Consider the following 69,803-nt stretch of genomic DNA (forward strand, 5'->3'; position numbering starts at 1 on the left):
CACCTGTGTCATACCTGGGGGTCAGCTGCCACAGTCCTGGTCTCTGCCCTGGGAGTTGCCTTGGCGTATGCCTCGTGGGAGGCGCTTAGTCAAGCCCCTCCCACTAAAGGGTAAGCCCAGGGTTCCCCTGTGGTTCAATGGGTCCACTCCTGCTTCCGCTTTACCATCTCCAGCTCCGAGAATTACAACCATGTCCTATCCTTTTATTTTCCCTGTAGATAAGCCAATGCCAGATCTGTCTGGCAGCATCTTAAGAGTGCTTTACACGCTGCGACATCACTAACGATATATCGTCGGGGTCACGTCTTTAGTGACACACATCCGGAGCCGTTAGCGTCATCGCAGCGCGTGACACCAAGGAGCGACGATCAACGATCGCAAAAGCGTCAAAAATCGTTGATTGTTGACACGTCGCTCCTTTTCATAATATCGGTGGTGCATGCCGCTGGTTGTTCGTCGTTCCTGCGGCATCACACATCGCTATGTGTGACACCGCAGGAACGACGAACATCTCCTTTCCTACGTCCACCGGCAATGAGGAAGGAAGGAGGTGGGCGGCATGTTCCGGCCGGTCCTCTGCTATTGGGCGGCCGCTTAGTGATGCCTCAGTGACGTCGCTATGACGCCGAACGTACCTCCCCCTTGAAGGAGGGATTGTTTGGTGGTCACAGCGACATCGCTGAAAAGGTATGTTCGTTTGACGCTGCCGTAGCGATAATGTTCGCTACGGTAGTGATCACCAAATGTCGCACGAACGACGGGGGCAGGTGCTATCGCGCACGACATCGCTAGCACTCTTTACTCTGCTTTTGTGAACACACAGCAAGCGAGACCCACACATATTTCAAGCCAAGTACTGGGATGTTGTTCCTGTCTCTCCCATTGATTTTATCACATGTGCATCCACTTTTTTTCTGCCAGCAAACAAGTCCTTTAAGCTAAGGTATGGGGTTCAGGGATGGCACAATTAATTAATGCCCGGCAGAGGAGATTCCAGAGAGTAGAAATGGTTGGATTGACCGTTCATCGAAGGAATGGTAGGGTTGGCACACACGACGTTATATATTTTTGGCATTTAGAATAAAGGGTTAGCATGGGAGGTTTGTGAATTATGTGGGTAGAGGGGGGTACAATGCTCTCATCTCCTCCTTCTTCTTCACTTTATTGCATTAGAATTCACCAAGCGAAGAGCTAAAAGAATGTGCCCAGAAGAAGGCACAGGAAGAGGAGACAATGCCAGGACTGTGCTGGCTCCGAAAGGCTCAGGTCAGAGGTCGCCGGGAATTGGAAGTTCCTGCCAGGCTCTATAGTCACAACAAAGTCACTGTCAACACAGAAACAATCAGATATCAGTAATATGGTGGATCTGGGCACCAGATCATCTTAACCCTTCTGTAATACTGGCTCTTGGTAGAGATCCCACTTTAGAACAGACCTATGTATAGGTATGGAGCCATGGAGAATCTGAATGATCTAGCAAAGCTGAATTAGTGAGTGCATTCACTAACATCCTACAATGCTGCAATTATTAGAATATTAATAATTTTATTTTTATAGCACCAACATATTCCACAGGACTTTATAATTCATAGGGGACATGTACAGAGAATAAAGATTTTACAGATTAACACATTCTGCAGATACCAAGGGGATTGAGGGTCCTGCTTACAGTCTATGGAAATAGGGGAGGCACAAAGGCTGAATGGAAAAAAGTGCTTGTATTGTATAGTCTAGCCATTAATATACTAGGGTATTTAAATAATGTTGCATGATCTGGTCACCAGCCAATATAGGTACAAGTACAGATAGATAGTGCTATTAAGTGCATGGAAGGTGTGTAAAGAGATGACAGAAGGGACCACAACTGGAGGAAAATTTTGGAAGGACAAAACGGGAATATTTAGATAAGTGAGGTAAGGCGATAGGTCAGTCTAAAGAAATGCATTTTAGGGCCTGCTTAAAACTGTGGGTAAGGGGAATTAATCAAATTGTCTGGTTAGTGCATTCCAGAGATATAACGTAGCATGCGAGAAGTCTTGGAGACGGTAATGGGAGGTTCGGATTATTGTGGATGTTAGTCTTAGGTTATTTGCGGAACAGAGGGAACGGTAGACAGAGATGAGGGAGATGTAGGGAGGTGCAGGACTGTGGAAAACTTTGTGAGTGAGAGTGATAGGTTTATATTGTATTCTATAGTGGATGGGCAACCAGTGCAAGGACTGGCACATGGCAGAGACATCGGTGTAGCAGTTGGACAGGAATAAGGATCCTGGCCGCTGCAAGCAGGATGGATTGGAGAGGGGGGAGTTTAGTAAGAAGAAGACCAAATAACAGCAACAATAAGGCCGGCGTCACACGGTACGATCTATCGTGCGATCGCACGAGCGATCGTACCCGCCCCGGTCGTTTGTGTGCCGCACAAAGTCGTTAACCCCCTGTCACACGCACTTACCTCCCGGACGACCTCGCTGTGGGCGGCGAACATCCTCTTCCTGAAGGGGGAGAGACGTTCGGCGTCACAGCGACGTCATACAGCGGCCGGCCAATAGAAGCGGAGGGGCGGAGATGAGCGGGACGTAACATCCCGCCCACCTCCTTCCTTCCGCATTGCCGGCGTTATGCAGGTAAGCTGTGTTCGTCGTTCCCGGGGTGTCACACGGAGCGATGTGTGCATCCTCGGGAACAATGAACAACCGGAGCACAGAAGGAGGACCGACATTTTGAAAATGATCAACGTGTCAACGAGCAACTATAAGGTATTTTTGCTCATTTACAGTCGTTCGTAGCTGTCACACTCTACGATATATCTAACGATGCCGGATGTGCGTCACAAAGTCCGTGACCCCGACAACATATCGCCCGATATATCGTAGCGTGTGACGCCGCCCTAAGAGTTATTGCAGAGTCAAATTTGAGATTATTATTATGCTTACTTATAAAACTTCATCATATTCTCCAGCGCTTTACAGACATCAACATCACTGTCCCCATTAGGACTCACAATTTAGATTCCTATCACTGTCTTTGAAGTGTGGGAAGAAATGAGAGCACACAGAGGAAACCTACACAAACACGGAGAGAACATAAAAATGACATATAAGCAAGCACAATAATTATCATAGGGGTATTAGTGAGTGCCCCATCAATTCAGCTTTGCTAGAGCATTCAGATTCTCCATTGCTTCAATACTTCTATGTGTGTCTGTTATAAAGCTGAGCCTTTACGAATGGATGGTTTTATAATAGTTTGCAAATATTGTAACCCGTACCTTCATATTCCGTTATCTTAAGACACCAAGTTAGGGATACAGTAATTTTATTACTGTAACGATAAGATAATTTAAAGGAGCATGTCCCTTTAAATATTAATGTTTAATGTTGATGTGTGTGTTTGTGTGTATATATGTACGTGGATTATTTAATACATATATGTGTATGTCAGTATGTATATACTAATACATAATTCGATAACCGCATATGTTTTAAGTGCTGTTTACAGACAAAATAAGAGGGTCTGTGTCTTTTCATTATCCCAGTGGGATCCACCAGCTTGTCCCTGACACACATCCCCACTCAGCCTGCAGGGCACTGAGCTCTGCACTCAGAATTAATCCCCCCCCAGCTCCGGACTGATCCCCCTCCTCTACTGAAGGCGAACCAAGCACGATATAGTGACGGGAGAACAGCAGAGCTTTTAAAGTGTGCCTAGTGGGTAATACAAACGGTATATTTTCCAGGTTACTACATATTTTAATATTGCATACTTTAAATTCTTCATTGTTATGTATTACATATGTTTCTTGCGTCTCACATTGGATTTCAGTTTTAAAAAAGTGGAGTTAACCCCATTTCAAAGCTGCTGAGATCGCCCAAATTCTCCCCCTCATCAGCAGAGCCCTACAGTAAGTGCCAGTTAAAATCAATGAACATCCATTGTTGCAATGAATGGCCTGAAACCTAGAACTAAATCAGATGTGCTAGAATGAAGACTAAAATGCCTTAAAGGGAATCTGTCGGTAGCATCTATCCTCCTAGCCGTCTATATGGGCATGTAGGTCATAGGAAGCTGAATAAAATGATACCTTGATATCTGTGATCTGATGTCTAATTCCTGCGAAAGTCACGTTATCCTTCATATACAGTGGAACCTTGGTTTACGAGAACAATTCGTTCTGGTAGTGTGCTTGTAAACCAAGTTACTCGTCTAGCAAAGCAAGATTTCCCATAGGAAATAAATGAATCTCAGACAATTCGTTCAACAACTTATGCAATGTCCCTCCTGGTTCCCTATTGTGCCATTCCACACACACATATTATGGTCACCTTACCCTCCGTTCCCTCGGCGGCCTCCTGGTTCTTGTAGTCCACAGGTATGTGTATCCAGTAACCATCGCAACCGATGCCGGAGCTTCCGCTGCCAGCGCTTCAGCAGCAGACATCATACCCAGGAGCCGCTTGCCTCTGATAGGCCAGCGCGCTGACGTCAAAAGCATGAGCCGCTATCCTCTGATTGGTCTGCGCGCTGCCTTTGAGAAGCGCTGACAGCGAAAGCTCCTGCATCTTCGCGATGGTTACAGGATACACTTACCCGCGGACTACAAGAACCAGGAGGCCGCCGAGGGAACGGAGGGTAAGGTGATCATAATATATGTGTGTATGTGTTTGTGTGTGTTTGTGCGTGTTTATGCAGACTGCAAAAGTGGGTCAGAGCACGGTGAAAGTACGGAACCAGAAGTGTGTGCGGTGAGTATTTACTCGTACAGCAAAGATTGCTCGTAAATAGAGTTATAAATTTACAGCAAGCTTTGCTCGTATAGCGAAATAGTCGCACACCAAGTTACTCGTAAACCGAGGTTCCACTGTATTAAGTTGGGTTGTTTAAGATCTATGGGCTGGGCACTGATCTTCCTGAGAATCCCAGGGGGTGTTACCATTGTGAGAGATGTAGTAATTGATAGTCTGCTCTCCTGATATACAAGAGGCTGCTGATAAGTCTTTGGCTTTACCCAGAAAGAAGCGAGATAGGATGATGAGACTTTACATTTATTCCACATAGGGGCACTTTGCACACTACGACATCGCAGGTGCGATGTCGGTGGGGTCATGTTGAAAGTGACGCACTTCCTGCGTCGCTCTCGACATCGTAGTGTGTAAATCCTAGATGATACGATTAACGAGCGCAAAAGCGTCGTAATCGTATCATCGGTGTAGCGTCGGCGAATTCCATAATTACGCTGACGCGACGGTCCAATGTTGTTCCTCGTTCCTGCGGCAGCACACATCGCTGTGTGTGAAGTCGCAGGAGCGAGGAACATCTCCTACCTACGTCACCGCGGCTCCCTTCGGTCCAATGTTGTTCCTCGTTCCTGCGGCAGCACACATCGCTGTGTGTGAAGTCGCAGGAGCGAGGAACATCTCCTACCTACGTCACCGCGGCTCCCGTCGGTCCAATGTTGTTCCTCGTTCCTGCGGCAGCACACATCGCTGTGTGTGAAGTCGCAGGAGCGAGGAACATCTCCTACCTACGTCACCGCGGCTCCCGTCGGCTATGCGGAAGGAAGGAGGTGGGCGGGATGTTTACATCCCACTCATCTCCGCCCCTCCGCTCCTATTGGCTGCCTGCCGTGTGACGTCGCAGTGACGCTGCATGACCTGCCCCCTTAATAAGGAGGCGGTTTACCGGCCACAGTGACGTCGCACGGCAGGTGAGTGCATGTGAAGCTGCCGTAGCGATAATATTCGCTACGGCAGCTAACACAATGATATCGCAATGATATCGCAGCTGCGATGGGGGCGGGGACTATCACGCTCGGCATCGCAGCATCGGCTTGCGATGTCGTAGTGTGAAAAGTTCCCCATACTCTCCACTGATGTCAACACACTTCTTACATTGGTATTCCAAGTTCTGTAAGCCTATCAAAAAGAAGGATTTTGGTTGTGCCTCAAACCAGTCATCCGTAGCAGCCATGGCATTAGAAATGGTGTGAAATTTGGTACCCTTGAGGTGTTTCTTCAGGTTTGGAAACAGATGACAGTCGGAGGGAGTTAGATCTGGTGAATAAGGTTGGTGGTCAACTAGCTGGAAGCCCAGCTCTGCTAGTTTTGCCGTGGTCGCTTGTGCAGTGTGAGCAGAGGCATTGTCTTGCAGGAACAAGATTCCTTTGGACAGCTTGCCGGACCTTTTGGCCTCCAGAGCTGCCTTCAATTGGTCTAAAAGTTCAATGTAATACATTGCATTGATGGTGGAACCCTTTTGAAGGTAGTCCATTAGCAGCACACCCTCCTTATCCCAGAACATAGATACCATCACCTTAGTGGCTGAGTTTTGTACCCTGAACTTCTTTGGATGAGGAGAACCACTGTGCCTTCACTCTTTTCACTGCTCCTTGTTTTCAGGATCATAAAAATAAATCCAGGTCTCATCCATAGTGACCAGTCGATCCAGGAATTTATCAGTATGGAAACGCTGACAAATTGACAGGGAAGTTTTCACTTCCATGCTTCTCTGATCTTTTGTCAAACATTTGGGGACCCACTTTGCAGATAGCTTCCTCATGTCCAAATGTTCATGGATAATGACACAAACACGTTCACAAGAAATCCCCATGATGTTTGCTATTGCTCTAGCTGAAATTTGTTGATTCTCCAGTATGAGGTTGAGCACAGCATCGACGACCTCCGGAACAACAACCACTCTCGGTCGTCCAGGACGTTCCTCAACATTGGTGTTGAAGTGGCCCATTTTTAATTTGGCAACCCAGTTCTTAACTGTGGAATATGAAGGCCATTGATCCCCCAATGTCTGCGACATATCACCATGAATATCCTTTGCGCACTTTGTTTGCAGAAACAAGAATTTTATCACTCCTCTGCTCTCAGTTACTGTGAATATCGCATTAGATTCCGTCATTTTGTTTTCCCACGTGCGTATAACACTGTTGCCATAAGCAACAAACACAAAATTTTGAAAACATATATTAGACACAAGGCTTTCATGTGATTTAACATTCGTTATCAAAGAAACAAAAAAAATCACAAAGCCAAAGACTTATCAGCAGCCCCTCGTATATGTCTCACACTGGTAATTCCCCCTTTAATATAAAATAAGCTCTAGTGGCAGATCCTCAGGGAGATCTGTGTCCGCCCATAGATCCTAAGAGCTCATTTATATATTGAGAAAAGTGTGCATTACTGTGGAATAAGACATAAGATTGCAGATATCAAGGTATAATTTTATTCAGCCTCCTATGACCTGCATGCCCATATTGACAGCTTAGGAGGGTTTATCTTACTGACAGATTTCCTTTAAAGGGGTTTTACAAGCTAGAATATACCATGACTTTCTCATAGGTTGGGGTTTGATCTCTGAGACCCACCACAGAATAAAAACCCACAGCCTCAGTACAGTTTTACCAAAAACAGAAGCTCTCATGGCCACTCGCTGTGCAGAGAACTACAGCACAGTAACACACGGATGGTCAAGGGTAAGTCACCCAATGATGATGGCTGCTGTTTCATATCATTATAAAAAGTTAGGCCCTATAATATGTTAGGTTGAGTTCACATTTGTGTTGTCATTTCCAATTTTCTGTTCCATCATAGTCTGACACACAGTGGAAATTAATCAACCCAGATGGATCTTATTGACTTATAATAGAGCGCACTAGGTTTTGTCGCTATTGCCAGTAAGAATAGCGCTGTACCTCTCGCTGCACATGAAAAGAGATGGCTAAAGGCCCCGTTACACGCAGCGACATCGCTAACGAGATATCGCTGGGGTCACGGAATTCGTGATGCACATCCAGCCTCGTTAGCGACGTTGTTGCGTGTGACACCTACGAGCGACCGCTAACGATCAAAAGTACTCACCTAATCATTGGTCGTTGACATGTCATTCATTTTCAAAATGTCGTTGCTGGTGCTGGACGCAGGTTGTTCGTCGTTACTGAGGCAGCACACATCGCTACGTGTGACACCCCGGAAACGACGAACAACACCGTTCCTGCGTTCTCCGGCAACGAGGTAGGCGTGTCGTTAATGCGGCTGGTCTCCGCCCCTCCGCTTCTATTGGCGGGCTGCTGTGTGACGTTGCTAGGAAGTTAAGTCCGTTTTACGCATCCTAGCGATATTGTGCGCCACGGGCAGAGATTTGCATGTGATGCACAAACGACGGGGGCAGGTGCTTTCACGAGCGACATCGCTAGCGATGTCGCTGCGTGTAAAGCAGCCTTTAGACTCACCTCCTTCCAGATTTGGAATTTCCTACATGGACGGCATCTGGGTAAGGGTGCAAAAACAAGTAACAAGATTTTTTCTCATTACTACTATAGCATCTTTAGCTGCCTGTCCTTTCCTGCAGCAAAGTGCATGGAAGGAAGACTGTCATAGCTAAAAATTACTGTGACGCCCTGGACTAGCCAGGTAGTCACAAACACAACACCACACACACCCCTTCCCCGGACAGGTGACATCAGTCACACAAAAATCCTTGTTGCCACCCTCCGGGCTTGATGTCCACACCAGGTGGGGCGGAACCAGGTGGTTGACTCCGCCCACCGAGGAGTTCACAGGCCTGGAGGCGGGAAAACACGTCAGTCGGAAAAGAAAGTGCAGTGAGAGTAGAAGGAGAGGAAAAAGGACATGCACAGGCGGACCTGGAACCAGGCCCGCCAGTGGGACTGCTAGGTGTCTGGGTCGGAGCCCAGGCACCTCCAGCAAGGTCGGCAGATGGTGGTGGCCGTCTGCAGGAGTTGGGAGTACGGTCGGTGGAACCGTAGAACCGGGGTTGGGTGGTTGCCCGCCGGTACCGAACCGGGGAGGCGATTGGAAGCCAAGCACCAGGCAGGGTACTCAGACCCCGACTAGGCTAGTAGCCGCCCTGATAGTCAAATTCACTGATTGCGGTCTGGACCTCAGGGGTTCATTCCCACCCAAGTCCCGATTGAAGGCAACAGCCCAACCATCCAGGTTAAGTGCCACCGCCAAGGGCAAGAGATCCAAAGGGTCAGCGTCTGCGAGCAAACGGGCTCCTACAACACTTACACGCCGGGGAGCTGACTACCAGTGTCCAGGCACAGGAGTCGACATCTACATAACACAGGTGCAGGGAAACGACAGCCATCACCAACCCGTCCAGGGAGAACACTGCAGCCGGCTGCGGGCCCCGTTCATTCTGCCATTTGGTTTACCAGAGACTCTAGTATCTTGTGTCAGAGTGAGTACACCAGCGCCTTCGGGCCGCGCACCGCACTGCACCGCACCCGCGTCCAGTACGCCCATGCTCCCTCGCCCCAGCACTTTCCCACGGGCCCCCGGGACCATCGCCCCTGCCCACGGATGGGTTAACACCGAGCTGCATAACACCGTCCCTGGGAGGCCTAGTCAACAGCAGCGGTGGTGTCCATCATACAATCACCACAACCCGTGGGTGGCGTCACGAACTTTACCAATTCCACCAACCAACCACCCGAACCCCTGCGTGCATCGCCACTGCCCCTTCCAGACGGCGTGACCCCCGGGTCCGTGAGAGGCTCGAGCCACCACCTGCAGTACACGAGCACGGACCCGAGCGGCTCGGCGGGTGCAGCCGAGGCCGCGGGGCGGTACTTTACTAGCTAGGTCTGGAAAAGTCCTACAGATATTGATGGATCTTGTATGATCTGACAGACATTTTTAGACTGGCTGTGGTCAGATTTCCCTATAATCGTGCACATCGTACTAGGTCTGGAAAACTCCTACAGATATTGATGGATCTTGTACGATCTGACAGACATTTTTAGACTGGATGTGGTCTGATTTCCCTATAATCGTGCACATCGTACTAGGTCTGGAAAACTCCTACAGATATTGATGGATCTTGTAGTGTGGCGCCCCTGACCTGGTCAGGCACCACTGAGTACTGCACCCATGCTGGGGACAGTACAATACAGGTAATCCAGAAGGCTGACAGGGGTGTGGAACACAGGCGCATAGTGACCAGGTCTCACACATGTACCTTTGAGAGGACCCCTGGGGATCCCAGGAGGGGGCAAAGCCTATACCTCCACTGGAATAGTGGCAGGGGGTTAAAAGCCTCCATCTCCTCTCAAGGGGTGTGGTGGAGAGTCTGGTTGCTAGGTGGCGTAGGCAAGAACAGGAGAGGAGGAGCAGTGAGTCAGTTAGAGAGAGAACTCCAGAGGGCTCAGTGAGGAGCAGACCTGTGGGGCTGATGCTGTCTAACAGCGCCCGCGCAGTGACTACAGACGGGGGAGAACGGTCAACTAGGAGTGCTGCCTGAAAGCCAGCTTCAGCTAGAGAGTGCAACGGAGTGGGAAGTAAGGAGACTGCTAGAGAGCACCAGGCCCAACCGGGCGGCAGATCCCGAAGCGAAGATAGATTCAACTTTCTTCTGCTAAACCTGCCGGTGTGGGGCTCTTAAAGCCCACACCCCAACACTACAAAAGCCGCAGCCACGTAACCGCAAGTTAGGGCCCATAGGTCACAGGAGGCAAGGGGCTGGAGTGGCCTGGTCCGGGGAACAAGCACACGGCAAAACAAGAAGGGGAGAGAGGCTTGGAGCATCTTCCCTGGGTGACCCCCATAGGGACTCAAAGTCGGGGTTACCCCAAACCACCAAGGGCTAAGGAAGGCGAGTCGGTAGTCACCCTCATAACGTCAGCCTGAAGGACACCTGGTTCCCACCTGGTTCATCCCAGCTACGCCCGGGCTACTCACCCTGCCATCAATTGTGAGTAAAGCCCTTGAAAGACACTCTGCCTGTGTGGTCATTCTGCGACTTGTAGTACTACGCATTTACACCGGGTCCTGGGGCTTGCCTCACTCTCAGGAGGCTACTACATCTGACTGCACATATCATCAGCCCCAGGCACCCCTAACCTGCAGTGGCGGTCCCCACTGACCGCAATACTGAGAGTGGCGTCACGATCAAAAACCGAAGATTCCCTACCTGTGACCAGCACCAGCTACGTGGAGTCCCTGAAGGTATGCACCGACACAACACCTGCGGGGCTTCACAGTAGCACCTGACAGACATTTTTAGACTGGATGTGGTCTGATTTTCCCATCATCGTGCACATCTCACAAGTAAGGTGGAAACCTGGTGTCCTGAGGGGCTGATCATAAAAGAAGTGTAAAGTATAGGGTGGTAGAGGTGTGAGGGGTTATTGGAATATGGGGTTTGTGGGTGCGTTGATACTTAAGAAAAAGAGGATTTGCCAAGCCCATGCAAGATTCACCTGTCAGGGAGATGAATATGGTGGAACAATGAGGATACGTAGAACAAAAGATGCTGAGGAAGTGAGCCAATGGGAAAGACAAGGGAGGATATGAAAGGGGGGAAATCTACCGAGGTGAGGAGGGAGGGTCTGATAGATGAAGTTGCAGTTTTTATTCTTACTAGTGACCTCTTTGACAGAAAGATCATCGCTCTATTTATGATTCTTTGCATTTCTCAATTTTCAGATAATTTCTCAGGGACTGAAACTATCACACCACACTGTAGGCCATCTTTTCGGTTAAGTCTTCACATCAAATCACAGACCATCTAACATAGTCCTACACCTTAATTTTATACCAAGCTATCTAATCTAAAGTTTATCACATCAAGCCACATATCATCTCCGTCAATCGGAGATCATTTCCCTAAGTCATAAATCATCTAAGAAAATCACAGACCATCTAATTTATTCATAGACCTTCATACATAATCATAGGGCATCTCGCTAAATCAGACCAGCTCACCAAACTATACATTACATATAATTAAAACAAAATCTAACCAAACCACACATCATTTTACTAATTCATAGATCTTCACATCAGCCATAAATAATAATCCAACTAAACCATACATGTTTGAACTGTAGACCATTTAATTAAAATATATTCCACCACACTGAACAATAGCGTTTCTAAGCTATAAATCCTCTCACCAAACCATAGCCCAGTTTACCAAACTGTAGACCAGAGGTCTCAAACACGCGGCCCGCGGGCTGCATGCGGCCCCTCAGGCTGCTTCGTGCGGCCCGCAGGCCTGTGCCATTGTTCACTATCGCGGCCGGTGCAGGGGCGGTAGCCACTGTCTGCGCTTTATGTCAGATGAATGTTTTGCCGGCGCTGCGCTCAGAGTCCATAACATAAATCACAGACAGTGGCTGCAACCCCTGCACCTGCCTCGATAGTCATCGGGGGCACGGGCCTGCAGACAGCAAGAAGCAGAGATGAGGCAGCCGAGGGAACGCGGGACAGGTGAGAATGGTGGGTTTTTTTCTTGTTTTTTTGTGTGTATGTGAAGGACGACACATTAACCCCTTAGCGACCTATGACGTACTGGATACGTCATGGCTCCATGGTACTTAAGGACCCATGACGTACCCAGTATGTTATGGCGAAATTGCAGCCCCGGTGGCTGCGATTGCTGCAAATACCTTAGATTCGGGAAGGAGGGGACCTCTGCCTGACCTTAGGAGGGGTGGTGTCTCCTCCCTGGACCTACGGAGTCTGTGATTGGCTGACAAACGCCGCTCAGCCAATTACAGCCACTGTAATGTTTTAGCCATTGAAAATGGCTAAAACATTGAAATCCAGCCATGATCAGTGCAGCTGTAGCACTGATCATCTGATCATTGGCTGGAGCTGGGTGACCTCTGTTTTACCCGCCTCCAGCTCTGATTGGAGAGACCGGCCTTGTGACTAATCTCTCCAATCACTGTGGATCTGGGGCCGGAGACCGCTCCCCTCAGCTTCACTCCAGTGCCTGTGGAAGCTGAGGAGAGTGATCGGTAAGTTATAGCACCACTGCCCCACCCCACACATTACTACAGGATGGGCACATTACTATGGAATAGGGACAAGGCTGGGGACATTACGAAAAGATGGGGACATTACAAGGATGGGCACAATACTAATGGATGGGGACATTACTATAGAATGGGGACAAGGCTGGGGACATTACTATAGGATGGGAACTAGGATGGGCACAGTACTACAGGATAGGGACATAACTACAAGGGGACAAGGATGGGAAACATTACTATAGGATAGGGATAAGGCTGGGCACATTACTATAGAATAGGGACATTACTATAGGATGGGGACATTACTATAGAATGGGGACAAGGCTGGGGACATTACTATAGGATGCAGACATTACTATAGGATGGGGCGATTACAATAGGATGGGGACAAGGTTGGCCGATTACTATAGGATGGACACATTACTATAGGATAGGCACATTACTACAGAATGGGACAACTATATGATGGGGACAGTACTACAGGATAGGGAGATTGCTACAAGGGAAAAAAGGTTGGGAAAACATTACTATAAGATGGGAACAAGGATGAGATACATTACTACAAGATGGGGACAAGGATGGGGAATATTACTATAGGATGGGGACAAGGATCAGTACATTACTGTAGGATGGGGACTAGGATGGGGCACAATACTACAAGGGGACAAGGATGGGCACATTACAACAACATGGGGAACATTACTAAAAGATGTTGGTCAAAATGTCTATATAGTAATAATTGTAACACTATTAGTTACAAGAAAGGAATAAAATGTAAAAAAAACTCAAAATAAGGCATGACATTTTTTTTTTACCATCAAAATTATTTTTTTTTATATTTAAACAAAGAATGTGCACATTTGTAATAATAAACAAGTGAGAAATGTTCAAAATCAGTGATCCAAAGGTGCTGTATATATATATATATATATATATATATATATATACTGTATATATATATATATATATATATATATATTTATATGGTACCAATAAAAATGTCACTTTGTCCTGCAAAGAATGCGGCCACCCAAATTATTGTTTTTTCCTCTGTGCGGCCCATACACCAGGCCGAGTTTGAGACCCCTGCTGTAGACCATCCTACCAAACCTCATAATATTTCACTAAGCCGTAGACGGTCACCACAACCATGGATTATCAATCCAAACCCTTTAACTTCTGACAAAACTGGAGACAGCTAACAGTTCTCAGCCCATCTTATTAAGTCATAGATCTTAACATCAAAACATACATCATACAAACAAATCATAGACCATCTAAACAAGTCAGGGTTCTTTAAACCAAACCATATGCCATCCAACCAAATAACAAACCATCCAACCACGTTGTAGACATTCATACTATGCTATATATCAGCTAACCAAACCACAGAACGTCTGACCACAGTACACACAACTCATACAACCATGAACCATCTCACCAAATCATTCACCATCTCATCATCTGGTGAGACACCAGACTACAGGTCAAATTTTTAATGCAAAAACCATCTCGCAAACCATTTCACCAAGTTATAGACTTTTACACCGAGATAGATCATCCAACCAGACCATAGACATCTATGACTATAGAACCATAGTCCATGTCACAAAATCATAGCTCTTTCTTGTAAACCAGAAATGATTTCACCAAAATATAGATAATCTTACCAAGTCATGGATCTTAACACCAATCCACCACCTTCTGACCAAATCTTGGCCATCTAATGAAATTACGAGCTTTCTTACTAATTTACACCTTTTTATCGCTTTATAGCGGACCAAACCACCACTATCTGATCAAACTATACACCTTAGAGTCCTAATGTATCCTAAAAATGTAGAAAAACATTTTTCAATACATTGTCCACCTTAGGGCTCTAATGGTTTAGAACATTTGTTTGGTCATCAGCTCTTGTGACTCTGCAGGAAACATGAATATTCTATATCAGATCAGTTCAGAAATGTTTTGTCTAATGTGGATGGCACTTTTACAGAAGCATGTCAGTAACAGACTGAGCTTTCATGGAGATGAATGTCTCCTATGAAAGAACAACTCAACAAGAGGTCCTATTACTTACAGAAGATCTCAAGTTATGGAGTAGCCACAGATTACAATATAGCCCAGTCTGTTGATGCAAACAGCGTTATGACATCTCTGAAAAAGTTGATCTGTACCTGATCTTTGGATAAAGCATTTGGCATAATTAAGGAGCCGGTGAATGGTCATCACTAATTGACTAGTTGTTTTGTTTTTGATCAACTGGCCTTGTTTCAGAGCCGGTCACAGAACAAGGTAGAGACTGATCAATGAAGATTGACAAAGGTATGGCCAGGAGCAAAAGATAGCAAATTGCACCAGGAGCACCACCGTACAAGAGACCGCTCACTAATACTTGTAAATCAGAGACTGAACATCTCTAGGGGAGAAAGCACTAGTGATCAAGATATTACATATCTCCTAGAGAGACAGCTCACCAATAGCACTGATGATCAAGACATTACATATCTCCGAGAGAGACAGCTCACCATTAGCACTGATGATCAAGACATTACATATCTCCTAGAGAGACAGCTCACCAATAGCACTGATGATCAAGACATTACATATCTCCGAGAGAGACAGCTCACCATTAGCACTGGTGATCAAGACATTACATATCTCCGAGAGAGACAGCTCACCAATAGCACTGGTGATCAAGACATTACATATCTCCGAGAGAGACAGCTCACCAATAGCACTAGTGATCAAGACATTACATATCTCCGAGAGAGACAGCTCACCAATAGCACTGGTGATCAAGATATTACATATCTCCGAGAGAGACAGCTCACCAATAGCACTAGTGATCAAGACATTACATATCTCTGAGAGAAATGAAGAAAAGATCGACCCTCGTATTCTTTATGAAGACAAATCTTTTAATCGTACAATTCCATGTACAGGCGTCACAATAACGCGTTTCGGCTTGAAAGCCTTTCTCAAACAGAAACAGCCTTTCTTTTTGAGATAGGCTTTCAAGCTGAAACGCGTTATTGTGACGCCTGTACATGGAATTATACGATTAAAAGATTTGTCTTCATAAAGAATACGAGTGTCAGTCTTTTTCCTCATTTGGATTGTGGATGCCTTCTATAGACCTGAGCACCATTTACCTTACAGTGCCGCCCCGGAATTTTATTCCTTTCCATATGTCTGAGAGAGACAGCTCACCATTAGCACTGGTGATCAAGACATTACATATCTCTGAGAGAGACAGCTCACCATTAGCACTAGTGATCAAGACATTACATATCTCTTAAAGAATAGCACTAGTGATCAAGAAATTGCACATTTCTAAAAGAGAGTTCAGCATTGATCAAGTTACTACCTTTGTGTAAAAGACAGCTCACTAATATCAATAGTAAGAGACAGCTCACCAATAGCACTAGTAATCAACAGACAGCACACCAATAGCATTAGTGAATAAGACAGCTCACCAACAGCACTAGTGAATAGGAGACACCTCATCAATATTACTAGCGAAAAAGAGACAGCTCACCAATATTACTAGTGAATAAGAGACAGCTCACCAATATTACTAGTGAATAAGAGACAGCTCACCAATATTACTAGTGAATAAGAGACAGCTCACCAATAGCAATAGTGAATAAGAGACAGATCTCCAATAACACTAGTGAATAAGATATAGATCTCCAATAACACTAGTGAATAAGAGACAGCTCATCAATATTACTAGCGAAAAAGAGACAGCTCACCAATATTACTAGTGAATAAGAGACAGCTCACCAATATTACTAGTGAATAAGAGACAGCTCACCAATAGCAATAGTGAATAAGAGACAGATCTCCAATAACACTAGTGAATAAGAGATAGATCTCCAATAACACTAGTGAATAAGAGACAGCTCATCAATATTACTAGTGAATAAGAGACAGCTCACCAATATTACTAGTGAATAAGAGACAGCTCACCAATATTACTAGTGAATAAGAGACAGCTCACCAATATTATTAGTGAATAAGAGACAGCTCACCAATAGCAATAGTGAATAAGAGACAGATCTCCAATAACACTAGTGAATAAGAGATAGATCTCCAATGACACTAGTGAATAAGAGACAGCTCACCAATATTACTAGTGAATAAGAGACAGCTCACCAATATTACTAGTGAATAAGAGACAGCTCACCAATAGCAATAGTGAATAAGAGACAGATCTCCAATAACACTAGTGAATAAGAGATAGATCTCCAATAACACTAGTGAATAAGAGACAGCTCATCAATATTACTAGCGAAAAAGAGACAGCTCACCAATATTACTAGTGAATAAGAGACAGCTCACCAATATTACTAGTGAATAAGAGACAGCTCACCAATAGCAATAGTGAATAAGAGACAGATCTCCAATAACACTAGTGAATAAGAGATAGATCTCCAATAACACTAGTGAATAAGAGACAGCTCATCAATATTACTAGTGAATAAGAGACAGCTCACCAATATTACTAGTGAATAAGAGACAGCTCACCAATATTACTAGTGAATAAGAGACAGCTCACCAATATTATTAGTGAATAAGAGACAGCTCACCAATAGCAATAGTGAATAAGAGACAGATCTCCAATAACACTAGTGAATAAGAGATAGATCTCCAATGACACTAGTGAATAAGAGACAGCTCACCAATATTACTAGTGAATAAGAGACAGCTCACCAATATTACTAGTGAATAAGAGACAGCTCACCAATAGCAATAGTGAATAAGAGACAGATCTTCAATAACACTAGTGAATAAGAGACAGACGGAGCTAAGAGCAGCAGAGCATTGCACCCTGCTGCGCAACATCACGGCTCTGTAACAGCAGAGCATCTGAGGAACATGGGTGATCTGTGAGAGAAGTAGATCTCATGATCGCAGCACATCACTGTGGCTGCAGAGCATCTCATGAGCACAGGAGAATCAGTAAAAGCTGCAGAGTATCTCCTGTGGATAGGACACCAGTGTAAGCTGCAGAGCACCTAATGTGGCGAGGTACTAGTGCACACTGCAGAGCATCTCATGTGGACAAGACACCAGTGTACAATCAAAGCATCTCATAAGCACCGGACACCTCTATAGGCAGGAGAGCATCTTATGTGGACAGGACACTAGTGCACACTGCAGAGCATCTCATGTGGAAAGGGTACTAGTGCACACTGCAGAGCATCTCATGTGGACAGGACACTAGTGCACACTGCAGAGCATCTCATGTGGAAAGGGTACTAGTGTACACTGCAGAGCATCTCATGTGGACAGGACACTAGTGCACACTGCAGAGCATCTCATGTGGAAAGGGTATTAGTGTACACTGCAGAGCATCTCATGTGGACAGGACACTAGTGCACACTGCAGAGCATCTCATGTGGACAAGACACCAGTGTACAATCAAAGCATCTCATAAGCACCGGACACCTCTATAGGCAGGAGAGCATCTTATGTGGACAGGACACTAGTGTACACTGCAGAGCATCTCATGTGGAAAGGGTACTCGTGCACACTGCAGAGCATTTCATGTGGAAAGGGCACTAGTGTACACTGCAGAGCATCTCATGTGGAAAGGGCACTAGTGTACACTGCAGAGCATTTCATGTGGAAAGGGCACTAGTGTACACTGCAGAGCATCTCATGTGGAAAGGGCACTAGTGTACACTGCAGAACATCATATGTGGACAGGACACCAGTATACACTGCAGAGCATCTCATGTGGACAGGACACCAGTATACACTGCAGAGCATCTCATAAGCACCTGACACCTCTGTAGGCTGCAGAGCATCTCGTGAGCTCAGGACATCTGTGTAGCAGAAGCAGCAGCTGGCTGGGTGCTAGTGACCCGGCGGTGTCCACCCTCCATCCATCCTTCCTCCTTCCTCCTCCTCCCTGGGTCCTGTGTCTGCTGGCGGAGGAGGGAGGCAGCCCCAGCACCGGCTGTCTGTGACCCGGACGCCCGATGTTCACTGACCTTCGAGCTCGGATCGGTGAGAGGGAGCCGGCGGGGAGAGGGGACTACAGCCCGGAGAGGGGCGGCATGGACGGTGAGTGCAGCTGTGGCTGTGATAGAGGACGGTACACGGACGGCATGGAGGACAAGACAGGGAATCTGCTCCGGTGTACGAGCTGTGTGTGATGGAGACTATGGAATAATGGGGAACACATGCGTATAGGACAGTAATATGTATGGATGCATATAGGGTAGAAGTGGATAATACATGTGTATAGGGCAGTATATAGTGTATATCGGGAAGGAGTGGATCGTACATGTGTATAGGACAGTATATGATGCATATGGGGTAGGTGTGGATAGTACATGTTTGTAGGGCAGTACATGGTGTATATGGGGTAGGTTTGGATAGTACATGTGTATAGGGCAGTATATGGGGTTAGTGTGGATAGTATATTTGTATAAGGGAGCATGTAATATGTATGGGTATATATAGGGTAGGTGTAGATAGCACATGTGTATAGGACAGTATAGAATATGTATGGGTGTATATGGGGTAGCTATGGATAGTACATGTGGCTAGGGCAGAATATAATATGTATGGGTGTATATGGGGTAGGTGTGGGTTGTACATGTGTATTGGGCAGTATATAATATGTATGGGTGTATATGGGGTAGCTATGGATAGTACATGTGGCTAGGGCAGAATATGGTTTACATGGGTTAGGTGTGGATAGTAGATGTGTATAGGGCAGTATATGGTGTATATGAAGTAGGTGTGGATACATGTGTATAGGGGTAGTATATAATATTTATGGATGTATATTGGGAAGAAGTGGATAATACATGTGTATAGGGCAGTATTTGGTGTATATGGGGTAGTTATGGATGGTGCATGTGTATAGTGCAGTATGTAAAACGGTATGTATGGGTATATATGGGGTAGGTATGGACGGCACATGTGTATAGGGCAGTAATATGTATGGGTGTATATCTGGTAGGTGTGAATAATACATGTGTATAGGGCGGTATATAATATGTATGGGTGTATATGGGGTAGGTGTGGATAGTACATGTGTATAGGGCAGTATATGGGATTGGTGAGGATAGTACATTTGTATAAGGGGTCATGTAACAAGTATGGGTGTATAAGGGGTAGGTATAGATAACACATGTGTATAGGGGAGTATATAATATGTATGGGTGTATATGGGATAGGTGAAGATAGTACATGTGTATAGGGGCAGTATATAATATGTATGGGTGTATATGGGGTAGGTGTGGATAGTACATGTGTATAGGGCAGTATATAATATGTATGGGTGTATATGGGGTAGGTGTGAATAATACTTGTGTATAGGGCAGTATATAATATGTATGGGTGTATATGGGGTAGGTGTGGATAATACTTGTGTATAGAGCAGTATATAATATGTATGGGTGTATATGGGCTAGGTGTGAGTAATACATGTGTATAGGACAGTATATAGTATGTATGGGTGTATATGGGGTAGGTGTGGGTAATACATGTGTATAGGGCAGTATATAATATGTATGGATGTATATGGGGTAGGTGTGGGTAATACATGTATATAGAGCAGTATATAATATGTATGGGTATATATGGGGTAGGTGTGGGTAATACATGTGTATAGGGCAGTATATAATATGTATAGGTGTATATGGGGTAGGTGTGGGTAATACATGTGTATAGGGCAGTATATAATATGTATGGATCTATATTGGGTAGGTGTGGGTAATACATGTGTATAGGGCAGTATATAATATGTATGGGTGTATATGGGGTAGGTGTGGATAGTACATGTGTATAGGGCAGTATATAATATGTATGGGTGTATATGGGGTAGGTGTGAATAATACTTGTGTATAGGGCAGTATATAATATGTATGGGTGTATATGGGGTAGGTGTGGATAATACTTGTGTATAGAGCAGTATATAATATGTATGGGTGTATATGGGCTAGGTGTGAGTAATACATGTGTATAGGACAGTATATAGTATGTATGGGTGTATATGGGGTAGGTGTGGGTAATACATGTGTATAGGGCAGTATATAATATGTATAGGTGTATATGGGGTAGGTGTGGGTAATACATGTGTATAGGGCAGTATATAATATGTATGGATCTATATTGGGTAGGTGTGGGTAATACATGTGTATAGGGCAGTATATAATATGTATGGATCTATATTGGGTAGGTGTGGGTAATACATGTGTATAGGGCAGTATATAATATGTATGGGTGTATATAGGGTAGGTGTGGGTAATACATGTGTATAGGGCAGTATATAATATCTATGGCTGTATATGGGGTAGGTGTGGATAGTACATGTGTATAGGGCAGTATATAATATGTATGGGTGTATATGGGGTAGGAGTGGGTAATACATGTGTATAGGGCAGTATATAATATGTATGGGTGTATATGGGGTAGGTGTGGGTAATACATGTGTATAGGGCAGTATATAATATGTATGGATGTATATGGGGTAGGTGTGGGTAATACATGTCTATAGGGCAGTATATAATATGTATGGGTGTATATGGGGTAGGTGTAAGTAATATATGTGTATAGGGCAGTATATAATATGTATGGGTGTATATAGGGTAGATGTGAGTAATACATGTGTATAGGGCAGTATATAATATGTATGGGTGTATATAGGGTAGGTGTAAGTAATACATGTATATAGGGCAGTATATAATATGTATGGGTGTATATGGGGTAGGTGTGGGTAACTCATGTTTATAGGGCAGTATATAATATGTATGGCTGTATATAGGGTAGGTGTGGATAGTACATGTGTATAAGGCAGTATATAATATGTATGGGTGTATATAGGGTAGGTGTAAGTAATACATGTGTATAGGGCAGTATATAATATGTATGGGTGTATATAGGGTAGGTGTGGATAGTACATGTGTATAGGGCAGTATATAATATGTATGGGTGTATATTGGGTAGGTGTGGGTAATACATGTGTATAGGACAGTATATAATATGTATGGATCTATATTGGGTAGGTGTGGGTAATACATTTATATAGGGCAGTATATAATATGTATGGGTGTATATGGGGTAGGTGTGGGTAATACATGTGTATAGGGAAGTATATAATATGTATGGGTGTATAAAGGGTAGGTGTGAGTAATACATGTGTATAGGGCAGTATATAATATGTATGGGTGTATATAGGGTAGGTGTGGGTAATACATGTGTATAGGGCAGTATATAATATGTATGGCTGTATATGGGGTAGGTGTGGATAGTACATGTGTATAGGGCAGTATATAATATGTATGGGTGTATATGGGGTAGGTGTGGGTAATACATGTGTATAGGGCAGTATATAATATGTATGGGTGTATATGGGGTAGGTGTGGGTAATACATGTGTATAGGGCAGTATATAATATGTATGGGTGTATATAGGGTAGATGTGAGTAATACATGTGTATAGGGCAGTATATAATATGTATGGGTGTATATAGGGTAGGTGTAAGTAATACATGTATATAGGGCAGTATATAATATGTATGGGTGTATATGGGGTAGGTGTGGGTAACTCATGTTTATAGGGCAGTATATAATATGTATGGCTGTATATAGGGTAGGTGTGGATAGTACATGTGTATAAGGCAGTATATAATATGTATGGGTGTATATAGGGTAGGTGTAAGTAATACATGTGTATAGGGCAGTATATAATATGTATGGGTGTATATAGGGTAGGTGTAAGTAATGCATGTGTATAGGGCAGTATATAATATGTATGGGTGTATATAGGGTAGGTGTGGATAGTACATGTGTATAGGGCAGTATATAATATGTATGGGTGTATATTGGGTAGGTGTGGGTAATACATGTGTATAGGACAGTATATAATATGTATGGATCTATATTGGGTAGGTGTGGGTAATACATTTATATAGGGCAGTATATAATATGTATGGGTGTATATGGGGTAGGTGTGGGTAATACATGTGTATAGGGAAGTATATAATATGTATGGGTGTATAAAGGGTAGGTGTGAGTAATACATGTGTATAGGGCAGTATATAATATGTATGGGTGTATATAGGGTAGGTGTGGGTAATACATGTGTATAGGGCAGTATATAATATGTATGGCTGTATATGGGGTAGGTGTGGATAGTACATGTGTATAGGGCAGTATATAATATGTATGGGTGTATATGGGGTAGGTGTGGGTAATACATGTGTATAGGGCAGTATATAATATGTATGGGTGTATATGGGGTAGGTGTGGGTAATACATGTGTATAGGGCAGTATATAATATGTATGGGTGTATATAGGGTAGGTGTAAATAATACATGTGTATAGGGCAGTATATAATATGTATGGGTGTATATGGGGTAGGTGTGGGTAACTCATGTTTATAGGGCAGTATATAATATGTATGGCTGTATATAGGGTAGGTGTGGTTAGTACATGTGTACAGGGCAGTATATATTATGTATGGGTGTATATAGGGTAGGTGTAAGTAATACATGTGTATAGGGCAGTATATAATATGTATGGGTGTATATAGGGTAGGTGTGGATAGTACATGTGTATAGGGCAGTATATAATATGTATGGGTGTATATAGGGTAGGTGTAAGTAATACATGTGTATAGGGCAGTATATAATATGTATAGGTGTATATAGGGTAGGTGTAAGTAATATATGTGTATAGGGCAGTATATAATATGTATGGGTGTATATAGGGTAGATGTGAGTAATACATGTGTATAGGGCAGTATATAATATGTATGGGTGTATATAGGGTAGGTGTGAGTAATACACGTGTATAGGGCAGTATAAAATATGTATGGGTGTATATAGGGTAGGTGTAAGTAATACATGTGTATAGGGCAGTATATAATATGTATGGGTGTATATAGGGTAGGTGTAAGTAATACATGTGTATAGGGCAGTATATAATATGTATGGGTGTACATAGGGTAGGTGTGAGTAATACATGTGTCTACATGTCTACATAACGGTGAATGAAATAAAGTAAAAGTGAGTATAGGAAAGGTGTGAATAGAGTAAGTACATATGGCAGTGCACGGTGTCATATACCGGTGTACCAGGAGTATGTGTATATAATACAATATACAGGTCAGGTGTGTAGAATACATGTGTATATAGTGTAAGTGGATATCTGCATTGGGAATAAAGCAGAGTATGATATAGGATTGTACATGTGTGCAGGGAACAATAATCAGTATATTATACAGGTGTATTTATAGGGACGGATAATACATTCATTACATTCATATGGGCAGTGTATAATATGATGTAAAGGTGTATATGAGTGTGGACACTACATGTGTATATCACTTTGTATATTCTTCCTACTGTCATGGCTCTCATATGATGTAGTTTGGCAATTTTCTTGGGCAAAAGACTGCTATTGATGACCTGGATGATGCTATTTCCCTTTTCTTGGGAAATCTTCATGGCTGCTCCTCAATTTGAACCAGAGACTTTTCACTTGGGAATCAACCTGATAACACACTGAGCTATTAGGGAATGTGAGAACAGGCTGTAATTTGTAGTATACAGGAAGAAAAAGATTTTTCCACCACCAGGAGCAAAACAGTAACAATGCAGTGACATGATAGGAGTCTGCATAACTAATCATATGCTAAATAGTTATAAGGCAAATGTATGTATGAGATAGCCAAGATGATTGTCTATAAGATTAAGGTAGTCTCATGCTCAAAGCTGTAGTGGAGGGTGATATATGGAGCCTGAAAGTCAAAAGTTCAAAACATTGTTACCCTTTCGCTCGTCATTGTATATCCAGCAGGTCCTCATTGAAAAATATGTTTAAAAAAATTAGAGCCTTTTTTTCAGTCCATTAAAATAATTTACAGTGGACAAACATTAACTATAAAAGGTTTCCTATGCGCTTTGGACTATTTGTAGCCCAGACATACACACACCTCAGATCCAACCTATATTACTGGGAGAAACACTTCCACGGCAGAACAATCTGAAACTAGGATAGAGATGCAAACTACATATCATGAGTCTGACATGTACGAGGGAATGAAGATTGCAAACTGAAGGTTACCATTAACATTTGTAAAAAAAAAACAACATAAAAAACATTTTTCCCATGTCGAAGATGTCCATAGACTGATTATGATGGAAACCCTAATTCATGAAGATGCTGCTAATAAGTGTTTTTGTTGATGATGCCTCAAAATTGAATTTAGACCAGGGTGGTCAGTGCCATAACCAAGAACAGATAACTCGTGCACCTTTTACCTATAGGAGAGGTAGCATCTAGCGATGAATGAGCACTACCATGCTCGGGTGCTCGATACTCGTAACTAGTGACGGGCGAGCACTACCATGCTCAGGTGCTCGATACTTGTAACTAGTGATGAGCAAGCACTACCATGCTCAGGTGCTTGATACTTGTAACTAGTGATGAGCGGGCACTACTTTGCTCAGGTGCTCAGTACTGGCATCTAGTGATGAATGAGCACTACCATGCTCGGGTGCTCGATACTCGTAACTAGTGACGGGCGAGCACTACCATGCTCGGGTGCTCGATACTCGTAACTAGTGATGAGCGAGCACTACCATGCTCAGGTGCTTGATACTTGTAACTAGTGATGAGCAAGCACTACCATGCTCAGGTGCTTGATACTTGTAACTAGTGATGAGCGGGCACTACTATGCTCAGGTGCTCAGTACTGGCATCTAGTGATGAGCAAGCACTACCATGCTTGGGTGCTCAGTACTCATAACTAGGGATGAGCGAGCACTACCGTACTTGCGTGCTCAATACTCATAACTAGTGATGAGCGAGCACTACCATGCTCAGGTGCTCAGTACTGGCATCTAGTGATGAGTGAGAACTACTATGCTCAGGTGCTCTGTACTCGTAACTAGTGATGAGCGAGCAGTACCATCCTCTGATGCTTGGTACTTGTAACTTGTGATGAGTGAGCACTACTAGTTATGAGTGCCGAGTATGGTAGTGCCTGCTCATCACTAGTTACGATTACTGAGTACACAAGCATGGTAGTGCTCACTCATCACTAGTTACGAGTGCCGAACATGGTAGTGCTCACTCATCACTAGTTACGAGTGGCGATCACCCGAGCATGGTATCGTCCACTCATCACTAATTATGAGTACCGAGCATCCAAGCATGGTAGTGCTCACTCCTCACTAGTTACGAGTGCCGAGCATGGTAGTGCCCGCTTATTACTAGTTATGAGTGCCAAACACTCGAGCATGGTAGTGCACACTCATTACTAGTTACACGTGTCGAGCACTCAAGCATGGTACTGCTCGCTCATCAATAGTTACGAGTGTCGAGCACCCGAGCATGGTAGTGCCCGCTTGTCACTAGTTACGAGTACCGAGCATGGTAGTGCCCGCTCATTACTTGTTACGAGTGCAAAGCACCTGAGCATGGTAGTGCCTGCTCATCACCAGTTACGAGTACCGAGCATGGTAGTGCCCGGTCATCACTAGTTACGAGTACCGAGCATGGTAGTGCCCGCTCATCACTAGTTACGAGTACCGAGCGTGGTAGTGGTCGCTCATCACTAGTTACGAGTACCGAGCGTGGTAGTGGTCGCTCATCACTAGTTACGAGTACCGAGCGTGGTGGTGGTCGCTCATCACTAGTTACGAGTACCGAGCGTGGTAGTGGTCGCTCATCACTAGTTACGAGTACCGAGCGTGGTGGTGGTCGCTCATCACTAGTGCTATCCTATTAGAGGTGCCTTCAAGACTCCCCGTCTGCAGCAAGTGGTTTTCTATGGAGATTACACTCTACGTTGTCCTCTTGCTTGCTGTAAGCGTGACTGACATTACTGAATGGACTATAACAAGGGGTTCACATACTTTTGTGCATATTGATGAATGAGGTTAATCTAACAGCCGGATGTTCATTTTTGACCAGGGGTTTAGACCTTTAAAGTCCATGAGTATGGTAATTGGATTTGCATCTTTTTTGCCTTTTACGCCCTCGCCTCCTCCCCCTTTAACTCGATTTCATGCCTGAGGCGTTGCTGTGAAAATGGCACCGAGAAAATAAAAGTATGGAGAAGAGCAGCTTTGTTCTCTTCGGCTGTACGGTTCCCTATAATCAGTCCGCTTCCCCAGTATTCTCGTCACATCCTCGCGTGCTGCAGATAATGGGTCAGGTGATCCTCTGTTTGTCAGCGACCTTGTCCCCCCCTCTCCACCATGCCAGGGATATGTATAGCTGCAAACTGTGGATCCAGTCACATATTGCATGGTAGTAAACTAGTGTTTATAGGGTTAACATAAAAAATAAATACTTATACAGCATATTCATTATTTCACATTTGCAGCCGTGTTCTGCCCAGAACGATGTAGTCATGTGACCTCATGGATGTGATGTCTTATGAGCGCCACCAACATTAGCCCTAGTTGGCACAGTTGGAGAACAGGGGATATATAGTTAGGCGAGGGCATACGTACCACCAGATGGCACAAATGGAGTCCCTGGAGAAAAAAGGTCCCTGTTATCGTTAGTGCCTACCCCTGTGAAGGACTCCTTTCTCCATTGCCAGTGCAATGTTACCAAATGGGAGAGGAGATTGGAAGGTCAAAAAGGTGCCAAGTTTGTCTGGATTGGCGAGCATTAGTCAGTACCAACGTGGCAGGCCGGTTTTGATCGCTGCCTTGCACTTTTCTTCTTTGTATGTCCATTTTATAAGTCATAAACATCCATTTCCCACCGATGCCAGCCTTGGGTAGTCCGCTTTGTACCCATAGGTTCTGATGCAACATAGATCAATGGTCATTGCCCACTCGTGACCTGTATGTTTTCATTTTGACAGCTACCGCTCACTTCAGGTTTTGTAGAAATCTCCTGGAACACACGGTCTCCGCTGAGAACCTGAACCATCGTTTTCGCCGAGAGATTGGCAACAGCCTGACATGGCACGATGGTCGGGGGCACCGATCGGCTGGAAGCAGGACCATCAAACTGCTTAAACAGCCTGGCACAGAAGTGTCACAGGTAATCACATATTATTTCTCTTTGCTCTAGTTATGTATTATTTATGTGCATCATGTCTTCTACTCCATTCACCTCCAGAGCTGCGGTCAACGGCTGCGTTAACTCATATCTCTCTGCTGCCCCCTTCTGGTTCAGTGTCTGTATAGAAATGTCTATGCTTAGTGCATTGCAAGAAATGAAGCTTAAACTTTCTTATATGCTTACTTTACATTCCGTACTCTTTCCAAGATCTCTGTTTTCAGTATCTGAGAACGCTTAGTTTACACAGTCTAAGCCTGAAAACCTGTACACACTTTATATTCCTCCAGCTGAATGTTTGTTCCAATTGTATCTGGTCTACAGCTGTGGCCAAAGGTTTTGAGACTAAAACAAATTTTGGTTTTCACTACATTTGCCGCTTCATTGTCTTTAGATCTTCTCTTTAGATGTTTTTATGATTCCAATTATCAGCATTTCAGAACTTTTTACACTTTAATTGACAAATACATCAAGTTTATGTAAAGACTCAACTGTAAGGTATCAGCTTCTGGGCCAAACTATGACTGATGACCCATTCTTCTAATCAGTGCTTGGAGTTTAGCCCAATTTCTGTGTTTGTGTTCGTTCTTCTGCTTTCTGAGGACTGACCACAGGTTCTCAATGGGATTGAGATCTGGGGCGTCTCCTGGTCATGGACCCAAAATGTCAAGGTTTTGTTCACCAAGTCAATTAGGTATGACTTTTGCCCTGTGATATGGTCTCCATGTTGTTTGTCACCAAATTGCTCCTGGATAGTTGTGAGACGTTTAGCTCCCATTCTTTATTCATGTCCATGTTCTTAGGCAAAATTATGAGTGAGCCATTTCCATGGAGGAAAAGCCGCAACACATGAGCTTTACTGTTGGCAGACACAGGACTCAAGGTAGCGCTCACATTTTTTTGCTTAGACAACTATTCTTCAAGATGTCCCAAACAGGCTGAAGGGGGCTTCATCAGGGAAAATAATTTGTCATATCCTTTACAGTCCAATCGTTGTACATTAATATTGTATATTAACATTATTATATTATTATAATGTATATTAATATTGTATATTAATATTAATTAATACAATATTCATGTTTTTCTTGGGTAGAGGTGGTCTCTTTGCTGCTCATATTGACACCAAACCAGCCTCCAATAGCCTTCACCTCAGTATGCGTGAAAATACGTTGATACCTGCCTGCTTCCATTCCTGAGCAAGCTCTGCACTGGTCTTCATCCGATAATGTAGCTGAATATTCTTTATGAGACACTACTGGCATTTTCTGGATTTTCTTGGTGCACTAAAGCTCTTTCCACAGCAATTGAACTGTGAAGTTCTTGATTAAGCCAATAAATGGTTGATATAGGATCAATCGTGCGAGCAGCAATGTCCTTACCTGTAAATCCCTTTTGATGCACAGCAATTATGACTAGACAAGTTTCCTTGGAGGTAACCTTTGTTTGGAAAAGGAAACAATGATTTTAAGCACTGACCTCTTTTAATCTCTAATCACTCTGCCATGGTGATTGAATTATTTCAGCTGCCTTGTCCTCATTAACACTTTCTTCTGAGCTAACAAGAACATTACATCAGATGACGTAAGTTGGTCAATTTTTTTTGGCAGGGTTAAAATTCAGTATAAATTGAGTTTTGTGATTAAGTTAATTTTCATGGAAAGGAATGACTTTGCAATTTTTTGCAATTCATTCTTCACAACAATCTGAAGTCAATGCAAATTAGGCTGCTTTCACACTACGATTTTTTAACATGCGTCCTGAACGTTTTTTTAAATAATAATAATAATTTATTCATTTATATAGCGCTATTAATTCCATAGCGCTTTACATACATTGGGAACACTGTCCCCATTGGGGCTCACAATCTAGAGTCCCTATCTGTATGTCTTTGGAGTGTGGGAGGAAACCAGAGAACCCGGAGGAAACCCACGCAAACACAGGGAGAACATACAAACTCCTTGCAGATGGTGTCCTTGGTGGGAATTGAACCCAGGACCTCAGTGCTGCAAGACTACAGTGCTAACCACTGAGCCACCGTGCCGCCCTTTTTAACGCAAAAACGGATCCAGTGCAAATGCGTTTTCATTTCAATGCATTTGCAATGGACTCGCGTCAACATGCGGTCACATGTGTTTGCGTACGTTATAGTGAGGATCCAGCGACTTGCAGTTTTTTAACATTTTTCAAAAATGCTACTTGTAGCGTTTTTGAGCTGCGTCCAAATACTGCAAATTGCTGGATCCTGACTATACTGCATGCAAACACATGTGAACGCTGGCATGCTGATAGACTGGATCCTGCTTGCTCTACTGAGCATGCCCAGAAACCAGCCTCGGGTGATCAGTCTCTCTCGCCCCCTCCCTCTCTGTCTCTCTCCCCCTCCCCCTCTCTGTCTCTCTCTCCCTCCCTCTCTCCCTCTCCCTCTCTGTCTCTCTCCCCCTCCCTCTCTCCCCCTCCCTCTCTGTCTCTCTCCCCCTCCCCCTCTCTGTCTCTCTCCCACTCCCTCTCTCCCTCTCCCTCTCCTCTCTCTCCCCCCGCCTGAGAGCTGCGGACACTCGTAACCAAGGTAAATATCGGGTAACCAAGCAAAGCACTTCTCTTAGTTACGTGATGTTTACGTTGGTTACGTGTGCAGAGAGCAGGCAGCCTGGCTCCTAGCAGCTGCGGATGCTCGTAACCAAGGTAAATATCGGGTATCCAAGCAAGTTACCCGATGTTTACCTTGGTTACGAGCCTTGGCAGCTGTCAGATGCCGGCTCCCAGTCTGTCACGTTCAGTTCCACTGACTCCCGATCACGTGACTCCAATGCCCGCCCATAAACTTAAAGTGACAGGATCCTGCAAAATAACACATGCGTTTGCATGCGTTTTTTTACTGTAAAAGCAGGATCCGCTTTTACAGCAAAAAAAGTTCATGACGCATGTTAAAAAAACGTAGTGTGAAAGCAGCCTTACCATTATAAAAAGTGAAGCAGAAACTTTGTGACTACCAAATATTGTGTCAATCTCAAAACCTTTGGCCACAACTGTGGACAATGCCCAATAAACTAAACAGTCTGGGGGGGCTCCAGGCACATAGAGGTTACCAGCGCTGATACATTGTAACATACTCTCGGGACTGGAGAAAGAATTGTGCTGCTGATATATATATGGCTTACAGAGGATTGATAAACATAGCCAAATGGGAAATATTAGATAAGGGTGGACACAAGAAAATTCTATTCCCTGCAACCAGAGGCACTGAAAGATTTCTATTATCTTGGAAAAAAGAAAGTTGAAAGCCTTGTAAACTTAATATTAGGAGCAAAAGACGGATGCTATATGAGATTATTGGTAATGAGGGTGCCTTCTTAAGAGTCTATGGTGCACCGCAGTCAGGAGGAGGGGGCTCCGCTGGACAGCTCATGTGTGACCTCCTTGGACAAGGAGGATAATTGGGAGCTGTAATTATTATCCGCTGTGCTGTCACACAGATATTACCCCTGTGCTAAGGTATTTTACTAACGTCCAGGTATCGTGATGCATGAAATGAGGGAGGCGCAGTGCGGCATATCTACGGTCAAAGCCAGTCAGCCATATGTATAATGCTGGACATTGCTGTCCTGTACTGAGGAGAAAGGGACAACTGAGGAATCATGGAGGACAGTGCCCCCATATAGTATACAGTGCACATTATTAACATGAAGGATGCTGTAGAGGGAAAAAGTACGTTATTTCGCAACCCCTAAGTGTACCCAACGTACAGAAGGTTACTAAACCGGGAAGAATACTGTTACAGGCCAAAGTTATCACGTACAAGTAGAGTCAGATTTACTGCACGGTCTCTCAGAGCTTCAGGTATCCTACTCAGCGACAGGTGAGGAACCTGTATAGGGATTGTCTAGGATTGCAGGATGTAGCTGTATGTGGGTGTAGGAGGTGTCCCATCATCCCTTGCCCTAGCACCAGGGCCCTCTGTTATTTAAGAGTCCCCGGTGTACCCCTTTTTGTTGTGGTGTAACCCCTGTTAGTTGCGTGTCTCGCCTGCACACCAGACCCTCCCCAAGTCTGTCCGTGACATTATCATGTTGGAATACTGCCCTGCAGCCCAGTTTCTGAAGGGAGGGGATCATGCTCTGCTTCAGTATGTTATAGTACATTTTGTAGTGCATTCATGGTTCCGTTAATGAGTTGTAGTTCACCACATCACCAAACCATGACACTCCCACCACCTTGCTTGACTGTAGGCAGGACACACTTGTCTTTGTTTGTCTCACCTAGTTGCCACCACACACGCTTGACACCATCTGAGCCAAATAAGTTTATCTTGGTCTCATCAGACCACAGAATATGGTTGCAATAATTCATGTCCTTAGTATGCTTGTCTTCAGAAAACTATTTGCGGTCTTTCTTGTGCATCATCTTTAGAAGAGGCTTCCTTCTGGGACAAGAGCCATGCAGAACAATTTGATGCATCGTGTGGCATATAGTCTGAGTACTGACAGGATGACCCCCAAACCCACACCTTTAACCTCTCCAGTAATGCTGGCAGCATTCAAATTTCTGTTTTGAAAAGCCAACCTCTGGATATGACGCTGAACACATGCACTCACCGTCTTTGGTCGACCATAGCAAGGCCTGTTCAGAGTGGAACCTGTCTTGTTAAACCGATGTATGATCTTGGCCATTGTACAGTAGCTCAGTTTCAGGATGTTGGCAATCTTTTTATATCTAAGGCCATCTTTATGTGGAACAACAATTCTTTTTTTCAGATCCTCAAAGAATTCTTTGCCGTGAGGAGCCATGTTGAACTTTCAATGACCAGTATGAGAGAGTGTGTGAGCGATAACACCAAATGTAACACAACTGCTCCCCATTCACACCTGAGACCTTGTAACATTAATGAGTCACATGAGTCACAATTTGGACATCTTCACTTAGGGGTGTACTCACTTTTATTGCCAGAAGTTTAGACATTAATGGCTGTGCGTTGAGTTATTTAGAGGGCACCAAATTTACACTGTTATACAAGCTGTACACTGACTACTTTACATTGTATCAAAGTGTCATATCTTCGTGGTTGTCTCATGAAAAAGATATAAAATAATTACAAAATGTGAAGGGTGTACTCACTTTTGTGATGTACTTTATACTACATGGAGAAAATTATAGGACTCCTCCACATTACACATAGAGGATCATTTATGGCCTCCTATTCTGCATCCATAGCTATTAATATAGAGTTGGACCCCTTGCAGCTGTAATGACTTCCGCTCTTCTGGGAAGTCTTTCCACAAGATTTTGGAGGTGTCTGTGACAATTTTTGCCCATCATCCAGAAGAACATTAGGCTACTTTCACACATCCGGCTTGAGCCCTGCGGCTCAATCCGGCTGTGCAAGCTATGCAACGGATGCGGTGAAAACACCGCATCCTTTGCATAAGTTTTTCCCATGCGGCCCGTCCGGTTTTTGCCGCTTGCGGCATGCTACCGAGCATGCGCAGTGGCAAAAACCGCATGCGGCGGCCGGATGCGGTATTTGCCGCATCGCGCCGCATCCGGCCGCCATAGGCATGCATTGAGAGATGCGCCGCATCGGCCGAATGCGGCGCGATGCGTTTTTTTTTGCCGCACGAAAAAACGTGCCAGGCAACGTTCCATCCGGCCGCCGCATCGGCTAAATCTGCCGCATGCGGCAAAAACCGGATGGAACGCAAGGCCATGCGGCACAATGCGGCACTAATTAAAGTCTATGCAGGAAAATCGCAACCGGCAGCAAAAAAAACCGGTTGCGATTTTCCTGCAAAGTGCCGGATTGTGCCGCAGAAGAAAAACCGGAGGTGTGAAAGTACCCTTAGTGAGGCAGATACTGATGTTGGAGAGAAGTCTGGGCTCACAATCTCCATTCTAGTTTATTCCAAAGGTATTGAATGGGGTTGGGGCCAAGGGTTTGTGAGGAAGGTCCAGTTCCTCCTCACCATACTACCCACCCATGTCTTTTTGAACCTTGCGTTGTGCATTGGGGCACAGTCATGGGGAACAGAAAAGTGCCTTTCCCAAATTGTTCCCAAAAAGTTGAAAGCAACAATTGTAGAAAACGTCTTAATATAATGAAGCATTGAGATTGGGAATAAAGATGCATTTTCACTGTACGATTATCATGAACAAGTGATCCCGAACAGCTTGTTTCACAAGAAATGTACTGTCTAAACGGCTGCAGTCACCCTCCAAACAAGAAAACTGCTCATTAGTCGGCTGAAATGATCTTTTGTTTTGCTCAAAGGATCATCGTTCTCGTAATCAGGACCTGAGCTGCAGAGAACAATGGTGGCCTGTGTGTAGAGAACATTCAATTATAGATCATGCAGTGCACATCTGAGGGGCCTGATCTGTCTATGTAACAGGTTATAAAACAACCGCTATCAGCAAACAAGTATCTGATCCGTATTCGCATAGTTCCCCATGTCAGCAGGTGTAAAGGACCTTTAGAAGCCCAATGTGATCCCTGAAAAACAACCTTATAACATTAGCCCTCCACTACCAAATTTTACAGTTGGCACAATGCAATCAGGCAGGGGACGTTCTCCTGGCATTCATCAAACCAAGACTCATCCATCAGATGCTAGATAGAGAAGTGTGATCTGTAACGTCACACAACACTGTCCAGTATTGGTGGTTTTACCACTCCATCAGGCACTTAGCATTGTGCTTGGTGGTGTAAGGCTTGTATTCAGCCAGAGGAGCTCAATGGAAACCAGAGGAGGTCTGCACTCTGCAGTTATGGAGCCAGCTGCTCCTCAACACTTGGTGACCCCACTTTTGTGGCCGAGGTGCTCAGGTTCCTTTTACTTTTTGACAGATGATGGTAGAATATTTAAGGGAGTAAAGAAATGTCATGAACTAGCTTGTTACTGTAACGCCCAGACCTGGTGCGGCATCCCCACACGACCCCGCTGTCATGCCTCGCTGAGGGAGCCATTCTCCTCACCCCACCAGCGGATGCGACCTATTCCTACCCCGGGGTCTGCCGCAGCCTTCTCCTATTACCAGACCGCGTGCAGGCCTTCTGGGAGTGGCCATAGAGTGTGCGCACGTCCACGCCCCTTTCTTAAGGGGCTGGCATCCTATTACCCGGAACTGACCTCTGAGGTCAGCAATCACCCTGAGGGTCTTTAAAGTACTCTCACATTATGGGAGGTGCCTGAGCAATATTGCCTATCCGTAGTGCATTGCTGGTTCTCAGCTCCGATACCCGTTACTGTGTCTAGTCCCACTTCCCATGTCTTAGCACCAGCTATTCTGCGTCTCTTCCTAGAGCCTGCTACTACCATCACCTCCATGCTGCCATGTCTGAGTTATCACCTCCGCGCTGCCACGGTTAAGTCACCACCTCCATGCTACCACATCCAGGATACCACGTCCTGTTGCCTCATCGGTGATCCCTGTCCGTACAAGCCAATACCACTGGTCCTGGCAGTCGTGCATTTAGGCCCCCTAGGGCTGCACCTGACAGTCCCTGTATAGGGGTTAGCTCCTCCAGGGAAGTCCAGAGTATGGCCCAGTGGGTCCAGTCTCGGATGCTCATCACTCCTCAGTGACCATAACAGTTACAATGGTGGCTCCTATTACGATATCATGCGAAAATTCAGTGAGTTTTCTAGATTGAGCCATCCATTCACAAATGTTATTATCCAGCTGTAGCAATGAGACTGAACAAAAAACCTGAATTCAATGATGTCCCAATACTTTTGTCCATATGATGTATGTGTAGTGCGGGTGATAGATATAGAATACACTGTAGTTAAAGCAAACACATAAGTGCTAACTTATTGATCAGTGGGGGTCCGACCCATGGGATGCAATTAGTAGAGCTGCTAGAATGGAGCACCAGCGCACACTCAATTTTGTGACCAACCACAATTTTCATTTAATCCAAGCCATTTTGGATATTTATATATTTGCCAGATCTCTCACAGTTAAGAGACATTTATTTGAGCCTGGAATGGATAAGTCTAATCCTGCTGTGTTGTCTAATCTACCTGAAAAGGATTACACTTCTCTGTTGAACCTTTTATTTCAAGAACAAAATGCTTTACTCAGCCGTGAGTCTCTATATAGTGAAAATACGACTGCAAATTTGGTTGATGTTACACAGGTTAATAATTACCGTATTTTTCGGATAAGATGAAGTGGAACATAAGATGCTCATAGGTTTTAGAGGCAGAAAATAGAGAAAAAATTTTGAAGCAAAACATGTGGTCAAGGCACACTGTTATGGGGGGATCAGTTACTGACACTGTCATGGGGTTAATGTCCCTCAATTCTGCACTAACGTTGCCCATCCTTGGCCCTTTCCAGGTATGTGTCCCCCATCCTGGTGTATATGATCCCCATACTGGTATATATATCCCTAATCATGGTGTATATATAATCCTCATCATGGGCCCATCCTAGTATATATGTCCCCTATTCTGGTATATCTGTCCTCAGCCTGGGCTCATTCTGGTGTATATATCCCTAATCCTGATATATATGTTCCACTCCATCCTATTATACATGTCCCTAATCCTGGAATATACAGTATGTCCTCCATCCTGGTATATATGTCCCCGATCATGGGCTCATCCCGTTACATATGTCCCTAACCTGTTATATATATCATAATGCTATATATGTCCCTAATCCTGGTATATATGATCCCCATCATGAATCCACCCTGGTATATATGTCCCAAATCTTGGTATATATGTCCCCACCCTGGCCCCCTTTCAGATATATTTGCTCCACATCCTGGTATATTATCCCCATGATGGGCCTTTCCTGGTATATATGTCCCTAATTCTGGTATATGATCCTCATCATGGGCCTATCCTAGTATATATGTCCTCATCCTGGTATATAGGTCCTCATCCTGTACCCAACAAGTATATATGTCCTCTATCCTGGTATATGTGTGCTCCATCCTGGTATGTATGTCCCCCATCATGGGCCCATTCTAGTATATATGCCTCCTGTTATGCCGCACACATTAAAATAAGAAACAATTCTACTAACCTTCCATCTGGTCCCCTGGTGAGCAGTGTCCTCTTCTGATGATGGCAACTGTCTTCAGTGTGTAAGTGAAGAAGTGCACAACGTCACTGCCATGCACCCCCAGTTACACACCGACATTAGTTGCTGGCTAATGTAAAATTAAGATTCAATGCTCTCCAAGCCCAGGTTTATGGGTGAGGGAACCAGCGAATATTTATTTTCATTAATAGCAGGCACACGATCGCTCTCTTTGCTCCCAAATTTTGGGAGGAACGTGCACCCTATAGTCCGAAAAATACGGTATCTACCTAATCCCAAGTACTATCTCTTTGAATCATGCATTCCAGAATTAGACCTATTTCAGACATTAGTTGAAAGAGATTTTAAAATGTTGTCTTCCACTGTCAATGCTTCCCCTATGCATTATAATAATCTTTCCATTTAAAAAATAATAAAAACATCATTATAAAAAAATCTAACAAAGCAGGCTGCATAGTTATATTGGCTGTAGCCCTCTATGACAAACAAGTCTATGACATTCTACGTGATAATGAAACATACAGATGTATTTTATCTGACCTAACAGCTGCAAAAACGCATTGGAGCAATTGGTATCAGAAGGAGAAAACCTAGGTGTCTGATCAAAAAATAAAAAAAAATCCTTAGAGACTCTGCATGATTCCCGTTTTTTATGGTCTTCCCAAAACCAATAGACTCATTTTTCCACCTCCTTTGAGGTCTATTATTTCTGGAACTGATTCCCTTAATGAAGATTTAAGTACTTGGATTGATCGACATCTACAACCACTAGAGACCAGGACACCAGGTTTTCTCAAAGATAGCTCATCTGTGTTAATAATCATAAAAGGTATTACATGGTTACATAGGTTCAATTTTTTTCATGTGATATCATTTGTTCTCCTGTTGATCTTGCCCTAAAAGCTATTGCACATCATTTGAAAAAATACAGACTTGTGATTTTCAGGGGAATCTGTTACATTTTGAAACATAACTTTTTTTTATCTTCAATTCTAAATTATTTTTTCAGGTTAAGGGAGCACCGATAGGCTCTTCATTCTAACCTTCGCTACCAATTTTGTACAGTGCATGGTGGGAAGGAATTTTCATTTTTTCAGATTCTAACCCGTTTTTCACTAACATTCTATGGTACGGTAGTTATATAGACGATTTACTGTTCATCTGGACAGGTGACAAAGCGGCCGTACCTCATTTCATTCGATATGTGAAAGATAATAATGCTAATCTAAAGTTTACTTTTTCTCCTCCTTACAAGAAAGTAGACTTTTTGGATTTACCCTAAAGGTGACACAGTATCATGTATCGCAAGCCTGTTAGTGGAAATAATACACTGCAGACAGCTGTCACCTCGTTCTTACTATCAACTCCATTTCTCATTGCGAATTTGTCAGAGCAAGAAGAATATGCTCCGACAATCAGACTTTTCTCAGAGAAAGTGGTATAATAAAAAACAGGTAAAAATCTAGAGAATACAACAAAAAAAAAAACACTGACAGTTCTTTAAAAAAAAATCAATAATACCACTAGAAATCATACACTTTATCCCCACAAAGACAATACCATTATTTATGAAAATAATACGGTTACTTTTAGTACAGTAATGATATTAAACATATTTACATTTCAAGATGACATTTGCAATCAAATTTTATCTAAGGGTCATAGAGTCATAGCTAGAAGAGGTCAATCATTAGGTAATATATAGGGATGATCGAATACCTCAAATATTCAGCTTCCCGAATATCTGACGAACATGTCTCCACTATGAGAATATTCGATGCACAATGTAAGTCTATGAAAAGCCCGAATAGTTCCGAATAGTTGTTGTTCGGGTTTTCCATAGACTTACATTGCGCATCGAATATTCGCAAATAGTCGAATAGCGGCGACCTCGTCGGAAATATTCGCGAAGCCGAATCTTTGAGGTATTCGATCATCCCTAGTAATATACTATCACTTAGTGTGCACGGTAAACCTCATGATTTCTGTACATGGTTATCAGTTAAGGGCTTCTAGTATTGCGCAGGAAATAAATGTAATGTGTACAGTAAATATGCATATAATGCACGAAAAATAGATGGATATTGGAATATTAATCCCTTTATTAATTGTAACACACGGCATGTAATTTATTGCATTGTTTGTAATGCTTGCTAAATGAATTAGCTTGGCTGCAGCAGCTGCAAATAAAAGAAAAGAATATTTGAAGATATACAAAACATTAATAATAAAATAGAACATACTCAAGTGCAGTCAAACATTCTATTAACATATATGATGGAAGGCTTTCCTTTTTTCTAATTGAAAAAGTCAGTCCTCTCATTAAGGGAGGGGATTGGCAAAAAGAAACTGTTATTGTATGGTATTATATGTGTGACGCCCTGGGCAAGCCAGGGGTCACAGGTCATGACACCACCACACCCTACACCCCGGATAGGTACACCGAAGCTAAACCAAAAATCCTTGTTGCCTTCCTCCAGGGGCTGATGTCCACACCAGGGGGTGGGCCAGGCGGTTGGCTCCGCCCACCGAGGAGTTCACAGCCCTGGAGGCGGGAAAACCAGGGAGATCAGATTAGCCAGAGAGTGGAGTGGTAGAGGAGCAAGAGAGAGGAGTTAAGGTGGAAGAGAAAGTGACAGTTGAGAAAGCCTGAAGTTGGTCCGGGTGTGTGCCCCGGACTGAGACAGCAAGGTTAGCAGGCGGCGGTGACCGTCTGCAGGAGAGGCTGATCAGAGGTTGCCGAAAGGACCGTGGACGGGTTGGGGCCCGGTGGTACCGGAGCGGTATACGAAGAGAAGCCAGCACCATTGGCAGGGGCCTTTCGGATCCAGGCAAGGCTAGGAGTCGCCGTGAATTTGCCAAATCCGTTAGTGAAGCGGACCTCTGGGTCTCCAAACAACTAAGTCCCGATTGAAGGCAACAGTCCAACCATGAAGGGGAGACACTGCCACCGCCAAGGCACCAGTTTCCCAGGGCCAGCGCCTGCGGGCAAGAAGGGGCTCCTCCGGCCCATATCCAAGCCGGGGAGCGGGTTACCGGTGGGAACCCATCGCTACCAACACAGGAACTTAGGTGCAGGAAAGGGACAGTCACCGTTAACTACCGTGGAAAAGCAACAGCAGCCATCCGTGGGAACCGTCTTTCCAGCCGTGTGTTTTACCGAGAACTGTGTCACCGTCTCAGGCTGAGTGAGTACCACCGTGCCGTGAGGCACAGCGCTGCCCCCGCGACCCTGCACCTCACCAGGCCCCACACTTGGCCTGCCATCCCTCATCCTCCACCCCATCACTGGGCCCCGGGACAACCAACCCCTACCCACGGAGGGGAGAACTAACAACTCTGCTGCTCCCTGTCACCGCTCCCGGGATCCCCATACAGAGCAGCGGTGGTGTCCACACAATCACCACAACCGTGGGTGGCGTCACGGACAATAAATCCCCAAAACCAATCCCCTTTTCACTCACGGGCGAGGAGCGCCGCTCGAGTCCCCGGGATCCGGCCCATCGCTCGAGCCACCGAGCAGCAGAGGTCGCAGCGGCAGCGGCAGCCGGACCTGAGCAGTGGGAGAGCGCGGCGTCCCCTCCTCCGCCCGCGACAACTTGGCGTCACGAACAGGATCTTACCGCTCTGCCGTTGGGTAGAGGTGCGCCTTGTTACCGCCGGAGGTGTCCGGCCGAAAAATTTCGGAAGTCGCCATCTTTGGCGCAAAAAGTTCCCGCTCGAGCGTCTTCTCGAGTAGCGGAGGCGCGAAGGCCAAAACCCTGCCCCGATAGAGGAGGGGCCAAAAAGATGCTAGAAGGAGACGGAATGGCGGCTGGCCGCATGTGAGTGCGACTATAAAAGCAGGGACGCCAGGACTCTGCAGCCATCTTGTTCCTGGGAGAGGCCGCCAGCAACATGTGGATGCCGTCTCGAAGCACCGTAGCCCCCGCGCCTGTAACCGCGGCGTGGGTGGAGATCCGGACCGCGCAGCTCTACCAACGGCTGCAGGTCAAAATGCAGCTCCTCATGGAGGAGTGGGAGACCGACATGGCGGATGTCATAGCGACCGTGCGGAGACGCGAGGAGAAAGCTGCGGAAGGGAGGGTGAGTGACCCACGCCCCGATGCCCTTGAAGGGCCGGTCATCGCGGCTGCGGGACCCGGTCTAAACCCTCTCGCCCTGCTGCCTCCCTCGCCACCCATCCCGGAAGCCGTGACCCCGCCACTAGGCCCGCTGCCACCGCAACCAGTAGCGATACCCAGCACGTCCGCCCCAGCGGACTGACCTGTAGCCGGAGCCCGCAGCCGATCGGAGGTGCTGCCGTGGAAGGCCCCGAAGCCTGAACCGGAGGCGTCCCCCGAGAAGTTCCCCGAGCCGGAGCCGATAGCCCGCTCCGTGCCGAAGGCCCAGCAGAGGAAAGCCCCTGTGCCCATCCCCCACACCTCGGCTGAGGTTGCGCCGGGTTGCCGCTGCAAGGTGGCGTCCAAGGCCAAGTCACCGCGGGACCTTCCTCCCAGATCCCCAGCAGTGGGCAGCGTCCAACAGGTCTCGCGGGGCCCGACCCGTGCGCCGGAGCTCGCACTAGCGCCGTACTGGGACAGGGAGCCAGTACCGTTGGGCCTGGAAATCGAGGAGAGAGAGAGAAGGAAGGCGGAGATGGTGGCCCGTACGATACGGTAGAAGGAGAGTCTGAGACAAGCGACCTTCCGTGTCCGGGGCCCGTTGTATGAGGGGCAGGTGAGGCGGTTTGATGTCCACCGGGGCTATGGATTCATTTATGAACCGGGCCTGGAGGCCGAAGTGTTTGTAGCCCGGCGGGATGTGAATGCTCACCTGCCAGAAGAGCACCCAGGTCGTAACCTGATGCCAGGCGACTTGGTTCAGTACACCCGGCACTGTGGGGAGAGGGTGTGGTTCGCGCTGGATGCGAAGCTGAGGGGCAGCCAGAAGGCCCGTGTGAGCGCCGCACCCCCTCCCTCAGGTGATGTCGAGGGCTCTGAGTGATGGCAGCGGAACACCGTTCCACCGTCCCCGTTGGGACCACCAGTATGTGTGTTTAAAAGTTTTGAAAAGTTTTTGAAGAAAATGAAAATGATTACCGAAGGTTAACCTGATTGTCTGCAACCGTGATTTGGAACCGGCCGTTGCCGGCATTGTTGTCCCCGTGGGGACCATCCACAGTTTTTGCATAGAAACTTCTATGAACAGGCCCGAGAACTTGCAGTGCAACCACAAATGTTAGTGGGTTGTAAATAAAAATGTTTTGTTGCAGCTAACCGTTACCGCCTCCGGAGAGGCAGGTTGGAGGGAGGGCCCGCAGTGGAGCAGGCTGGGGCCCAGCCACCACAGGAACCGGTGGCTACCCTCTGGAGGGGAAGGACAGATCCCGCTCGGGTGACTTGGTTCGGGACCGGGGTCAAGGGGTGCTGCCTGTTTCTTAGGGGCAGCATCAGGGCCAGGTTACTTGGGTGGGTGAGAGCGGCAGCCGCAACCGTTTAAAATGTTACGTAACGTTTAAGAAATGAACCTCCCGATGTGGGATGAAGTAATTTTATTTGTATGTCATGTTTTTATATCTTTTCAGAAAATATAACCGGTGTTGGACGGGCAGCCCGCAGACGGTCTGCATTTTGTTAAGGGGGAATGTGACGCCCTGGGCAAGCCAGGGGTCACAGGCCATGACACCACCACACCCTACACCCCGGATAGGTACACCGAAGCTAAACCAAAAATCCTTGTTGCCTTCCTCCAGGGGCTGATGTCCACACCAGGGGGTGGGCCAGGCGGTTGGCTCCGCCCACCGAGTAGTTCACAGCCCTGGAGGCGGGAAAACCAGGGAGATCAGATTAGCCAGAGAGTGGAGTGGTAGAGGAGCAAGAGAGAAGAGTTAAGGTGGAAGAGAAAGTGACAGTTGAGAAAGCCTGAAGTTGGTCCGGGTGTGTGCCCCGGACTGAGACAGCAAGGTTAGCAGGCGGCGGTGACCGTCTGCAGGAGAGGCTGATCAGAGGTTGCTGAAAGGACCGTGGACGGCTGGTGGCCCGGCGGTACCGGAGCGGTATACGAAGAGAAGCCAGCACCATTGGCAGGGGCCTTTCGGATCCCGGCAAGGCTAGGAGTCGCCGTGAATTTGCCAAATCTGTTAGTGAAGGGGACCTCCGGGTCTCCAAACAACTAAGTCCCGATTGAAGGCAACAGTCCAACCGTGAAGGGGAGACACCGCCACCGCCAAGGCACCAGTTTCCAAGGGCCAGCGCCTGCGGGCAAGAAGGGGCTCCTCCGGCCCATATCCAAGCCGGGGAGCGGGTTACTGTTGGGAACCCATCGCTACCAACACAGGAACTTAGGTGCAGGAAAGGGACAGTCACCGTTAACTACCGGGGAAAAGCAACAGCAGCCATCCGTGGGAACCGTCTTTCCAGCCGTGTGTTTTACCGACAACTGTGTCACCGTCTCAGGCTGAGTGAGTACCACCGTGCCGTGAGGCACAGCGCTGCCCCCGCGACCCTGCACCTCACCAGGCCCCACACCTGGCCTGCCATCCCTCATCCTCCACCCCATCACTGGGCCCCGGGACAACCAACCCCTACCCATGGAGGGGAGAACTAACAACTCTGCTGCTCCCTGTCACCGCTCCCGGGATCCCCATATAGAGCAGCGGTGGTGTCCACACAATCACCACAACCGTGGGTGGCGTCACGGACAATAAATCCCCAAAACCAATCCCCTTTTCACTCACGGGCGAGGAGCGCCGCTCGAGTCCCCGGGATCCGGCCCATCGCTCGAGCCACCGAGCAGCAGAGGCCGCAGCGGCAGCGGCAGCCGGACCTGAGCAGTGGGAGAGCGCGGCGTCCCCTCCTCCGCCCGCGACATATGCGCTCATTGGCTCAAAGGATTGCGAATAATGTAGTATTGTGGTTTTTTTTGTTTTTGTTTACATTGGTGTTTTTTCAGATAATTATTCAGTAATATTGTGATTTCATATACGATTTCTACACTTATTTGTATTGTGAGGATGAGTACCCATGTGTTTTTTTCTTCAATTTGATAACCAATTTATTACTAATTAACTCCATTTCGTCACTTAAGGTGTAACCTTTAAATAGCTCCTTTCCTCAATGTTTGAATATATTCTATGACTTAAAGCTTTTATGCTACAAACGCATCAGAATATGATTATTTTTTAACATGGTTTGCTATGGATATCCTACAATGATGGCGTAAAGCTTTGGAATATTATATCTATATGCTGATCGAGCTTCCCTTTTTGTATTCACATTCTATCCCTCCACTTGGGTTTTCCCATCAGCTCTATAGTGAATAAATAAGAATGGCAGCATATCATGGAATCATACAATGTTCGAGTTGGAAGGGACCTCCAGGGTCATCATGTCCCACCCCTGCTCAATGTTGGACTCACTAACCCATCTTAGACCTCTGTTTGAAGACTTCCATTGAAGGAAAACTCACTACTGCTCATGGCAGCCTGTTCCACTCACTAATCACCCTCGCTGTCAAAATGTCTTCCTTATGTCTAATCTGTATCTTCTCCCTTTCAGTTCCATTCCATCGCTTCTCGTGTTTCCAACATATTGTATGCCTTGTTGGGGATAAATCTTCCCCGTTCTGCAGATAGGTGCTGGTTCTAGCGGTCGGACACCCTCTAATCAATAAATTATCAGCATTTATGTATTTGTTGTCACCAAAAAATGGGATAGTTATGGAGGGGTAACAACAGACTGGTGTAATGCTTGGTGCTGTGTGTTGTCTGCATTGAGTAATTCGTAGTTTGTCCCCTGCACAGGTCAGACCCAACGATCAATATGGCATATATCACACCAGTCCGTCCTTCAGCTGCCTCACTAAACCCGTCGTCCTGTGGACTCAGCAAGACGTGTGCAAATGGCTGAAGAAACACTGTCCGCACAACTATCTCACCTATGTGGAGGCCTTCTCTCACCACGCCATCACAGGTAGCGCGGCCTGGCTCATTTACACTTCTGTAGGTTACTTATACTATGTCAGTGGTTTACCACATTCGGCTATCCACCTGTCGTAAAGCTACAACCCCATCATCCTCTAAGAACCCATGCCTGTCAGGGTATGTGGGGAGGTGGCACATGTTGATGTCACGAAGTCAGCTGCCTGGTATAATTGTAGAGCCGGCGGGCCGCACGTCACATTCATTGTGTTATGTCTTACAGTCCTGCGCAGGCAGCAGCGAGATCATCTGACTGATGAAAAATCCCAGCAGACACGCACCAGCAGACACTGTGAGATCTGTATCCCGAGGCCGCGCCAGCAAAAAGTCTTAATGTACAGCGCAGATAAAATACTGAGAGGGGGCAATCTACCCCCAGGAGATAGCGATGAAGATTAGGAGGAGGGGAGGGAATGGGAAGACTCACATGGACCAGTGAAATTATAAACTAACTGGGGAGAATAAACTCAGATCCGAGAAAGAGAATTATGAGCCACAAAGGGAAGAGAATTAAGTTCCATGGGGTTGATCATATCAACATATACAGAATGAGAAAGGAACAAGGATTTTTAGAAGGAAGAGAGAATAGGGATCTATAGAAAGAGGGGGAATTGGAGTCTATAGAAGGAAGGGAGAATAACAATCTATAGAAAAAGGGAGAATAAGGATATATAGAAGGAAGGGAGACTAAAGGCCGCTTTACACACAACGAGATCGCTAGCGATCTCGTTAGCGATGTGACACGCCCAGATTGTTGTTACGATTTGCCGAGATCGCTCATAGATCGTTTTGCAGCGGTCACACATACACATCTCACAAACTATGCTACATCGTTCAGCGATATATTGTTTGACCAAGGCGGTCGTGTGGATGTTGTTCGTCGTCGGCAGGGTGTCAAACGTAGCAATTAGTGATGAGCGAGTACTAAAAAGCTCGGGTGCTCGAAGCTCGGGCCGAGCCTCCCAAGATACTCGTGTACTCGGCCCGAGCAACGAGCCCAATGTTATCCTATGGGAGACCCGAGTATTTTTGTGAAATGACCTCCCGGCAGCATGGAGAAACCCTAAAAATGGCACAAAAGTCTCAGAAGAGTGCTCAAATGACATGGCAACAGCATGGGGAAGACCCCTTGAAGCATTTATCACTCAAAAGTCACAGCTGTGAACAATTTTGTCCGCGTTTTACGCCATTTTTACGGACTCACCAGAAAACCTTCCAAAATGACCCCAAAATGATTTTTCATGGCAGAAATGTTAAGGGCACATACCCAATAGTGAGATAGAGCTGGTGTATGTTACTTTTTGAGATTAATACATGAAAGATTTTACGTGAAAACATTGTGTGGCACTCCGATGTCCCTGAGAAGAGACGTACATGAAGGCCTCTTGAGTCTAATGTGCCCATTTTGAGGAAGTGAGTCTTTGTAGTATTTTCCTTTGCCAGGGCAGTCCAAAATTGTGAGGTTCACCAATGTCCCTGGATAGAGACGTGCATGATGGCCTGTAAACCTGAAGTGCCCATTGTAAGGAAGTGGGTCTATTTTAGTATAGCCCTTTGCCAGGGCAGCCAAAAATTGGGAGGCTCCACATTGTCCCTGGATAGAGACGTGCATGATGGCCTGTAAACCTGAAGTGCCCATTGTAAGGAAGTGGGTCTATTTCAGTATAGCCCTTTGCCAGGGCAGCCAAAAATTGGGAGGCTCCACATTGTCCCTGGATAGAGACGTGCATGATGGCCTGTAAACCTGAAGTGCCCATTGTAAGGAAGTGGGTCTATTTCAGTATAGCCCTTTGCCAGGGCAGCCAAAAATTGGGAGGCTCCACATTGTCCCTGGATAGAGACGTGCATGATGGCCTGTAAACCTGAAGTGCCCATTGTAAGGAAGTGGGTCTATTTCAGTATAGCCCTTTGCCAGGGCAGCCAAAAATTGGGAGGCTCCACATTGTCCCTGGATAGAGACGTGCATGGTGGCCTGTAAACCTGAAGTGCCCATTGTAAGGAAGTGGGTCTATTTCAGTATAGCCCTTTGCCAGGGCAGCCAAAAATTGGGAGGCTCCACATTGTCCCTGGATAGAGACGTGCATGATGGCCTGTAAACCTGAAGTGCCCATTGTAAGGAAGTGGGTCTATTTCAGTATAGCCCTTTGCCAGGGCAGCCAAAAATTGGGAGGCTCCACATTGTCCCTGGATAGAGACGTGCATGATGGCCTGTAAACCTGAAGTGCCCATTGTAAGGAAGTGGGTCTATTTCAGTATAGCCCTTTGCCAGGGCAGCCAAAAATTGGGAGGCTCCACATTGTCCCTGGATAGAGACGTGCATGATGGCCTGTAAACCTGAAGTGCCCATTGTAAGGAAGTGGGTCTATTTCAGTATAGCCCTTTGCCAGGGCAGCCAAAAATTGGGAGGCTCCACATTGTCCCTGGGTAGAGACGTGCATGATGGCCTCAAAACATTAAGTGTCCATTTTAAGGAAGTGGGTCTATTTCAGTATAGCCCTTTGCCAGGGCAGCCAAAAATTGGGAGGCTCCACATTGTCCCTGGATAGAGACGTGCATGATGGCCTGTAAACCTGAAGTGCCCATTGTAAGGAAGTGGGTGTATTTCAGTATAGCCCTTAGGCAGGGCAGCCAAAAATTGGGAGGCTCCACGTTGTCCCTGGGTAGAGACGTGCATGAGGGCCTCAAAACATTGTTCCCATTGCAAAGGAGCGGGTCTCCTGTCGTTGTAATGTCCATTCTGCAAAGAATGGGCGAAAAAATTTACCACTGGGGGTATACCTGAAACAAAGACCTAACTATTGTAACGGTCATCATGATGGCGCATGAGGAGAAGGAGGAGCAGTCCAGCGATTATCCAAAGTCGAGAAGTGTACCCATGGGTGAGTGGAGGTACATGGCAAACTTTAAACTCCGCTCTCATTTGCTGGTGGTGTGGTGAAGTCTGGCCCAATCCAACCCTTGTTCATCTTTATCAGAGTCAGCCTGTCAGCATTTTCAGTTGACAGGCGGGTGCGTTTATCTGTAATGATTCCACCTGCGGCACTAAAAACACGCTCTGACAAAACGCTAGCAGCAGGGCAGGCCAGGACTTCCAAGGCGTAGAGAGCCAATTCATGCCACGTGTCCAGCTTGGATACCCAATAATTGTAAGGCACAGAGGAATGTCGGAGTACAGTTGTTCGATCTGCAAGGTACTCCTTCAGCATCTGGGCAAACTTAGGATTTCTTGTGGCACTACCCCGCACCTCAGGGGCTGTGGTACGTGAGGGGCTGAGAAAACTGTCCCACATCTTAAAGACTGTTCCCCTACCTCTGGCGGATTGGACTTGTGCCTCTCTCGGCTGTACGCCTCGGTTGTCCACTGATTCCTGACCTATGCCGCTAGCGTTTTGTGAGGGGAATGCTTTGCCTACTTCCGTGAGTATGGCCTTCCGAAACTGCTGCATTTTGGTTGACCTCTCCTCCACGGGAATAAGAGACAAAAAGTTCTCCTTGTAGCGTGGGTCTAACAGTGTTACCAACCAGTAATGATTGTCGGCCAAGATGTTCTTAACGCGAGGGTCACGAGACAGGCAGCTTACCATAAAGTCAGCCATGTGCGCCAGACTCTTAACAGCCAGGACTTCAGTAGCCTGACCAACAAGATGACTGAACATGCTGTCCTCCTCCTCCTCCTCCTCCTCCTCCTCCTCCTCATCTACCCTGTCCTCTGGCCAGCCACGCTGAATCGAGGATATGACTGGTGTGCATGTCATATCCTCAATTTGGCCGGAGAGTTGCTCCATGTCTTCATCCTCCTCCTCGTCATAGTCCTCCACTGCACGTTGTGATGAGACGAGGCTGGGCTGTGTGTTATCACCCACACCCACTACTGTTTCTTGCTGCAACTCATCGCGCTCCGCCTGCAATGCATCATGTTTGTTTTTCAGCAGGGACCGTTTTAGAAGGCAGAGTAGCGGTATGGTGACGCTAATAATGGCGTCATCACCACTCACCATCTTGGTGGAGTCCTCAAAGTTTTGGAGGATGGTACATAGGTCTGACATCCATCTCCACTCCTCAGGTGTTATGTGTGGAGTTTGACCCATTTCCCGACGGCTTAGGTGATGCAGGTACTCAACAACTGCCCTCTTCTGCTCACATATCCTGACCAACATGTGCAGAGTTGAATTCCAACGCGTGGGGACATCACACACCAGTCTGTGAGCCGGAAGATGCAAACGGCGCTGAAAGCCGGCAAGGCCGGCTGAAGCAGTAGGTGACTTTCGAAAATGTGCAGACAGGCGGCGAACTTTTACCAGCAGATCAGACAGCTCTGGGTATGACTTTATAAACCGCTGAACCACGAGGTTGAGCACATGGGCCACGCATGGAACATGTGTCAGCTGGCCTCGCCTCAAAGCCGCCACCAGGTTCCGGCCATTGTCACAAACGACCTTTCCTGGCTTTAGGTTCAGAGGTGTGAGCCAGTGATCTGCCTGCTGTTTCAGAGCTGTCCACAGCTCTTCTGCATTGTGGGGTTTGTCACCTATGCAGATTAGCTTCAGCACAGCCTGTTGCCGCTTCGCCGAGGCAGTGCTGCAGTGCTTCCAGCTTGTGACTGGTGTGGAGGGCACAGTGGATGAGGATGCGCAGGAGGAGGAGGAGGCTGAAGAGCATGACATTCCGGAGCTGTAGAGTGTGGGTGAAACACTGACTGAGGTAGGGCCTGCAAACCTTGGTGTGGGAAGGACGTGTTCCGTCCCTCGCTCAGACTGGGTCCCAGCTTCCACAATATTAACCCAGTGTGCCGTCAACGAGATGTAGCGGCCTTGCCCACAAGCACTTGTCCACGTGTCTGTGGTTAGGTGGACCTTGGGTGAAACAGCGTTGTTCAGGGCACGTGTGATGTTTTGTGACACGTGGTTATGCAACGCGGGGACGGCACACCGGGAGAAATAGTGGCGGCTGGGGACCGAGTAACGTGGGACAGCTGCCGCCATCAGGTCACGGAATGCTTCTGTCTCCACCAGCCTAAAAGGCAACATTTCCAGCGCAAGCAGTCGCGAAATGTTAGCATTTAGAACTGTGGCATGTGGGGTGTTGGCAGTGTATTTGCGCCTGCGTTCAAAGGTTTGCTGAATGGATAACTGAACGCTGCGCTGGGACAAGGACGTGCTTGATGATGGTGTTCTTTCTGCGTAGGCAACTGCAGGTGCAGGAGTGGAGGAGGCTTGTTCGCAGGCAGCATGGACAGAGGATTGGCTCGCATGCACAACCAGCGAAGACGTAGCAGTGACATCAGCAAGCACTGCTCCTCGACTCTGTTGTACTTCCCACAAAGTCGGGTGCTTGGCTGACATGTGCCTGATCATGCTGGTGGTGGTCAGGCTGCTAGTTTTGGTACCCCTGCTGATGCTGGCACGGCAGGTGTTGCAAATGGCCTTTTTTGAATCATCTGGATCCAACTTAAAAAACTGCCAGACTCGTGAAGACCTAACATTTGTACAGGCACCTTGTGTCGTCGTGTTGTTCCGGGGAACGGTTGCCTGACTTCTGCCTGGGGCCACCACCCTGCTTCTTACTGCCTGTTGTGATGCTACGCCTCCCTCCCCCTGTGCACTGCTGTCCTCGCTCTGCATATCCTCCTGCCAGGTTGGGTCAGTTACTGGATCATCCACCACGTCGTCTTCCTCTTCCGCACCCTGCTCCTCCTCCTGACTTGCTGACAATTGTGTCTCATCATCGTCCACCACTTGTTGAGACACGTTGCCAACTTCGTGAGAACGTGGCTGCTCAAATATTTGGCCATCTGTACAGACGATCTCCTCATGACCCACTTCAATATGAGCTGGCGAGAGGCCAGAATGTGTGAATGGAAACGTGAACAGCTCTTCCGAGTGTCCAAGTGTGGGATCATTAATGTCCGAGGAGGACGTGTACTCAGCCTGGTGGTAGGAAGGAGGATCAGGTTCAGAAATGTGCGGTGCAGTATCACGGCTACTGACACTTGACCGTGTGGAAGACAGAGTGTTTGTGGTGGTGCCAATCTGACTGGAAGCATTATCCGCTATCCAACTAACAACCTGTTGACACTGGTCTTGGTTCAAGAGCGGTGTACTGCTGCGGTCCCCAAGAATTTGGGACAGGACGTGCGAGCGACTAGATGTGGCCCTTTGTTGTGGCGAAATTAGAGCTTGCCCACGACCTCGGCCTCTGCCTGCACCACCATCACGTCCACTTCCTTGTTCCTTGCCAATGCCCTTGCGCATTTTGCAATGCTGTGCACTGCTGACGTGTATATTCACTACTTGTGCGTTATATCAAAGTTTCTGGAAATTGCACACAAGTGCACCTGTACGCTGCCACCGACAGGCACACACGTGCGGTTTTTAAATGCAAGCACGGACGCACTAAGAACCTAACACAGGTTTTAGGAGCAAAAATTAAGAACTCTGACACTATCAGCCACTGCTGACTGACGTGTATTATACACTACACTTGTGCGTTATATAATAGTTTGGTAAACGCACACCAGTGCACCTGTACGCTGCCACCAACAGGCACACACGTGCGGTTTTAAAAACCAAGCACGGACGCAATAATAACCTAACACAGGTTTTAGGAGCAAAAATTAAGAACTCTGACACTATCAGCCACTGCTGACTGACGTGTATTATACACTACACTTGTGCGTTATATAATAGTTTGGTAAACGCACACCAGTGCACCTGTACGCTGCCACCAACAGGCACACACGTGCGGTTTTAAAAACCAAGCACGGACGCAATAATAACCTAACACAGGTTTTAGGAGCAAAAATTAAGAACTCTGACACTATCAGCCACTGCTGACTGACGTGTATTATACACTACACTTGTGCGTTATATAATAGTTTGGTAAACGCACACCAGTGCACCTGTACGCTGCCACCAACAGGCACACACGTGCGGTTTTAAAAACCAAGCACGGACGCAATAATAACCTAACACAGGTTTTAGGAGCAAAAATTAAGAACTCTGACACTATCAGCCACTGCTGACTGACGTGTATTATACACTACACTTGTGCGTTATATAATAGTTTGGTAAACGCACACCAGTGCACCTGTACGCTGCCACCAACAGGCACACACGTGCGGTTTTAAAAACCAAGCACGGACGCAATAATAACCTAACACAGGTTTTAGGAGCAAAAATTAAGAACTCTGACACTATCAGCCACTGCTGACTGACGTGTATTATACACTACACTTGTGCGTTATATAATAGTTTGGTAAACGCACACCAGTGCACCTGTACGCTGCCACCAACAGGCACACACGTGCGGTTTTAAAAACCAAGCACGGACGCAATAATAACCTAACACAGGTTTTAGGAGCAAAAATTAAGAACTCTGACACTATCAGCCACTGCTGACTGACGTGTATTATACACTACACTTGTGCGTTATATAATAGTTTGGTAAACGCACACCAGTGCACCTGTACGCTGCCACCAACAGGCACACACGTGCGGTTTTAAAAACCAAGCACGGACGCAATAATAACCTAACACAGGTTTTAGGAGCAAAAATTAAGAACTCTGACACTATCAGCCACTGCTGACTGACGTGTATTATACACTACACTTGTGCGTTATATAATAGTTTGGTAAACGCACACCAGTGCACCTGTACGCTGCCACCAACAGGCACACACGTGCGGTTTTAAAAACCAAGCACGGACGCAATAATAACCTAACACAGGTTTTAGGAGCAAAAATTAAGAACTCTGACACTATCAGCCACTGCTGACTGACGTGTATTATACACTACACTTGTGCGTTATATAATAGTTTGGTAAACGCACACCAGTGCACCTGTACGCTGCCACCAACAGGCACACACGTGCGGTTTTAAAAACCAAGCACGGACGCAATAATAACCTAACACAGGTTTTAGGAGCAAAAATTAAGAACTCTGACACTATCAGCCACTGCTGACTGACGTGTATTATACACTACACTTGTGCGTTATATAATAGTTTGGTAAACGCACACCAGTGCACCTGTACGCTGCCACCAACAGGCACACACGTGCGGTTTTAAAAACCAAGCACGGACGCAATAATAACCTAACACAGGTTTTAGGAGCAAAAATTAAGAACTCTGACACTATCAGCCACTGCTGACTGACGTGTATTATACACTACACTTGTGCGTTATATAATAGTTTGGTAAACGCACACCAGTGCACCTGTACGCTGCCACCAACAGGCACACACGTGCGGTTTTAAAAACCAAGCACGGACGCAATAATAACCTAACAGGTTTTTTTGGGGAGCGACAATTACAGTACAGACAAGTCAGACACTATCTGGACTGTTTTACACTGTGTACACCAGCCCCAGATATGAAGGCTGGTATACGGTCACCACTACCCTGCCTGCCTGTATACTGCTACAATAGTCCTGACAAGGACTCTTTTGGTCACTAGCCTGTATTCAGACCTGGCTATACCCTGCCTGTATATAGCAACAATAGTCCTGAGAAGGACTCTGCTACTGTACTCCGACCTGGCTATACCCTGCCTGCCTGTATACAACTAGAATAGTCCTGAGAAGGACTTCTGGTCACACTGTTTGCAGCCCTGCTCCGGAACTAACTATAAAGGGCCGCAAAGCTTTCCCTGAATCAGCGACACTCTCCCTACACTCACTGTCAGAATAGCTGTGAGCAGAGCACAGCGCGCCGGCCTATATAAAGGCTCGGTGACGCTGTGCAGGCCGGCCAATCACTGCAATTCCACAACTAACAGGGCTGTGGCATTGCAGTGGTCTGCCAGCCAATCCCTGCATGAGGGCTGGCTCTCAAAAGAGCGCCAACATGCAGAAATGAAGACCACGAGTAAAGCACGAGTATCGCGAGATTACTCGGTCCCCGCCGAGCAGCCCGAGTACAGTGATACTCGTGCGAGTACCGAGTAGTGACAAGCATGCTCGCTCATCACTAGTAGCAATATGTCTGCTGCATTCCAAACGACGAACACTATTTTGAAACTGTCCGACGTATCAACGATCAACGATTTTCACCCTATTTGCGATCGTTCAGAGTTGCACATAGGTGTCACACGCAACAACGACGCTAACGATGACGGAAATGCGTCACGAAAACCGTGAGCCTGACGACATATCGTCAGATAAATCGTAGAATGTAAAGCGGCCTTAAGGATCTATAGAAAGAGGGGGAATTGGGATCTATAGAAGGAAGGGAAAATAACAATCTATTGAAAGAGGGAGAATAAGGATCGATAGAAGGAAGAGAGAATAGGGATCTATAGGAAAGGGGGAATTGGGATCTAGAGAAGGAAGGCAGAATAGAGATCTATAGCAAGAAAGGGAATTGGGATCTATAGAAGGAAAATATGAATCTACAAAAGAAGAGAAGAATAGGGATATAAAGAGAGAGGGGAGAATCAGGATCTATAGAATGAGGGGGAATCGGGATCTATAGAAGGAATGGAGAATAAGAATCTATAAAAAGAAGGGGAATTGGGATCTATAGAAAGAGGGGAGTATAAGGATCTACGGTATAGAAAAAGGGCAGAATAAGGATCTATAGAAGGAAGGGAGAATAGGGATCTATAGAAAGTAGAGAGAATCAGGATTCTTAGAAGGAAGGGAGAATAAGGATCTATTGAGAGAGGGTAGAAAAGGGATGTATAGATAGATGGGAGAATCAGGATCTATACAAGGAAGAGAGAATAGGGATCTATAGAAAGAAGGGGACTAGCGATCTATACAAGGAAGGGAGAATAGGGATCTATTGAAGAAAGAGAGAATAAGGATCTATAGAAAGAAATCAGGATATATAGAAATCAGGATTCTTAGAAAGAATAGGGATCTATTGAAAGAGGGGAGACAAGGTTATCTATAGAAAGAGGATAGAATCAGGGTCTATAGAAGGAAGGGAGAATAAAGACCTATAGAAAGAAGAGAGAATACAAATGTATAGAAAGAAGAGGGAATCAGGATAAGAGGGGATAATAGAGATCTATAAAATGAAGAGATAATCTTGATCTATAGAATGAGGGGAGAATAGAGATCTATTGAAAGAAAAGGGAATCAGAATCTATAGAAATAGCAGAGAATATAGATTAATAACAAGAAGAGAGAATCAAGATATATAAAAAGAGAGGAGAATAGGAATCTATTCAAAGAAGGGAATATCAGTCAGGATCTACAGAAAAAGGGGAGAAAAGGAATCTATAGAAAGAAAGAAAAGAGAATTGGGATATATAGAAAGCAGAAGGAATCAGGAGCTGTAGAAAGAATGGAGAATCTATAGGAAAGAAGGAAGAACAACTATCTATAGTAAGAGGAAAGAACAGATGTATATAAAGATGGGAGATTAGGGATCTAGAGAAGAGAAAAGTGATTTATAAAAAGAGGAGAGAACATGGATCTATAGAAAGTGGAGAAGATCTTAGGAAAATATAGAAAGGAAATAGCATAATGATCTATAGAAAGAGGAGGTAACTAGAATCAATATAACGAGGGTGAATCTGGACCTATAGGAAGAAGAGAGCACAAGAATCTATTGATAGAGTAAATCTGCACAAATAAACAGGATCTATAAAGAAGAGCGATTGGCGATCTATAGGGATTAGAATCCACATATAGGAATCCATGAAATGGAAAGAAATGTATGTTAAGCCCCCCCCCCCATACACGTTAGACTAATGTCAGCTATACCCGCTGATATTGAGGGCTTCAGACGACAGTTCAGTGTGTATGCGGGTGCCAGTTGGTTGATGGTCGGAAAGAAATTTTGTATTGAAAATTGCTTTGTTCTCCCTAAAGGCCCCGTCACACACAGAGATAAATCTTTGGCAGATCTGTGGTTGCAGTGAAATCATGGACATATTGTTCCATTTGTACACAGCCACAAACCTGGCACTGATTGTCCACAATTTCACTGCAACCACAGATCTGCTGCAGATTTATCTCTGAGTGTGACAGGGCCTTAAGATAAGCCACCAGCCAACATGTCAGTCGGCAGCTTTCTCATAGAGAATAGAGGAGCCCTAGAACCAATGAGCAGCACTGTGTACGGCTAAGATGGCTGTCGGGTGAATCATTGGCAGAAGCATCTGTGCATGGCCAGCCTAAAGGCCCTCATACACATTAGACTAATTTTGGCTGAACCTTTTGACATCGACAGGTTTGGCCCACGGTCTAATGTGTATGAGGGCGCCGGCTAACTGATGGTCGGGAGAGATGTCAGTCGTTCTTGTCTGATTTCGTTCTGTGATCGCATTGCTCTCCCTCAGATCAGCCGTTGGCTGAGGTATAAGCCAGCGGTTTTCTCATGGAGAACACAGGGTGATCAGCTGAGCGAGCGCTCCTGTGTATGGAGTATAAGCTGAGATGGCTTTCAGATGGACAATTGCCCGCCTAAGATTATCAGCAGATCTCAACAAATTTCCTTGGATCTGCTGATGATTGGAAGACAAATGTCTGGTGTCTATGGCCAGCTTGAAAATCCACAAAGGAGAGAGATTGTGGATCTAAAGGAAAACAAGAGACTCAAGGGTGGAGGGGGAAGGATCAATAGAGAAGAAAGTGTCAGGATCTATGGAGAACCTGGGTATATATGTTAGAAATCGCCTTTCCCATATAGACAAACCATTATGGCGGTTTATTATATGTGCATATATTCTGTACATTATATACATAACCCTATGTAAGAAATAGTGTATGATGGTCCAGGAGTCAGACAAGATCACCTGGATCCAGCGCTGTAGAAACTGAGTCTGCCGTTTACTCCTGCGTTCGGCACGCTCCATTTACTACAATGTATTATACATAATTTATTGAGCATTTAGTAACCGTACAAGCAGGGGAATCTCACGTTCCCGTCCGTGTGTCCTCCCTTCTCAGGCCGAGCTCTGCTGAGGCTGAACGCAGAGAAGTTACAGCGCATGGGGATCATCCACGAGTCTCAGCGCCAAGAGGTTCTACAGCAGGTACTCCAGCTGCAAGTACGGGAGGAAGTCCGCAATCTGCAGCTGCTTAGCCAAGGTACACGAGAGGTTAATGCGTGGAGACATGAACTAATAGTAGTCATCATCACGTCTTATGCTCTAGTCACATCCAGAGCTGCATTCATAATTCTGATTTTTTTTTTCAGGTTAATTTTCTATACAAAACTGCAATATGGGAGATGTAGGTTTATTAATTATTCTTTTGTCTTTTCTTTGTAGCTTCGTTTGGAAACTTTTAATAGGACGAATTCATCAGGACACAAACCAGCATCAAATGTACGGGACACTGGGACAGACTGGGAGACTGGGACTCCCTTATATCCGTCAAGACATCGGTTATAAATCCACTGGATCAAGCTATGGGGGGATCTACATCTGTCCTGAAATGTATGGGGTATCCTTGTATTGGGGACATACTGATGGAAGGCCATGGATGGGAGTAACCCCATTGCAGGCCATACAACACTACTCCACCCACTGATTAGGGAATTTCCAGTCCGCGTCTTCTTGCTTTCTTTTCTTAATAAGTGCCAAATGCAAAATCTTACGTTCCTGTGCGATCAAACTGTCATTTTGGTAGTTGCAAAACATTCTGAGGATGATGGGAGAGACTCTTTATGGTGCAATTAATATTTTTAGTATTTAGAGAGAACGATTTGCACCTAAAAGGGTCCAATTATGGGTTAGAAAATAGTTAAAAAAATAAAATATGGCCGCAGTAATGAAATGCAGCCACAAGGGGGCACTGTTAAACCTAATGTATGATAAACTGGATGGCATTGGTGTTTTATTGGTCTGCAGATACTATCAACAGCAATCATATAAAAGGTGGGTATCCTTGTTACCAGGAGTGACAGCAGTTTGTAAATAGCAAATTTGTAATCCTGTAATATATATATATATATATATATATATATATATATATATATATATATATATATATATTCAGATGGGTTTTTAGCAATAACATACAGCCCCATCTGCAGGCCATAAGGTGGAACTGCATAATGTGCCATCCTTGCTATGAGGACATATTGTCTAATGTATACAATCATATTTATGTGGGGAAACCTTCAGCTTTGTGATATGTCCCGCTTCTGTCACCACGTGATCCGATTCGAGTCCCTCCACCGTCACCCTTTGTGGGTCACCATGCTGTTTTTGCATATAGAGGATACAAGGCTTATTTGCAAAAGTTTGTAGAACAGGAAACATTTGTAAATTTAGGGGTCATTAATCTCACTTTACTGCAAGTTTGGGGGGGCGCTATTCTATTGACGTTTATGAGAAATCTTTGCATCGGATGTGGTGGAACTTGAAATTACACATTAGACAAATTAAAGGGGTCCTTTATTTTCTAAAGACTAAAGGGTACTTTACACGCTGCGATATCGGTACCGATATCGCCAGCGAGCTTACCCGCCCCCGTCGGTTGTGCGTCACAAACACCGTGACCCCGACGATATATCGTTAGCGATGTCGCAGCGTGTAAATGGCCCTTAAGAGCAAACAAGATTTATGAGCAGAAAGTCGTTCCGAGAATCAATTTGTTCTGCCAATATAACTCCATTTGGTTTCATGTGATGCTCGAGACTGATGGGGATCTGTCAGCTGGTATTTTCCTATGTAATCTGATAGTAGCATGATGTGGGGGCTGAGAGACTGATTCCAGTGATGGGTCACTTAATAGACTGTGCAGTGCTGTTTCAATAAAATCAGTGTTTTATCAGCAGGAGATTATCATTACAGGACTAGCTGATTCGTGCCTCCTGGTAAGCTGCTCTGTGTAACCCCTCCCCATCACTCATCAGCTTTCTGTGTACACTGCATAGGCAGAAAGCTGCCAATTAGTGGTGGGGTGGGGTTATACAGTGATGGGTCACTTAATAGACTGTGCAGTGCTGTTTCAATAAAATCAGTGTTTTATCAGCAGGAGATTATCATTACAGGACTAGCTGATTCGTGCCTCCTGGTCAGCTGCTCTGTTTAACCCCGCCCCCATCACTCATCAGCTTTCTCTGTACACTGCTTAGGCAGAAAACTGCCAATTAGTGGAGGGGGTGGGGCTATACACAGCTCAGCATTCAGAGCTCTGCTAGATCTGCAGCAGAGAAAACTGTGATTATATGAAAATAACAGGATGTAGACCAGCAAGTGACAGTAAACTGGAATCAGGGTCTCAGGCCCGACACTTGTTGACGATTCCTTTTAAGTCAAGTGGGACTCCCTTCCATTTTGTGAAATTGACACTTGTGTCCTGTCCCTTTTTGATGGCCAACATTGGTCTCTGAAAAGACATTTTGGGGAAAAAAAAAATGTAAACCTTGCTGAGCCTTGATCATAGATGGCGTTCCCCTTTATTTTGAAAAAAAAAAATTAAATTGAGCTTCGTAAGATAAAATACACATCATGTGACATAGTAGCCACCATGTATTATAGCAATAGCAGATTCTATAATATACATAATGTAAGATATATGTAAATATCGGCTCTGTATACAATATTTATTCCTGGGACACTAGTCTCTATAAGTCGTAGGCTCTGCTGGCTTTAGCCGGGCTGTATAATAATTACTATATAAAGATAGGAATAATATAGCTACATGCTATTGTTTTAGATAGTTGTTTATGATAGTGTAATACACAAGACGTTGATATTGGCCTTTCACAGGCATGTATTGAAACACACTCACATATGACTATATCAAGGTTATTAAGTCCCCCCAAACTATGTAAGATACTGGAAAAGAATCATCGTCTTCCTCTTGCCCTCACAATTGTTATTAAGAATGACTTCTGAATGTTTCTGTTATTAGAAATACCATATTTCACCCTCTGAGCCTCTGGGAGCTTAGGCTGCTATTATATTAGCATTACTTTGGGGAATCATTATCAATGTGGACAGTCTTCCTGTCACTGTGAATATATTTACTGCTCTGATGCAGACAGTGGAGCTTTAACCCTGCATCATGTGAGTGTCTAAGCCATTACAAGTGATATATTTCATCCTCTGAGTCTCTGGGAGCTTAGTGAAATTAGCCTGTTAATATATTACCATTACTTTTGGGAAATCATATTATCATTGTGGACAGTCTTCATGTCACTGTGAATATATTTGCTGCACTGTTGCAGACAGTGGGGCTTTAACCCTGCATCATATGAGTGTCTAAGCCATTACAAGTAACATATTTCACCCTCTGAGCCCCTGGGAGCTTAGTGTAATTAACCTACTATTATATTACCATTACATTTGGGAAATCATATTATCATTGTGGACAGTCTTCCTGTCACTGTGAATACATAATTGCTGCACTGTTTCAGACAGTGGGTCTTTAACCCTGCATCATATGAGTGTATAAGCTACTACAAGTAACATATTTCACCCTCTGAGTCTATGGGAGTTTCCTACAGTTAGGCTGTTGATACAGTAGATTTCCCTGGGGAATATCATAATTTTAATGTGGGCAGGCTTCCAATCACTGTGATATTATTTCCTGCACTGAGACGGACAGAGGGACTTTACCCCTGCAACAAGTTAAAGTGCCTCCACTAGCCAGGATGGTATTTCCCAAAGGTAAATGTTGCCTGGTTATATGGGGTCCCCTCGATGGAGTTCTTCCTTTTTTTATACCGTTTTCTGAATAAACATGCATTGATATTCTTTAGACTCATCTGTCTTACTTTCATTTTTTTAATTAATACCGGTAAACTAAGCCTATGAGTACCAACCTGACACTGAACAGAATCTGTTGTTTTCAAAGGGTGATTTAAATCTAATATATAAAGCTGAGTATGTGTGTGTGTGTGTGTGTGTGTGTGTGTCCGCTAAAGGAATCTGCACTGTCGCATTTACAATCACTAAATTTTGCACAGCCAGCTCAATTGACTCAGGGAACGTCATAGACTATGTTTTGAGGGGAAAATTTAACCCCGCTCTTTACAGTTATTCACCAAAAAACCTCCTTACATTAAAGTCAATGGAGCTTGAAACTACAGGTCATTAATAGGAGCTCTGATTGGTTGCTTTAGACAATGAAGGACATTCTTAGTATAAGAAGCTTATGTGTGAGGTAATATGATATTGGTAGAGACAGACACAGAGACACACAGAGACAGACACACTGGCACACAGAGAAAGACATATACACAGAGACACACACATAAACACAGAGATACACACACAGATTGAGACACAGAGACTGATACAGAAACAGAGACACACAGAGTAACACACACGGAGACTAATACAGAGATATACACAGAGAAACACAGAGAGAGAGACAGACAGAAACAGAGACACACACAAACAGAGGCACAGAGACAGACACAGAGACACACAGAGATACATGGAGACACACACACACACAGATACACACAAAAACACACAGAAAGAGACAGAAGTAAAGTTCCAGCAATGCACTGCTATTTGATGGACAGGTGTAACAGGAAGGGAATATGTGGGTCGGGTTTTGCTATCTATTCCTGTCCCTGTCTGCTGACTGAACTTGGAAGATGTTTGTATGGGCTGCATTTGGAACATGCCCCTATCACGTTGTAAGGGGTGGACGGACCCCTTACACAGAGGCGCAGTTCCCCCTGAAGATGCCCCCGCCGGGGTAGCTAAAGTTGTTAATGTTTTTATGCTTTATATTATTACTGGGTTTTCCCTAGATGTCAGAGGGGGGCGGCTGTCCCCATAGGAACGGTACAGGAAAGAGGAGGAGCCGGACAGTCTAGGGGGAGGAGGAGAGAGTGCTGTAGGAGAGAAAGTTTGAGTTTGAGACAGTTGATTCCGGGACGGGGGAGAAGGAGCAACGGGGGCAGAGTGTGGGAGCTATGGTGGCAGATAGCTAAAGAAAGGAAACAGAAAGTGTCCTAATCGGTGAAACAGAGTTGTGTGGGTCAAGTCTGCAGTAGCCGGAGCGGGAGCCTAGGTGAAGAAAACTAGAGTAGCCGGGTAAGGCCCCTGAGAAGAGAAGACAGGAACAGTTTCCCCCAGCAGGAGTGGTGTTTTGACGCTACAAGATTTGTGCCTCTGTTGTGAAGATACGTGCAATAAAATGCCTTTTGATTCAACTGATGCCTGCCTGCGGAATTTTCCTGAGTCTGTCAACGTGCTCCCTTCATCCACACTCTGCCCCACCAAACAATCCCCTGTCCCAAAAGTGACGGCTGCGCCGGGGGTTAGCCTGATACAGGAAGGGGCCACGACTACAACCCCCGAGGCACCCCCGGCACCCCGTTACATGTGGCGTAGTCGGCAGGATGCGGACTATCTGCGGGGGGTCCCGATCCCTGGATGTGAAGACCAAGTAGTGCCTAAGGCGTTGGACCAGGCACAAGATGGCGCTAAGATGGCCGCCGTCTTCACGAATACAGTAAGCGTGCGGAAAATTGGCGCCAAATGAAAAACCCTGAGCTGGCCGGCGAAGAAAAAGAAGTGCAGAGTGCGCCGCCCAAAGAGGGGAGGTTCTGGCCTCAAGATGCTGCTGAAGGCATGTGAAGAGGTCGGCGTTACAGAAAAAAAGAAGTGTCGCCTATGCTGGGTCGATCTGGTGAGCGAGACTGGGGGTGGAGTGTATACAAGAGCGGGAAAAGAAGGCCCGCCTCCACCTTCCCCAGCATTTCCACCTTCCCCGGCGCCATTACAGGAAGAGCTGCAAGAGACGCCAACTCAGCAACTGACTAAGTGAGATGGAGACACAGACAAAACAGCGAGCTGCAGCGGGCGCGCTGGTGGCAACCAGCCTAGGAAGAGGACGCCCCATGCAGAGCGTGGCCGAGGAGGCTCTGACCATAAAGTTACCGGCTGTGCCAGGAGGTCCGGAGCGGCCTGCAAAAGTAACGTGGGTCACGTCGTGGGATGCCGTGACCGGATAAACCTCCACGGAAGTCCGGGCCACGTACAGGACGCAGCTGCAGCCGGGAAGCGAGACACTGGGAATATCCCTTCAGAGTCCGGAGGTGGTTACGCCAGTCAAGGTAGGACCTCCGGCCCCCACGGAGGTTCTGGCCCCGGGAGAGCAACATGCCCCGGAATTTGAGGAAGATGAATGGGGATTTTTCTGGGAACCGGTAAAGCCGGCGCCCCTAACCCGACGACAGTCCCCGCCGCCTGAGATAGATCCGGTGCAAGAAAGACTTCTGGCCGAGACCGTGGCCCGGGAGATGATGGCCGGTCCCCTTAGTGAAGCTTTTGACCGGCAGTGCAGCATTGGCACCGTGGTCAAATTTAATCAGGCCGAGGGATACGGGTTCATAGAAGATGATGAGACCGGGGATCACTTCTTTTACAACCGGGTCAATCTGGACATTGAGGGGTTACCCCAACGCCTTCATACCCTGTACCCGGGGGAGAAAGTGAAGTTCCGGAGAGAAGTGGGATGTCGGGGTCTATTTGCAGTGGGGGTGACCCGGATGCCCACTGCTCAGGAGGCCGCACAGTGGCAACAAGAGATTGAGTGGGAGGAATGTCAGTACCGGAGACGTACGCAACAGAGACCGGTGCTGGCCGAGACCTGTCGACCGAGAAACACGCTGGCGGTGTCGCCAGAGATGGTTACAGGACCGATAGCTGAGCCGGAAAAGGGAACGCCGGCGGTATTGGCGATTCGCCAGAGTATGGTGACGCACCCGGTGGTCGTTGTTGGGAGTCCACAGCCGTCCCGTCCAGCTACCCCGTCACCTCCGCTGGAGGTCGAGGGGTCCAAACCGGAGTCAGAGGACTTGGAGATCCCGGCTAACTATGAACCGTTCCGGAGACTGCGTCGCTTGCCAGGCCAGTCCCTCTCTGATTATGTGAGGGCCCAGCGGGCTGAATGGCAGCGCGCTTATCACCCCGCGTGAATCTTAGCGATTGGAGGTGATGAGCATACATGTGCCGAGAGCCGGAGTTGAAGAAAACCGGTGAAGATTTATAGTTACCGCAACGTTTAAGCTACTGAGCCCGGAAGGAGCCTGATGCCGGACTGCGCAAAAGACTCCCTCCATGACTGTTACGGAGACTTTATTGCCTGCTGCTTCCTGCCTACAAAGACCGGGAGTGCTGGGAGAGCCTCCGGGCAGAAGACCAGCAAAGACCGAGAGCGCCTGTTGAGGGCCTCCGGGCAAATAAGCTACAAAGACCGGGAGCTCCCAGGAGGGACTCCGGGCACCGAACTTGTGTTTTATATGAAGGTTTTAAAGTTTTATAAAGAGATTGCTGGTTAAGTTTTGTATTTCAGATACGAGCCTTGCCGGGAGGCTAAGGCAAAAAGAGGGGAGGAATGTAAGGGGTGGACGGACCCCTTACACAGAGGCGCAGTTCCCCCTGAAGATGCCCTCGCCGGGGTAGCTAAAGTTGTTAATGTTTTTATGCTTTATATTATTACTGGGTTTTCCCTAGATGTCAGAGGGGGGCGGCTGTCCCCATAGGAACGGTACAGGAAAGAGGAGGAGCCGGACAGTCTAGGGGGAGGAGGAGAGAGTGCTGTAGGAGAGAAAGTTTGAGGCAGTTGATTCCGGGACGGGGGAGAAGGAGCAATGGGGGCAGAGTGTGGGAGCTATGGTGGCAGATAGCAAAAGAAAGGAAACAGAAAGTGTCCTAATCGGTGAAACAGAGTTGTGTGGGTCAAGTCTGCAGTAGCCGGAGCGGGAGCCTAGGTGAAGAAAACTAGAGTAGCCGGGTAAGGCCCCTGAGAAGAGAAGACAGGAACAGTTTCCCCCAGCAGGAGTGGTGTTTTGACGCTACAAGATTTGTGCCTCTGTTGTGAAGATACATGCAATAAAATGCCTTTTGATTCAACTGATGCCTGCCTGCGGAATTTTCCTGAGTCTGTCAACGTGCTCCCTTCATCCACACTCTGCCCCACCAAACAATCCCCTGTCCCAAAAGTGACGGCTGCGCCGGGGGTTAGCCTGATACTGGAAGGGGCCACGACTACAACCCCCGAGGCACCCCCGGCACCCCGTTACAACGTGACAGAAAATACTCCTACCTGGAAGGAGCCCATACAGTCTAGCATCTACCAAGGCCAGGGAGCAGACAGGGGTGGAACAATAGGAATAATACGAAATAAAGTCTGTCCATCCATTCAAAAGCCAAGAAGTGGACGTCCAGACAAAATATCGGAGTCAACAAGTCACTCATCACAAGGTCTATCAGTTCTAGCTCAACAAACAAGGCAGAAGAGGTGGCTCATATGGTTTATAATAGTGAGATCACAGACGTCCATGCAAGCATTGTGAGATGCACATTACACAAGTATGGAATGGTGGCCTGAAAAAAAGGTGAAAACACCACGACTTCAATGACTTAGAGCAATGTTATAAAAGTCTATAGACTAGGCTCTGATGGGTGCAAATGTGTCTGGAAGAAACAAGGGGAAAAGGGGCTAACGGATCAAGAAAGGATGGAAAGAAATAGATTATATGGGGTTGTTTCACAGCCAAAGGCGTTGGATTCTTGACCAAGGTTGATGGTGGTCTCAATGCTGAGCTATATGTGAGTATCTTACAAGACAAGTTTCTTCGTACACTCAACTACTATGGGTATGAAAAGGACGACAGTGTTCCAGGAGGACAATGACCTGAAGTATACGTCGAGATTGGCGAAGAATGTGTTCAATGACAATGAAGTAGAGGTGCTGGATTGGCCTCACAGTCCTCAGACCACAACACAATTGAACACTTGTGGGTAGAGTTCGAGAAAAAGCTGTGTATATACCCAAGTGACGCAACCAGCATACACCAATATTGGGATAGTGTAGAAGATACATGCTTAAATCTGATTGAGAGCATGCCCAGAAGGATTCAGACAGTGTTGAAAGCCAAAAGATGGATATACAAAATACTAACAAAATAATAAAAATTAAAATTTAGATTTTTCGGAGCGAAACAGTAACAATGCAGTGACATGACAAGAATCTGCATAACCAATCATATGCTAAATAGTTGCAAGTGAAATTTATGTATGAGATAGCCAAGATTATGGTGTATAAAATTAAGGTAGTCTCACATTCAAAGCTGTAGTGGATGGTGAGATATGGAGCCTGAAAGTCAAAAGTTCAACACATTGTTACCCTTTTGCTCATCAGTGTACAGCAGTCTCAGTATCTCCTATATGATGCATATTCACCCCTCACATTGTCTTTTTTATGTTATACAGAACAGCTTGGGGATTTATATACAGTATTCTAGAATGCTGTATATAAGAGCTTACTAGTGACAGCCACACTTTATATGGGAAAAACCTGGTGGCAGGTTCCTTTTAAAGTGCAGACTCTTAGTTGTAATTTGCGGGTATTCACATCCTAATTGGTATAAGGGTTTAGGAATTACAGCTCTATAAAAAGTAGGTGCTTCTTTTTGAAGGAACCAAAAGTAATTGGAAAATTATCTCAAATGCTGTTTAATAGGCTGCATGGGCTATTCCCTCATTAATCTGTCATCAGTTAAGCAGGTAAAAGGTCTGGAGCTGATTCCAGGTGTGGCATTTGCATTTTGAAGCTGTTGCTGTGAACCCACAACATACGGTAAAAGAAATTCCCAGTGGGAGAAACAGACCATCATTAGGCTGACAAAAAAAGAAGAAATTCATCAGAGAGATAGCAGAGATGTTAGGAGCGGTGAAATCAACAATTTGGTGAAGTTTGCAAAAAGAGCACACTGGTGAGCTTGGGAACCCAAAAAGGCCTGGAAGTCCACGGAAGACAACAGTGATGGATGATTGCAGAATAATTTCTATAGTGTAAAAAACCACTTCACAATATCCACCCAAGTTAAGAACACTTTCCAGTAAGTCGGTGTTTTAGTATCTAACTCTAACATAAAGAGAAAACGTCATGAGAGCAAATACAGAGGGTTCCCCACAAGGTGCAAACCATTTATCAGCCTTAAAAAAAGAAAGGCCAGATTAGACCTTGCAAAAAAAAAAAGTAAAGAAGCCGACCAGTTCTGGAAAAGCATTCTATGGACAAATTAAACTAAGATCAATCTGTACCAGAATGGTGGGAAGGAGAAAGTATGCAGAAGGCTTGGAACGGCTCATGATCCAAAGCACATCCTCTGTAACACATGGTGGAGGCAGTGTAATGGCTGGGCATGTATGGCTTCCAATGACCTTGGATCACTTGTGGTTATTGATGATGTGACTGAAGACAGAAGCAGCCGAATGAATTCTGAAGTGTACAGGGCGATACTTTCTGCTCAGATTCAAGCAAATACAGTGGAACCTCGCTTAGCGAGTAACCCAGTTAACGAGAATTTCGCTTAACAAGCAAAGCTTTCTGTAAATTTGTAACTCGGTTTACGAGAAAACTTTGCTGTACGAGCAAAATCCTCACCGCACACACTTCCGGTTCCGTACATCCACCGCGCTCTGACCTGCTCTTGCAGTTCACACAAACACACACAAGCACGCACAAAACACACAAACCAACACACACGCACACACATACAGTATTATGCTCACCTTACCTCCCATTCCATCTCCGGTCTCATGGTTCTTATAGTTCGCCAGCTCATCACGACAAGGGAGGAATCCTCGCGGCGAACTACAAGACCCAGGAGGCCGGTGATGGAATAGAAGGTAAGGTGAACATAATATGTGTACCTTCCGTTCCATCGCCGGCCTCCTGGGTCCTGTAGTTCGCCGCTCCAGGATGTGTATTGGCAAGCATGGCAACGAGGCAGGAACGTCCGCTGTCAGACGCTACTCAAAGGCAGCGTGCTGGCCAATCAGGCAAGCGGCTCCTGCCTTTGACGTCAGCACTCTGGGTGGGGAAGTTCCTCCCTCGTTGTCATGGTTACCCGATACACAACCCGTACTGGCGAACAGCAAGTCCCAGGAGACCGGCGAGGGAACGGAAGGTAAGGTGAGCATAATATGTGCGTGTGCGTGCGTGCGTGCTTGTGTGTGTGTGTGTGTGTGTTTGTGTGAGTTTGTGCATGTTTGTGTGTGTGTTTGTGTGAGTTTGTGCATGTGTGGAATGGCACAATAGGGGACCAGGATGGGACATTTAACAAGTTGTGGAACGAATTGTCTGCATTGCAATGATTTCCTATGGGAAATCTTGCTTTGCTGAACGAGTAACTTGGTTAACAAGCACAGTCCCAGAACGGATTGTTCTCGTTAACCAAGGTTGCACTGTACAGAACGGTTGATTGGATGGTGCTTCACAGGACAGATGGACAATGACTGAAAACATACTGCGAAAGCAACCCAGGAGAAGGCAAAGTAGAAGAATATTCTGCAATGGCCGAGTCACTCACCAGATCTCAACCCCATCGAGCTGCATTTTATGCTTAAGAGAAAACTTAAGGCAGAAAGACCCACAAACAAGTAAGAACTGTAGTCAGCAGTAGGAAAGGCAGCAAAGCCTCACAAAGGAGGAACACCCATCGTTTGGTGACGTCCATGGCTTCCAGACTTCAGGCAGGCATTAGATGCAAAGGGTTCTCCACAAAGTATTGAAAAATAACATTTTATTTGTGGAAAAGAAAATTTGTCCAATTAATTTTGATCCCCTGAAATGAGTAGTCTGTAGAAAAATGGTTACAATTCCTGAACATTTCACCGGATATTTTGTTCATCCCCTTTACTTAAACCTGAAAGTCTCCACTTCAATTTCATTCTGTTGTTTCATGTGAAATAAAAAAAGAGAGTGGCCAAATCACACAGAACCGGCCACTGCCCGATTATGTCTGGGTCTATCTGTATATACACCAGTCTCAGCGATGTACAGTCATGGCCGAACGTGTTGGCACCTTTGAAATTGTTGCAGAAAATAAAGTATTTCTCCCAGAAAATGATGGCAATCACACGATTTGTTATACACAGGTTTATTTCCTTTGTGTGTATTGGAAGAATACAAAAGTAAAGAGAAAACGGGCAAATTGGTCATAATTTCACAGACAAACGCTAACATGGGCCGGACAAAATTGTTAACACTTTCACAATTGTGAGTAAAGATCTGTGCTTCCAGCATGTTTCGCCCGTTTGTACTTTTTCTGGAGTTTTGTGTGGAATTCTGCCCAATTTGCCTTTTTTTTCTCTTTTATTTGTGTTGTTCCAATACACACATAGGAAATAAACATGTAACAGCAATACTACTACATCTTCTGAAACAATTGCAAGGGTGCCATCACTTTTCATCATGGCTTTAGGATCTGTAGGTATATGGGATGTGTATAGGATCAGAGGGTATATGGGATGTGTATATACGATCTGTAGATATATGGGATGTGTACAGTAAATAGGGTCTGTGGGTATATGGGTTGTGTATATACAGTAGGATCAGGGGGTATGTGGGCTGTGTATATAAAATCAGTGGGTATGTGAGATGTATATATAGGATCCTTGGGTATATGGGATGTATATATAGGATCAGTGGTTATATGGGATGTATATATAGGATCAGTGGTTATATGGGCTGTGCATATAAGATCAATGGGTATGTGGGATGTGTATATAGGATCAATGGGTATATGGGTTGTGTATATGGATCAGTCATTATATGGGTTTTGTATAAAGGGGAAGTGGGTATATAGGTTATGTATATAGGACCAATGGGTATATGTGATGTGCATATAGAATCAGTGGGTATATGGGTTGTGTATATAGGATCAGTGGATATATGGGTTGTGTATAAAGGGTCAGTGGGTAAATAGGGCGTGTATATAGAATCAGTGTGTATATGGGACGTGTATATAGGATCAAGGGGTATATGGGTTATGTATATAGAATCAGTGGGTATATGGCATGTGTATATAAGATCAGTGGGTATTTGGGATGCCTATATAGGATCAGTGGGTATATGAGATGTCTATAAAGGATCAGTGAGTATATGGGATGTATATATAAGATCAATCGATATATGGAATCTGTATATCGGATCAGTGGGTATATGGGATGTATATAGGATCAATGGATATATAGTGAATATACGATCAGTGGGTT

At 45.7% G+C, this 69,803-nt stretch overlaps 1 protein-coding gene across 1 annotated transcript; it reads left to right on the top strand.

Moving 5' to 3' along the window:
* The first annotated feature begins 18,616 nt into the window (after positions 1-18,616).
* SAMD10 (sterile alpha motif domain containing 10) lies at positions 18,617-60,527 on the top strand. Its single transcript, XM_075350468.1, has 5 exons — positions 18,617-18,871; positions 27,651-27,832; positions 44,688-44,856; positions 56,764-56,904; positions 57,087-60,527. Exons 1-5 carry the CDS (start codon positions 18,787-18,789, stop codon positions 57,104-57,106), a joined length of 597 nt encoding a protein of 198 aa, XP_075206583.1. The 5' UTR covers positions 18,617-18,786; the 3' UTR covers positions 57,107-60,527.
* The last annotated feature ends 9,276 nt before the right edge of the window (positions 60,528-69,803 follow it).

Source organism: Anomaloglossus baeobatrachus, chromosome 5 (genome assembly GCF_048569485.1).
Source record: "Anomaloglossus baeobatrachus isolate aAnoBae1 chromosome 5, aAnoBae1.hap1, whole genome shotgun sequence".
NCBI classification, from domain to species: domain Eukaryota; kingdom Metazoa; phylum Chordata; class Amphibia; order Anura; family Aromobatidae; genus Anomaloglossus; species Anomaloglossus baeobatrachus.

What these genes read in the sequence shown, in the direction of transcription:
- SAMD10 (XM_075350468.1), top strand. Translation starts at nt 18,787, where the DNA reads ATGTTCACTGACCTTCGAGCTCGGATCGGTGAGAGGGAGCCGGCGGGG. An exon ending in CTCTCACCACGCCATCACAG is followed by an intron (nt 44,857 to 56,763) that starts GTAGCGCGGCCT and finishes CTCCCTTCTCAG; the next exon opens with GCCGAGCTCTGCTGAGGCTG. An exon ending in TCTGCAGCTGCTTAGCCAAG is followed by an intron (nt 56,905 to 57,086) that starts GTACACGAGAGG and finishes TTTTCTTTGTAG; the next exon opens with CTTCGTTTGGAAACTTTTAA.